Source organism: Adiantum capillus-veneris, chromosome 26 (genome assembly GCF_014529385.1).
Source record: "Adiantum capillus-veneris isolate H3 chromosome 26, ASM1452938v2, whole genome shotgun sequence".
In the NCBI taxonomy this organism is placed as follows: Eukaryota; Viridiplantae; Streptophyta; class Polypodiopsida; order Polypodiales; family Pteridaceae; genus Adiantum; species Adiantum capillus-veneris.
Genome location: NC_140956.1, coordinates 112099020 through 112171108, shown reverse-complemented (window position 1 = coordinate 112171108; position 72089 = coordinate 112099020).

Below are 72089 nucleotides of genomic sequence, written 5' to 3'. Positions count from 1 at the left end.
TTGTAGAAACAATTCAAGTACTTGGCAATTGCACTCATCTCACTTACGGCATATAAATTCTTTGCAATTTTTATGTAGATCATAATATACCACAAGGAATACTCCGATGACAATGCAAAGTTCCCACTGTTTGCAATGAAAGTTATTACAAGATTGTGTGGTGGGCACCCCCTCCCACTAAACGCAGAAAGACTAATTCTGATTGAGAAACAGTTTGCTCTATGCGTATTTGGCATTGGGTATGGGTGCCAAGCACTCAGAGCCTCCTATTTCATGTCCTACACAGCTCAGGCTCTGGCTGCAGGGGTTGAAGACCCGGAAATCTTAGATCCATACAACAAGCCGCTGTTTCTGAGGGAAAGAAGGCGCCTAATGACCGTGGGGATGCTGCCATCAACAGAGGAGCGAGCTCGTCTACAGAGCTTGCACATGGAAGAGGTACAAAGTCAGGAAGAAGGAGGTGCATCGAAGAGGATAAAAACGACGGGCTCAGGTCCATCTTCTCCCACTCTTGACTTGTGACCGGCGCCACCTCACATGGCGCTTCGCCGCATTTGAAGCTCCCCAAGCCATCTGTTTCTTCTCTTTGCGGATGTGTTGTAAAGACAGTGTAATTTCTGAACTCTTAAGAAGTTCCTTCTGCCTTGCTCTATGAATTAGTCGTCTATAAGTCCATTGTTGTAACTCTAATAGGCTATTGGCCTTTTCTTTTCCTCCCCCATGTCGAGTGTGCTTAAAATAACCTGTTCTTGCCATGTAGTGGGTTTTTTCCATGCCTTGTGTGGACCATATTGATAGTGAGCCGTATCTCTTGGAAAAATAGGGACCATGGTTGAACAGTACGTGTTGCATTGAAATAAAACAAAATGGTCAGTAGAGTACAATTTAAAATTTCGTTTTGTATACGTAGAATGCCAACCCACCATGTAATGTGTGATATTTTGCCCACCCCACCCTGTAGGGTAAGCCTTTTTCCAATCCAGCAAGGCTGCTGGAAATGATGTAAGCTTACTTTGGTCCCAAGAATGCTGCTCAACGTAATGGAAAATTTTGTCTAGTGATTTCCACACATTCGCCTTTTGATTCTGGATTGCCCCACCACCAGCTTTGTCTTTAACCACTTTATGTAACTGTTTCCATTTGTTGAACAGGTTTTTCCTTTCTTCTCTATCTGAATCTTTGAGGCTAAACCCAAGAAACCTTCTTGCCTTCACTCCGCCTATCGATGCTTTCCTCGGTACCTTGTATCAACTTTGAGACATCTTAGGGTCCTCTTCGATTTTGACATTGCCTCCATGCAAACCAATGTCTGAGAGAACACCCTCTAATGCTTTGATCACTCTTTTCGACTCACTCTCTGGCTTTAATGTCCATGCAAAACATATGTACAAATAAACCACCTTTTAAATTATTCGACAGAGTGCATGAAGTGTACAGACGTGAACTCTACTCAGAGGAATATCAAGCACTAGTTTAAAAGTTTTATCTTGAAGATGCATGTTGGGAGCTCTAATCCATTGCACACTCTCAAGTGATTGTGCATCAGCCATGCAATATAAGCATGGATTTGCCACAACTACTCCGTGTGTTATGTTGTACATACACTTAAGAGTCTTTAAGTCACCTGCCATGTGCCATTCCACTGTGTAGTCACCAAATCCTTCCACTGAAAGAATGGCTCCGTTTCTTTGTTCACTAATGATAGAAGGATTTTGTGTTTGACTAAAAACCCAATCGAGGATTTCAAAATTTTCCTTATCAACCTGCAATGAAAAATGAAAACACAAAGTCAACAACCAAATAATCAATATATTTGTTATCAAAGATTGAACGAAGCATACCTGAAATGATCCTAGAGTTAGAATGTTGTTTTCTGATTGCACGCTGAAGAATCGTGGATCCTCTTTTGTTATTGATGGATCCAGAGCTCTGTTCATGAGGGTAATGGTGACTCTCTCCAACTTCTTGTTCTTGAGGACCTCGCACTCGTCGAGCTTCAAAACAAACTTGAGAACCCCACCACATTCGTCTCGACTGATGTCAAAGAAGTGAACTGCATACCTTTGCAATGCTTCAAGATCAACGAAGAGGTTGTTGTGCTCATTAAACTGTACCTCTCTTCCACCCTTGCCTAAGAACGTTGCTTCAATATGGAATGGTGACCCAAGTTTCTCAAACACCTCATCGTTTACATGCCGGCGAGTAGCCTTTACATGTGATGGCTTTGGCAGAAATGATCCTCTCTGTAGTTTATTTTGAGACTTTTTAGCTAATGCTTTGAAGAGTGCCCTGTATCCCATCTGCGAGATGCCACTCTCATCAAGTATTGCTTGCTCTTCCATTGGTTCCAGCTGATTCTCGTTCATGAAGCAGGGAAGTAGCCTCCCTTTCAACTTACGAAGTAGCCTCCCTTTCAACTACTTCTTTTGGAACTAAACGGCTGTAATGCACTCCGGCATTGAAGCCTGCACCGTTCGAGTTTGGATGCAGTAAAGACCTGCCAAAAAAGCACAATGCGTTATGATCATGTATAGGAAATTTTTTCTGAGTTATCATCTCTTCAACTACTTCTTTTGGAACTAAACGGCTGTGATGCACTCCGGCATTGAAGCCTGCACCGTTCGAGTTTGGATGCAGTAAAGACCTGCCAAAAAAGCACAATGCGTTATGATCATGTATAGGAAAGTAAGTGTATCCATTTCTTAATGAAGCACATTGAAGAAACAAACTTCGGGTTACCTTAAAGCTCGTATTCGTTTTTTCAGGCCACCACTACCAACCTTCATGTTCTCAATGTTGCACAGATCTCGTTTTCTTTTCCGACTACCAAGCATGGTGTCTTTCTCTCGCAAACTTGTGATCTTCTTTTCAAGGCCTTGGATTGTCTCTTTGTTTGATGAAATCTTTCATGCTTCATTAAGTTTCTTCAGCTGCATGTTCTCCATTTCCAGGAAGTTTCTTTGCCTTTCCGCATTCAATCCTCTCATTTCCAAATGTTCGGTGTATCCCAATACCCCATCCTTGCCATCGCCTGTGAAATGTAAAAGGTTAGTGATATTAGTAAAGGGAGGTGGCGCATTTGTCCTAGGATCCTTTGGATAAATAGACCCATCGGTCCACAAATCCAAATGATGTTCCTTGTTTGTCCTTCTAAGTTCTTTCTTCCGTTGAGATAAGAAAGACTCCCTCCTACGTTTCTGCAACGGTGCGTACTCTTGCAATACATCAACATGAAGATGATGTGTGTTCTTTCTTTGGGTAAGTGTTAAAGATGAAGGGGCTGAGAATTGTAAGTTCAAATTAGTGTTTTCATCAGGAAAAGATGTGTTCTCCATTCCTAGAGTTGATAGATAAGAAGACGGAGAAATTGTTAGGAAATAAGACGTAGCTAAACTTGATTTTTGAGTAGATTACTTAATGGAGAGAGATAGATTTCACACACAAGAGATTATAGAGTAGAGAGAGAGAGAGTACACACGATATACGTGGTTCACCCAATGTGGGCTACGTCCACGGGAAAGCAGCCACTCAATGGCTTTAGTACTTCAAAACAAGAAGTAGTTTACAAAGGGATTATACCGTCCGGCCATAATATTCCGGCGAAAAGGAATATTCCGGCCAAAAAAAAAGTCTCGGGGACCTCCGTCCCCGAGGCCTTTAAAGTTGCCCCTGATTCTTGTCCGTGAAAATTTTTGGTTTCCGGTGAGTGATTTTCCTTCACGCACGATGGCTTCTCCTCATAATGGGGGCCTTACAAATGTGCGCTTTTACCACAGAAAATTACAAGGGTAAATCAGGCTCCATACTTAACAATCTCCCACTTGGAGACTGATCTCCAAACCAAACCTATGACTGCTTTCCATTCTGGCTTCTTATCCTTGAATGCCGATTGAAGATGAGCAAAAGCTCAACTTCTCCTTGTTGACCACCTTTGTAAACATGTCTGCAGGATTTTCACTTGTATGCACCTTTCCTAGCTTTAGCTGTCCCTCTTCCAAAAGAGTGCGTATGAAGTGATATCTCACCTCAATGTGCTTTGTCCTTGAATGAAAGGCTGAGTTCTTCGCAAGATGGATAGCGCTTTGGCTATCACTATACAAGACACAATTGTCTTGTTTGAATCCAAGCTCTTCTAAGAATCTGTGAAGCCACAGAATTTCTTTGCTTGCCTCCGTCATTGCTACATACCTAAGTATCCACTTCACAGCTTGCCAATGCTCTTTACCTGGGTTGTCCATGAACCTACTCACAACTCCCACTGCATGTGCAATGTCTGGCCTTGTCCAGACCATAGCATACATTAGAGAACCTACCGCTGCAGCATATGGAACTTTAGACATATATAGGCTATCTCCTCTTGTGTCTTTGGACACATATCCTTCGTTAGTTTAAAATGACCAGCCAAAGGTGTAGAAACTGGTTTTGCATTTTGCATTGCAAACCTTTCTAGTACCTTCTTGATGTAATCTTCTTGAGATAGCTTTATTGTCTTCTTCGTCCTGTCCCTTGATATTTTCATACCAAGTATCCTCTTTGCAGCACCTAAATCTTTCATTGAAAAAGATTTGGACAGCTCCTCTTTTAGGTCTTTGATGTCCTGCATGTTAGCACTTGCAATCAGCATGTCATCAACATACAACATTAGGATGATGAATTTCCCATCTCCCAAATTCTTCGTGTAGACGCAGTGATCCGAGTTGCATCTTGTGAATCCATGATCCAACATCCATCGATCAAACTTCAAGTACCATTGTCTTGATGCTTGCTTTAAACCATACAAGCTCTTATTTAATCTGCAAACCATTTCTCCTTACCTTTTACTTCATACCCCTTTGGTTGAAGCATGTAGATTTCCTCCTCTAAGTCACCGTGAGGGAATGCCGTATTTACATCCATTTGCTCGAGATTTAAATCATGAGCAGCCACAAGGCTTAAGACAAGCCTAATTGAGTTCATTTTTACAACAGGAGAAAATATTTCATTGAAGTCAATACCTTTCTTCTGAGAAAACCCTTTTACCACAAGCCTAGACTTGTACCTTTTCTTCCCACCTTCTTCTTCCTTCAGCTTGTACACCCATTTGTTTTGAAGTGCCCGCTTACCGTTAGGCAACTCAACCAACTCCCATGTTTGGTTGCGATGTAGTGAGTCCATCTCCACTTGCATGCTCTTCGTCCATTGTTCTTTGGATTCATGTTGCATAGCTTCTTCGTATGATTCCGGCTCTCCAGAATCTGAGATCAAGAGATGGTTGAAGGAAGGAACAAACCTTTCTGGAGGTCTACTTGCTCTTGTAGATCTTCGGGGAATAAGTTGAGGCTCCTCATTTGGTTGACGTTGTTGCACATTGTCACCGTTTGCAGTCCTTGAGTCTTCACCGTCCTCAAGCTCCATGTACTCATCACCTGTTTCTTTTGTTTTTTTTCTTTCCAAGTAATATTTGTACATATTTTGTTCATTAAAAATTACATCCCTACTCCTTAAGATTTTACCATCTTTAGGATTCCATAGGCGATACCCAAAGTCTCCTTCTCCATAGCCAATGAAGAAACACTTTTTGGACTTTGCATCTAGCTTTGATCTTAGGCTTCTATCTATGTGCATGAAAGCCTCACACCCAAACACTTTGAGAAATGCATAATTCACCGGTTTACCTGTCCATGCCTCTTCTTGAACTCCCCCATCCAATGCCGTTGAGGGTGATCGATTGATTAAGTACACAGACGTACTTACAGCTTCCGCCCAAAGCTCAAGCGGTAGGCCTGCATGTAGCCGCATGCTTCGTGCTCATTCCATGATTATCCTGTTCATCCTTTCTGAAATCCCATTTTGTTGAGGTGTCCTTGGGGGTGTCCTTTGCCTCCGAATGCCATTGCTAGCACAAAAACTTTCAAAAGCTTGGCTGCAATATTCGCCTCCATTGTCGGATCTGAGGCATTTAACCTTGGTACCTGTTTCATTTTCCACAAAGGCTTTCCACCTTTGAAATATGGAAAATACATCGGATTTATTCTTCATGACATAAACCCATGTTTTTCTACTCGCATCGTCTATGAATGTTACATAGTACAATGAGCCACCAAGTGATGGTGTACTTGCAGGACCCCAAACATCAGAATGAACCAACTCAAGTTTTTTATTTTTTCTTTCATTTCCTGATTTTTGAAATTTTACCCTCTTTTGTTTACCATAAACACAATCTTCACAGAACTCTAAGTCCACTTCTTTCAAACCTGGTAGAAGCTTCTTTGTTTGAAGGATTTGCATTCGTTTGGCACTCATATGCCCAAGTCGGTAGTGCCACACCGCACTGTCAACTTTTGTAGTTGCTGCACAAGCTGAAGGTTGCGTGCTAATGGTACACAAGTAAAATGTACCGACTTTTTCACCCTTGGCAACCACCAAAGATCCCTTTGAGATCTTCCACCGTTTGTTTGCGAATGCAATGTTATGACCTTCATCGTCCAATTGTTCTGTAGAGATCAAATTTTTGCGAAGAGAAGGAACATGCCTAACATCTTTAAGCTTCCATTCATTTCCGTTAGCAGTTTTGACAGAAACTGTACCTTTGCAAAAAATCTCACAAGATTCATCATCTCCCAAGTATACATACCCAAAATTACCTTTGGTGTAGTCTCGGAAATGTTGCTTGTGTGGTGTCGCATGGAATGAAGCCCCGGAATCTACTATCCAGGAATTAGACACATTGTCTAATGAGAGAATTAGAGCATCTTGCTCTACTTTACCTGCCACATTGGCCTCCGATGTTGGCTTGTTGTCTTGAGACTCTGTCTCCTTCTTCTTCTTGGACCAGCAATCCTTCTTGACGTGGCCCTTCTTGCCGCAGTTCCAACATTCAAGAACTGACTTTGTGTGTGACTTGCTCCGCCTTAAGCGATCGCGACCCTTTTGGTTTTTGAACCTCTCCTTAGGCCTTCCTCTTGTTTCCACTGATAGTGCAGCACTTGATGATTCTCCTGTGCTTCTCCTTCACATTTCCTCGCTTAGGAGAACACCCACAACATCATCAAACTTAAGAGTATTTGTGCCAGAGATAGAATTACTTACAGCCATCACAAGGCTGTCCCAACTATCCAGTAGAGATGATAGTATAAGGAGAGCTCGCACTTCGTCATCGAAATTGATTTTCACTGATCGAAGTTGACTTATGTTTGTGTTAAAGTCATTTAGGTGTTCTGCAACTGAACCATTCTTTGCCATCTTTAGATTGAACAAGCGCTTCATAAGAAATACCTTATTGGATGCCGATGGTTTCTCGTAGAAGTCGTCAAGTGACTTCATCAAGTCCTCCGTGGTCTTCATCTCCGAAACATTGAAGGCCACCGTTGACGCCAAGCTTAACCGGATTGTTCCCAGTTCCTTTCGATCAAGGACAATCCATGCTTCATCTGCCATCGTTGCGGGCTTCTTCGCAAGACCGCCTAGTGGCAAATAGAGGTCCTTCTGGTAGAGATAGTCTTCAATCTGCATCTTCCAATGTTGGTAGTTTTTGCCGTTGAACTTCTCAATCTTGAGCTTCTCTTCCTCAGCCATAACTCCCACTCAATTCAAGGAATCCTTTACTTGAGATAATTTAGCTACGAGCAAACCTTGCTCTGATACCAGTTGTTAGGAAATAAGACGTAGCTAAACTTGATTTTTGAGTAGATTACTTAATGGAGAGAGATAGATTTCACACACAAGAGATTATAGAGTAGAGAGAGAGAGAGAGAGTACACACGATATACGTGGTTCACCCAATGTGGGCTACGTCCACGGAAAAGCAGCCACTCAATGGCTTTAGTACTTCAAAACAAGAAGTAGTTTACAAAGGGATTATACCCTTAATGGAGCTCCCGCCTTGCTTCACTCTCACCACCTCACACTCACCTTGTTGCATCAACTTCACACTATGAAATGTGTGTAGAAATGGCCTCCTTTTATAGGCCAAAAGGGCTGCCCTCTCTTATGAGAGACAGCCATGTGTAGTCGCCCTTGTGCGAATAAGTCCAAATCGAACCCTCCAATCCGCCCATGTGTGGCCGCCCTTGAGAAGACAAGTCCGTTTTTGAATTCGGCCACTGGCCATTGAATTCGGCCACCGGCCATTGACTTTCGACCACCGACCACCGGCCATTGACTTCCGACCACCAGCCCCGACCACCGGCCAACCGACCGGTTGTTTTCCGGCCACTTTCCGGCCACCGTCCGGCCATAATATTCCGGCGAAAAGGAATATTCCGGCCAAAAAAAAAGTCTCGGGGGCGGAGGCTCCCGAGGCCTTTAAAGTTGCCCCTGATTCTTGTCCGTGAAAATTTTTGGTTTCCGGTGAGTGATTTTCCTTCACGCACGATGGCTTCTCCTCATAATGGGGGCCTTACAAATGTGCGCTTTTACCACAAAAAATTACAAGGGTAAATCAGGCTCCATACTTAACAGAAATGTCTCAGGTTTTGGGAGGGAAAGCCATATTCTAAAGTTTAGAGTTGATAGAGTTCGTGTGGCTTATGTTTCTGGAGGGAACGCTTGTAAGTTGGCATTTCAAATCATTAGTCATACGGTTAGTTGGATTCCTGACAAGAGAACGAAGGATAAGAATGATAAAGACGGCGGCTACCTACCAAAGAATGTCATTTTGGCCTTTTGTTGCGAAGAAAAGTATCACATAAAATGCACAATTGAACATTTTCATTTTCTCTCTCTAAGCCGACGTGGCACTTCTTACAGGGCCCAAAAGTGAGTCCAACTTTCTCCTAATGTTTTCTATAAGTGCATCATATTCTGATTGCATGGCAACCATCCAATTTTCTAAATTCTGTGCTTCATCAAAAGACATAGGCTCCTCAATATCATGTAAGCTAGACACATCCAAAGCATAACAATCTGATGTATAAGATGCATGGCGAGAGCCTAAACGAGTACGACTAGACAAAGGTGCATCCAATTTACTGTCACACAAAGTGTGCACCAGCCATTTGGCATACATCTAGCCTACTCATTTTTAGCCCTTTCCTCATCAAGTACATCATGTACATCTGCATCAGTAATAGGCTGATCTGTAACATTTTCAGATACCCCCAAAGACTGTACATTTTCCTCATTGGAACTTACATTCGTATTTCCACCACTGAAAAGAGGCAACAAAGTGTCATAAATGTCCTCTGAGCTTCCATTACTATCTCTAGTGCATGACAGCAAGGGATGAATGGAATCTTCCATCAACACTACATCCCGGGAAACTAGAATACGTTTTGTTTGCAGATGATACAACGTGTAACCTTTGCTTTCAGCACTATAACCAACAAATATACATTTGACAGTCATACCATCCAATTTTCTGCGTTGTGTTTGTGGCACCAAAGCATATGCCAAATAGCCAAAAACACGCATGTGCTCAATAGAAGGCTTTCTATCATGCCATGCTTCATATGGAGTAATAGACTGCAAGGCTTTCGTAGGACACCTGTTAAGTACATAAGTGGCACACATGATGGCCTCAAGCCAAAAAGAATGCGGCAAAGCTTGACTTTTGACCATACATCGTGCCATTTCCGTTAGTGACCTGTTTTTCCTCTCAGCAACACCATTTTGCTGAGGTGTATAAGGCACTGTACATTGGTGTTTTATCCCACAACTAGTCAGAAATGCATTAAATTCATGAGACATATACTCCCCCCCTCGATCGAAACGGAGGGTGCCCATAGTACATTTTGAGACATTTTCAACCATAGCCAGAAATTGTTTGAAGCACAGAAAAACTTCGGACTTCGCTTTAAGCGGAAATACCCATGCATGCTTGGAGTAATCATCAATGAAAGTCATGAAGTAAAGGTAATTGCCCAAGGACGAAGTTTGCATGGGCCCACAAACATAACTATGCACAAGCTGCAGCCTACATGTGGCCCAAAGTGAACCATCCTTTGGAAACTTAGAAAGTTGAATCTTACCCAAAATACAGCCTTGACAAACATGTTTGACAGGTGCTTCAAGAGGCGGCAAAGAAGCAACCATATCAGATTTCTGCAAACCCAGCAAACTGGCAAAATTAAGATGACCAAAACGTGCATGCCAAAGTTTTGCATCTGAAATAGCCCTTGAATCTGCAACAGCATTTGCAAAATTTTGTCCACACTTGTCATAAAAAGTGATCTTATACAACCCACGGCACAAAAGACTAGATGTAACAATTTCATCACCAAAACTGAGATCAAGAACTGTACATCTGTCATCCACAAATTTGACTACAAGTCCAAATCTAGAAAGTGCGGATACAGACAAGAGATTCTTCATAAAGTGCATCAACAAGTGTGAAGAAACTGCCATTTGCAGCACTAAGCACAATCTTTCCAACTCCCTGAACCGGATAAGAGGCATTGTTGGCACAAGTGACTAAATTCCCATGGGGGACAGACTCGAGAGAGGTAAACAATTCACGATGTGAGATAATGTGCTTTATAGCACCATTGTCAAAATACCACACATGTGAATCTGCAGCATCTGACAAGCATGCATCATGGACAGCAGGATTGTAAGTGCACTCTGTGCTAAAAGCCCATTCTGCATCAACATCAGTATCACAGTCTCCTTTTACAGAAGACTCAACAATGGCTGCATTTGTAGTGGAACCAACATTTGTAGTGGAGCCACCCTCTTTCTTCTTAGCCTCTTTGGCCTTCAACTTAGGACACGACTTGATTAAGTGATCGTTAGCTTTACAATAATGGCAACGCATTTTGTTTTTGCCCTTATCACCAAAATTTCCAAACGAAGTGTTGCCAGCAGAAGCATTGGGAACAGAAGTTTTGCCACTCGCAGCAGAACCATAAGAAGTGGCTGCATTGCTGTTGCCACCCTTTCTTTGAGAAGCAATAAAAGCCTGTTCAACTGCACGCTGTCTAGTCCTATTTTTTCAGGAAAGTGACTCTTGCAACAGCAATGTGCATAATGCATCAAACTTGACAACTTCTAGATTTCCTTGGGTCATAAGTCTCCAAGTACTAGCCAAAGTCTGGTAAGAATCTGGTAAGGCATCAAGAACAGTTTGCACAAGGGAACCGTCTGAAATGACTTCACCTGCAGAAATAAGTTGCTCATTGATATCCTTGACACTAGCAAGGAAAGTGTCCATATCATCTTCCTCTTGCATAATCTTCGACTCCAGCTCTTTACGCAGCAAAGCAATTTTAGCCTCATTGCGGCTTGCATAAAGACCAAACAAAATATCCCAAGCCTGTTTTGCAGATTTTGCTGAATGAATGTGAGGAACAATGGTGCGCTTCATAGACAATGCAATCAATGCATGAGCCTATGCATCCTTTACATCCCAACGAGATTGTTCTGCCGTAGGCAAAACAACTCTAATAGCAGCAATCCTTGCGGCAAGACCTGCAACATCCTCAACATCGCCTGCATCCTCAAAACCAGGATGTACACCAATGCCCTGCACAATATTACAGACGCCCTTTGACACAAAAACGTGTTGCATCATATAAGCCCACATAGGGTAATTGTCCCTATCCAACCTGTCCTCAACAACAAACATCTTGAAGACATCTGTGTTGTTGTTAGCCATGATAAATGTTACACCTGATGTGAAAACTACCCGAAAATAGGAGAAACGGAGTGAAAACAACACGTGCTATATAGCACAAACCATAGAAGATTAAAAGGCACCTGTTATGCAGAAAACGGCACTGACAAAAAAATTATGCACAAAATGACAAAATTGCCTGTGCAGACCTGCCTGTAGTGGAAACGGAGGCCGTAATGAGCTCGAATCAAAAATCTGAGCAGACTGAGCTCTACGAGCCCACCCAAAATATTTGTCGACCTGCGAACGCTTGCCAAACCTCACTGTAATCAGAGAAAGTGAGCAAGCGTGTGCTGAAGCAGCTGGCGACTAAGTCCGAGAGGACGTACCTTGCTATGATACCAATTGTTGGAATCAGGGTTGCAGAGAAACGCACACAGCTTGGAGAAGATGAAGGAAGATCAAGGCACACAATAGAGAGTGTGTTACTTAGTGTGTAATGGAAAGATAGATAGCCCTAGAGTGATGGGCGTATATACAATGCTCGGGGGGAAAAACCTCCTAAAGAGGGAAAAATGCCATGGCGGTCCTAGTGTGTTCACACACATCACTACCACATGTATATGGTAACAGTGGCTCCACCATGCTTCCAACAACATGCTCCATAGGAAATAAATTTCCACTCGATCTTTTGTCATATATATTTTGATCATGAGGATTGTATCTTGCAAAGTTTCCTCCATGTGCCATAACCTCGGCCTCTTCCACCACGATCACAATTTTGATTTAGCCTTGTGTAACATTCTCTTTCAAAGTGACCATAAATGCCACATCTATTACAGTATCCATCTCTTTGAGGATGTACAAATCGTCCACCTCCACGTCCACGAGGTTGTGGGCTCTCCCCTTGCCTCTATGGCTATAATCATTGTAACTTTGACTTTGTTGGTTTTGCCATTCACCTCTTCCAACATAGTTTCCACGACCATAGTTTTCTCTTCTACCTCTATTGTTTCCATGACCTCTAGAGTAAAAAACCTGATCTCTGGAATTGTTTTTTTATGTAGAAGGACCTGACTTGCCTAACTTCACCTCTTCTTGCAAACAAAGGTTTACTAACTCTTCAAAATCAGGCATGTGTCCTCGAACAGATATAGATGTATCCAATGACTTGTATTCCAGTCCCAAACCATTCAATGTCACTAAAACTAAGTCATCATCTGGAACTTCAACATTAATGCTCGCAAGATCTTCCTGTATTTGCTTTATCTCTTTCACATAATCTGATATGGATCTATTTCCTCGCCATACATAATGTAACTTTTGCTTCAAGTGAACTTTCCGTGGTTCTATATTGGAGTTGTTCATCCTTGCTAGTATCTCCCATGCTTCCTTTGGAGATTGAGCCTTCTTCACATGTGGTATAAAGAAGTCACTAATGCATAATGAAATCCAATGCATCAATTTCCTTGAATTCTCAATCCACTTCTTGTAAGCTTCTACTCTTGCTTGCCATGTTTTATGTGCTTCAATATTCTCCCTGTTTGGTTCCAAAACAACCTTGGGACACTCTTGTTCACCTGTAATGTAGTCCCATAAACCTTTGCCCATGATAAAGTTCTCCATCCTGTAAGACCATATGCTGTAATTTTCTCTGGTTAGCTTCTCTCCAACAATCTGCGTGACTTGAGTTGAACTTTCTGCCATCTTCACTATCTCAATTGCTTCCAGAGGTTTTTGACAAAATTTTGGTAGAGTTCCATTTGTATTTGGACACTATCTCAAGTGACAATCTCAACCAAAGTACTCATAAATAATGACAAAAAATCTCTCACTGCCAAGGGAAAATCCACTTACTCACTTTGCTAGAGACTGACTCAATATTATGCATAAATACTCTAAAACATGTTCACATGGACCTGTATGCAAATGCAATCTATACGCTGTCTTGTACCACATATCCATACATCCACCTTCATGCCATAGTCGTAAACGACATATGAGGTCTTTAGTGGGGCCAGTCGGGGGTTCGCTTCAGTACCTAATTCACCTTGCCAAGGTACCAAATCTCCCAAGGCAAGGCTTCAAAAAACCTCACTCGACCCTCACAAAGGCTACTGTAGTTTTTCAAAATACATTAAGCGCATATCCATACATAACCACAAAGTACTCAATCTGAAAATATAAGCGCCTCAACTTCTTCCCACAACCTTTCTTACATAGGCAGTTGTCCATAACGGACCCACAACAACCAAACATAATCTTTGATAACACAATATCTTGATGCAAAAACTCTATGTCGCTCTCCAAAACCTATGTAAATGCTGAATTGTTCACCTGTAACCTGTAAATCTACTGCCAAGTGCAAAACTGGAAACCTCCTATGCCTGTGTGAGTTAGATGTTTGCTACAGAAAATTTCTATTGTAGATTTTGGAAAATTTGAGTATGCCAATGCATCCGAAATGCCCAAAAACATAAAGATAGACTCCTGGATCACTGTATTCCGAGTTCGGGTGAGGGAGTTATGACCAAAAAACCTCTTTTCTTGGTTGTTTTTCAGAGCTGCGAAAATCTGTGTATTGACTGTATCTCCTTAAACTGAGCTCTGATACCGCTTTGTAGAGTGCGTAGGTGATGGAGAAGGTAGGAAAGAAGACTACGCACACACACAAACACACATCGAGACACACACACACACACACACAATCGTTACCCTGTAGCAACCATTCAACGTGCTGCTCTCACTCTTCTTCCTTTTTTTTGAACTATTATCCAAAGTATATTTACAACATAGTATAGTCAGTGTCCACCCGCCCATAGCACAACGGCCATATTCTTTAACATTGTCGTCCATGTTTGGGTCCTCATACCACAAGCAATTGTGGGCTCCTTGGCATCTTGAAATAGGCTTGCCTCCTCCTGTCTCACTACACAGCTCCCTTCAAATACTGCATCCCGAGTTGTTGCATGTTGCAGACTGGCTCCTCTATTGCATTGGTCGATGCCCTCCTCTTGCTAACCCTTCTGCCCTCTCTAATTGTACCAAGAGCATCCCTAATTTTCCTCTCAAAACTCCTTCACAGGTCCTTTGTGGGCAGCTTTCTTCTCTCCTTTAGTGTCTCTCATGCATCAATTGCCTGCCAGTCCCGTGCATTGGATGGCTTCTTCTCTTCCTCTCAAGTTGTTCATCCCTTTTGTGCGACCTTCAAGGAGTTGTACCTCCTATTTTCGCACTCTCTTGAGAGCTCCCCCTTCAAATTTTGATCATGACATTGTGTGCTCGCAGACTGCAAGCCTCCACACAACTGACCTCTCTTGCATCCCTTCGCTTCGCTAGGTGATGAGCTCCCTCTTCCTGCAGGTTTCCCTCAAGCTCCCAAACACAGGTCTCAGATCCCTCTCTTGCTCACTCTTGACGGTCTCCCTAAATAGGCAATGCTATCAAAAAATTTCCATTCCAGCGAGCTGTTGCCCCCTGATATGCCCCTTTTACCTGCAGGTCCCTTGCAAGATTGCTTCTGAGATTTTCTCTTTCGGATAGCATCTTTTCCTCAACTGTCTCTATCTTGTGATGGCATCTCTATTCAAACCCACCACCTACCCACACCTCTCACCAATTGATGGTGCTACTATGTACTCTCTAGTGAGAGTCTACCCCACTTTGCAGCGACCTCCCCTCCACCTGCTCGCCACCACTCCCTTTTCCAAAAACGACCTCCCCTTTAGACCAGCGACCCTTTTTTCTTTTCTACAGCTATTGTCTTCTTTTCATAGAAGATAAGGTTTTAAAAAAATTCCCCTTAGAGCATTAGTCGACCACTAATGTACCCAATTAGGTTTTAGAGTTAAAGATTATTGGGCTCATCAACTTATTCAACAAAAACCTAATATGGCATCCATTATCAATGAGAAACATGCAACTAAGCAAATACATAACCAATGGGTAGACTCTGTATGCACAATGGATGAAAGTTCTCGTAGCAAGTAGATCAAAGATCCGTAGGGGAGCAATTCATGGAATACCTTCCGAGGATTAACAGTATCCACACAAACGCATGCAAGTTGTCTAGCTAAAACAAGGAGCTATTTGATAGTTACGTATGATCTCCATTGTCTAGCCATGAAAGAAGATCAGAAAAAAACTTCCTAAAAAACTCTTGACAATGCATAGTCACAAACCACAACAAAACTTAAAATGCTTACACTAAAATGAAAGAGAAAGAGACAAGGAGAACAATGCATTTCTCAGAATCAAATTTGGATTACTCAATAATGAGAAAAGTGGATTACAAGTTTGAGCAGAGTAGCCGCTTGACAGTTGTACAATAGAAGCTCTCCTTTTCCAAAAGGTAATGTCAATGATAATAATGATGTGTTCAAACGAAGGCTTTTGACCCTTATACCAATTTGACAGCAAGGTTTGGTGGTTCAAAAAAAGGACAAATATTTTTTCCACCTTATTGGTACCGATGAAAAAGTGGTGATCTGTAAATCCTTTGCAGTTTGTGTCCAATGATACATAATATGGTAAGTGATTTTTTTGCTTTATTGATGGAGTTTAGGTTTAAAAAATACTAGACCTTGTGTCTTTCTTTACTTCAATAGAGCTTAGATTGAACAACTGGTGGACCTTTCATCATTTATTTATACCTGACTTAAACATTAGATTTTATGGATCTCTTTGCCTCAATGGATGTTATGTTGGTGTTTGGCTGATGCAACCCATGGGAACCCTCCTAGTGGGACACACTATCCATCAGAGCCACAAGGTCCATAGTCTAATGTATGCAGGTAGAATTCTTGCAAGGTCCACCATTTGTCCAAGATAAGATCCATTGAATCATAAGGACCATAAGGTCCACCAATCTATGCTCTATTGAAACATAGAGATACATAAGTTCCACCACTTATTTAAGCTATGCTCCATTGAAGCATAGAGAGTCACAAGGTCAACCACCTGTCCAAGCTAAGCTCCATTGAAGCATAGAGAACCAAAACATCCACATTCTAAGCTATGAATGGATAATTGATACAATGTCCACCACTTGCCCAAGCCTAAGCTTCATTCAAGCATAAAGAGCCACAAGGACACCACTTTTCTAAGCTAAGCTCCATTGAAGCATAGAGGACCATAAGGTGCACCACTTGTCCAAGCCATGCCCCAATGAATAATAGAGAGCCATATAATCAAGCTAAGTCCATTGAAGTATAGAGATTCAAACAGTCCAAAGTTTAAGTTAGGCATGGAGAATTAATCAAAGGTCCACCATTTGTTGAAGCTAAGCTCCCTTGAAGTATAGAAATCCACAAGGTCTAGCACTTGTTAAAGCTAAGATCCGTTGAAGCATAGAAAGACACAAATTCTAGCACTTGTTAAAGGTAGACTCCATTATTGAAGCATAGAGAGATAGAAGGTCCATAGTCTAAGCTATGCATGGAGAATTGATCCAAGGCCCACCACTTTTCCAAGCTAAGCTCCATCAATGCATCAATAGCCACATGGTCCACAATCTAAGCTAAGCATAGAGAATTGATACAAGGCTCATCACTTGTCCAAGGTACGATTCATCAAAGCACCTCAGTAGGCACAAGATCTACAATCAAAGCTAAGCATAGGGAATTAATGCAAGTTCAACCACTTGTCCAAGTCTAAGCTTCATTCAAGCATAGAGAGCCACAAGTTCCACCATTTGTCTAAGCTAAGCTCTAAGCTCCATTGAAGCATAGAGAGCCACAAGGTCCTAAGCTATGCATGGATAAGTGATGCAAGGTCCGCATAGAGAGCCACAAGGTCCTAAGCTATGCATGGATAAGTGATGCAAGGTCCACCACTTGTCCAAGGCTAAGCTTCATTCAAGCATAGAGATCCACAAGGTCCACTACTTATCCAAGCTAAGCTCCATGTGTTGCTTGGTCTGAAGATCCACCACTTGTCTAACTTAGATTAAAACTTCTACACATATTCAAAATATCCCATTTGAATTCAATTTTTTTTGCTTGGATTCAAAGTTTATAAATAGTCCTTGAACGCATTGATCCGAGCCTATCACAAATTTTTGTTTATCATATTTTGTTGGTTTTCCTTGCTTCTAGAGGTTTACAATAAAAGAAAGAGTGAGAACAACCTCTTGGGAAAATTTTAAAAAAATGATTTTTTCTTGACTAGTTCACCGGAGGTGAAAGGTAGAGGGAGAACCTAGTGGTAAAGGGAAGGGAAAATATGTAAATGTGAAAAGAAAAGATATGATGTGGTTGTGGAGCCATGCACCCATGATTCAAGGGTCATGAGTGGCTCATATCATCATGGCTTTGGAGCCATATGATGATTCAAACAAATGGGACCCAAGTGGAAGACTTGGTAAAGGAAGAAACCAGGCACATGATTTTGTTGAATTTTTAAAAAATAATTCCACTCCGATCCAAGAAAAGTTGTCTTCATCAAAGTTGTAACTGACAAGCTGAAGATTCTGGCCATATTTTTTTTATAATTTTTGCATCTACGGTCTAGGAGATATGGCCAAAATGGTGGACGGCAGTTTTTTCAACTGTGGTGGAGACCACCCCCCTACCTTTACACACACACACACACCCTTCCTTTTCCACATTGAGACCTTCTTTTAAATCAGCCATTAGTCTTCTCACCCTCCTCTCCTTCCTCCTCTCTCTCAAGCTCAAAAACCCATCAAAGTTCCTCTTCTAATCACCTCTCAAGTCATGCTTAATCTTGTTGTAATTCATAAGTTCTCACTCAACCCCTTTCTATTATTACTAGATATGTATTGATTTTATGTAGATTCTTTACATTTTAAAATAAGGAAGCTCTTGGACTCAAGCTATGGAGGAAGGAGTGAAGACAACACAAGTGATGATGGAGCTAATTGGTCAACAAATCACTTGGGAGGAGCTTCTTCATTGGTTGAATGTCCGTAATCAAGCTTCATTTGTACAAATTACACTTGTATCTTAACCTCACTCCTAATCACTCTCTTTCCTATATAAAGAGGCCTTCCCCTTTGTAATTTCAAGCCTCCCTCAGTCCATTGAGCCTTTGTATCACTCACCATGAGCCCATAAGCTCATTCATTCACTCTATTCTTGCACATTCTAGAGTGCAAATTGTTTCATGCTAGTAACCTCTCCTCCTCTTACTTATGTTAATTAAGAGAAATGTTTTATATGCGTGTGAGAGTGCTTGATGTGATCTTGGCTAATCCTTGAGTGATTGTTTGGTAATCTATATGCTATTTTTGTTGGGAGTGTTTGAAGTCATCCATTCCTTGTACACACACCACGGTTAATGCTTCATTCATAGTGATCTCTCTCTCTCTCTCTCTCTCTCTCTCTCTCTCTCTCTCTCTCTCTCTCTCTCTCTCTCTCTCTTCGTGTAGCGGTCCTAGTTCACGCTTCCAAGACTAGGTGGTGCCCTCATCTCATTTCCCTTGTGGCGCAATGGAGTTTGTTTTGGTGTAGAGGCCGCCATTCCAAATTTCCTTCGTCAGCATGTGATATATAGGTTCTACATATAATGACCCTCTTGAGTCAGCACATAAAATATTGGGGAACACATCATTAATTCCTTAAGCAATTCCTTCAGAGTTGTGTGAGGAGCCAAATGTTCAAAAGAATGTGTAATTTGGAAGTTTGTCAAGCTTGTAGCTTGAATATTTTACTTTAATCCTTTTTGTAAATGTGAGTTATTTGACATTGAAGGGGAAAAAGGAAGAAAAGCTTTTGGTGTTGAGGATACTTCATTTACATGAGACATTTCAATACCAAATAGTGAACTTGAAATAGAACTAGATAAGACATGACACAAAAGTAACAAAGAAAGATCTATTTTATTTATAAAATCAAGCTAGGAAATTTAAATGATACTTCATTTACATGAGACATTTCAATACCAAATAGTGAACTTGAAATAGAACAAGATAAGACATGACACAAAAAGTAACAAATAAAGATCTATTTTATTTACAAAATCAAGCTAGGAAATTTTAGATATATATTTTTAACTGATGAGACAGAGGGATGCATTTCTCTCCCAACACTAGCACGTGCAAACCATTTGCTTCAATTGATAGACTATTTTGCTCATAGCTACAATGCCCAACCCATGTAAGTACCCATGGTTGAGAGACACATCTGCCCTATCAATTTTCATAACTTGCAAATCCAAGCGCATTGAGAGAGAGAGAGAGAGAGAGAGAGAGAGAGAGAGAGAGAGAGAGAGAGAGAGAGAGAGAGAGAGAGAGAGAGAGAGAGAGAGAGAGAGATGACACAATATGAAACACAATTGTGGACCTGGAATTGCAATAATTGAACTTTGAAGCACAATGAGAATGTAGAAGAGGTGGATTTATAGCCAAGATGACACCATAGATCATGTCATAGGATGTTGATGAGAGGCCAGTGGAGGTGGAAATCATGTCCTCTACTTATAAGGCAGCCCCCACTCCGATTTCCCACTTAGCACGTGGCCTCGCATTACTCCCCCTTAGAAAAATGTTTTCATCCTTGAAAACAAATGTGGGGTATTTCTTCTTCATAGCACTAATGCTTTCCTAAGTGGCACCTTCTTCAGGTCGGTCTTTCCACTTAACTAATGCTTAGAATGCACATGATGACAAGTACATAAATAATGATAGTCTAGAATGTACTCGCATTCATATGGTATTGGAGGTTCAATGAAATTGACCCAAACCTAATGATCAATGACTTTGTTGTCCCTAGGCAAGTATTTGCATAAATGACTTACATGAAGAACAAGATGAATGCAAGAGTGCATAGGTAGATAAAGTTTATAGGCCATATCTCCAATTTTCTTGATTATTTTGAATGGGCCACAATATCTAAGAGATAAACTAGGCGTACGACCAATTTTAAGACCTTTTGAATGCTCTAGGACATGTAAGAATACCTCTTTATCTTCTATGAATAGACACATACACACATAAACATAAGCAAAACTCCCCTCCATCTCACTATTTACCTTCCTAACTCACATACACACCCACACACATACCAAAACACACATAATCACATAGAAACTCTATCTCTCTCACACATAGATACATACACACTCCAAATGTTTTTATTCTTGCTATGTCTATCCTTTTTTTAAAGGTACATGCATCGATTAGGAGTGTTTATAGGGTATATATTTGCATATGTGTGATAGTGTGTTTGTTTTCCCTGTGTAGAATTATATATATGTACATATCTTTGTGTATATATGTATATTATTGCATGGTATTATACATACTAAATGCACTTACACACGCGCACACACACACACACACACACACACACACATAACACAATATAGATGCATGATATACATACATATACATAAAAACAAGATTGTACATGAGCATGTAAATTTTAGTGGGTACTTACTTATGTGTTCCGATGAGGCCGATTCTTGCACTATGTTTTCCTTCGTATTTGGTTGCTTTCTGTACAATGCCTCTACAACTATGGTTAGTACTTGACTTTAAGTAGGATGGTTTGAATTCAAGCAGGAAAATTTGGATTTTAGCTAAACCCCTTACGTCTGAATTTATCACCAATAAAAGGAACCCTTTTTTTAGATTATTTACTATCTTAGTAGGGGGTTCTATGCAACCCAATTCTTCACCATGGATTTCTCCTATTTAATTGGAGAGTAAAAAAGATTATTGTAGGTTAAACTCAATTACTATTAAGAATAAGTATAGGTTACCAAAGGCGGATGAATTGTTTTCCTAAATACAAGGAGCATGCTATTCTATAGAAATAATCTCCATTTTGGGTATCATCAAATATGTATACAAATTATTGATATTTTGCATGGCCAATAGTGCTATTAAGAGTCTTGACCATGCATCAAGCCCACCGGTCAGAAAGTGGTGGAATGTATGCTCGAGGTTCAGGAGTGAGGACATTTGTGATGGAGTGTGTAGGTGGCTAGGCTAGTGTGGGAAGGTATGCCACTACAATGGCTTGATGATGAGAGATTTCTCATCACTCCCTCTATGGTTGTGTAAAGAGCTTGAGGCCCCTCCTGTCTTTTGGAGTGTCCATATTTGACATGTTTATTATCTATTGTGCTAACATAGATATCAGAGCATTGGCATAGGTTCACTCTTTTTTCATAGAGTACAACAAAACATAATTGACCTAATTTTGATTTAATTGTTATTATTATAGCGCTAAGTTTTCACAATTTAATCATTAGACATTACAATTCTTCACGATGCTTGATTTTCCCTTCACGTGATTCAATTCACTTTCAAAGCCAATTTGCATAAACAATTTTTGATGTTGTGCATGAATAGCTATGTATTTAACTATTAAATTAGAACAATATTGATCGAAGGATGGAATACATAGATAGAAGCCCTCAAATGGCACTCGCTGCACACAAAATTGTGGGTGGAAAGCAAAGGTTTGTATGTAGCATTATCATTGTTGCAGCACGATGAGGAGCAGTACCTCACTATACCCCACGAAGAAGGAGTGCTATGGTAATGTCGTCAAAATATCAAGAGCCGAAAATTGTTGATTCAAAACAAGAGTGATCAAAGGATGGAGACCACAGATAGAACTCCTCGAAGGGTGTTGGCTGCCCACAAAATTAAGGGTGGAACGCAAAGGGTCATGCAAAAGTACATGACCTTACCCCACAGAGAGAAACTTATATGGCAACACTGTAGAAGTTTTGATAGTCAGCATCATGTGGATGGGATAGAGCCAATAGTAGATTACAGCATTGGCAACCATGGCATCATAGTGCATGTGTGGGCAAGAGAGAGGAGGAGGAGGAAAATCTCTCGACCATAGTCCATGCAAGTAAAATCCAATGAGTCAAAGGAATCAAGCTCATCTCCAACAACCCCAGTGACTGCAATAGCCGCTCAGAGGACCCAACCACAAGAGGCATCAAAAGAGCACCAAGACCTTTTGAGCTGCATAACTACTTAGCTGGAGAATCTATCAGTGCATTTGGTGTAGCAAGGGTATGTACACAACCACAATCAAGAATAGGGAGAGGACAATAAAGACAAAATCAAGAATACCACTTTTGTAATTGTGAAGAGGATAGCCATGGTATGTATCATTGTCCATATCCTAGGAGGCAAAATTTAGTAGAGGAGCAAGACAAAACTAGCTCTCACCACCAAGAGCAAAACCACCATGACCTAGGCCACCACAATAAGCACCACCCGTGAAAATCCTACAACCATTGGTTCAACCATAGCCACCACCATCGTAGACCCTCATTCCATTCTTACCCCCACCACCAGCCGACAACCAGGCAGTAAGTGTCATCAGTCTTGAAGATAAGGGCAAGGTAACGTTGAGGAGCACATCAAGGGAGTAGCAAAAGGAAAGACCAAGATAGAACAAGTAGATGCCATAAGAGTAAAGGACACTAGGCATGGTGAAGCTTCCCAACAAAAATAAAAGATGAAGACCAAGGGAGAGTCTAACAAAAATCCATCCAAGTCACGATGTAAAATTGACATTTTATATTTTTCTCTAGGTGAATGTTCTAAACCATATAATTTGGTTCAAGATTTCTTTGTGCAAGGCCCAAAGATCACCTGGCCTCAATTGCTCCACCTTGCATCTAGAATGAGGAGGCAGTGGAAAAAGATGGTTAGCACAAGACAACCAAAGCCAAAGATAGATGGGGCTATCTTTGGGAGGAATCTAGATGATATACTACTTGTGATGGATGCCCACATCAAGCGACATCACATCTCCAATATCTACATCATGAGTGAGAGAATGATGCACCATTTGGGCTTAGAAGTGAGTAGATTGGCACCATGTTGAGTTAAGATGGCAAACAATGTCCAAGTTTGATGTGCTGGCATTGTAAATACAGTTAGGGTAAAAGAACTCAACACTAAACTGGATGTAGACATCTTTGACATGCCACACAAGGAGGAGGGCTACCCTATCATTCTCGGGAGGCCTGGGCTTATAGCTATGAAATCTAAGCAAGATTGGGGCACTGGCATAATCCAAATGAAGGATGCCAAAGGAAATCCAATAGTCTATGACATGAAGACAGGTCAACAACCCGACATGGATCTAGAAACCTCTAAAGATGAGTTTTCTAGTGACTCTTCAAACACTTCAAATGAGGAGTCTACATTGACAGAAGAAAGTGACACCAACATTGAAGTGATGGGAGTCATTCTCAAAGATCCAAAGAAGATGGAGCAACCTGATGCATCATCATCAAGCCAAGGGGAGCCACCAAATATACAATCTCTAGTAGAAGCAAGTTACATCGGATATTGTTTAGTGATTTGTGTGACAAAGAGTGTGAAAATTATATTCAAGTGCTAAGTAATTTTACCACATTGTTCATTGATGAATATGATAAAATCATTGGCATCACACTAGGTAGCTTAAAATCATATAAAGCTCAAGGACGGAAGTAAACTTGTAGTGAAAAAGCTCAGGAGGCTAGGAGTAATTCAACAAGAGGCCTTGCTCAAGGAGGTCAAGAAATTATTGAAAGCAGGTTTCATCTACCCGGTTGAAGACTCTGAGTGGGTTTCTCCATTGGTGATCATGAAAAATAAGAATGGTAAGTGGAGAATTTGTGTTGATTACAAGCCTCTTAATGCAGCCACAAAGAGGGACCATTTCCCTCTTCCCTTCAAGATTAAATTCTCAATGAGGTAGTAGGTCATGAGTGCTACACGATATACAATGTCTACTTAGGCTACTTCCCAATTAGCATCGTTGAAGAAGATGAAAAAAAGACAACTTTCATCAAACCATGGGGATGTTTTTCTTACAGAGTTATGCCTTTTGGTCTCACTAATGCCCCAACCACTTTTCAGCTCTAAGTGACATTTGTTGCTCACCCATTTTTTGGAAAATTAATTTGTGTTCTTTTGATGAATTTTGTATCTATAGGGTCTCACTCTCTTCATTTGGAGAAAGTCTATAAGGGTCTAGCTAGGCTGTAGGCTTTAGATGGCCAACTCAATGTGGAAAAGTACCACATTGGTGAAAGTAAGGTTACTCTTCTGTCCAAGCAAAGTTCAAGCTTTGGTGTCTTTGCCCTCTCCTACCACAACAAAGCAGTTGGCCTCTTTTATTCAAAAAGTAAGGTATTTGAGTAGGTTCATCCACTTGCTCTCTCAATTGGTTCTCCCTTTATAGCAAGTTACCCATCAAGAGATCTTCACTTGGAGCAAAGAAAATGAACATCATTTCAATGAGGTAAAACTTATTTTAGCCTCACTCCCCACCATTGCACCTCCAAAGTGGGACGAGCCATTTTATATTAAGCCTAGTGTGGGGAACGACACACTTGGGGCTGTATTAATGCAAAAGGATTCTCAAACTTATTTCATGCATCCTATCTACTTCTTTCGTTGCATGATGACTCCATCAGAGAAGGGATAAACAGCAGTGGCACACATGGTGCTTGCATTGATGTTTGCTACCACTAAGCTTTGCTCTTATTTACTGCCTAGACAATTCATAATCTTAACAATGAAGTGTTTCCTTATCTGATGTATCACATGGATGTTTCTTCTAAGATTTCCAAATGGCTCACTAGATTGCAAGATTTTGATTACACAATGCAAGTGAAGAGCCCCACAAGAGCTAGTCTAGGAGGCATTCTCACTCATTGCCACTATGAAAAGAAGTTGAGATCAAGTCAAATGATCAAGAGGTAACACCTGTTTTGGAAGTCCCTAAGATAGAGGGGGATCACTCTCTTTTCTTTGATGGAGCCTACAATAGGATAGTGGACAAAATTGTAGTTGGCATTGTCATCTTCAACGAGCAAGGGGAAAAGGTATTCTCCAATGGTCATCTCTTGGATGTCCACTCCAACAATGAGACAAAATATGTAGCCTTAACTCTTGGATTAGAATGGTGTGTGACAGAAGGTATTCAATGGTTAAATGTATTTAGTGATACCATGCTTTTAATAAAACAAGTACAAGGATCTTGGACTTGTAAAAATCATAGTTTGTTAGGCCATGTATGCCGAGTTAAGGCGCTTTTAGGAAAATTTGAAGTTGTACAATTACATTATGTGCCCAGAACAGAAAATCAAGAGGCGGATGCTTTAGCTAGAGAGAGGCTACAAGATTTTCAAGTGGTAACAATCAAATTAAAGCCACCTCTCTTTCAAGGTAGTGATGCTATGCCTAACATCATGAGTTTCCTAGACACAAGAGAGTGCCCTAAAGAACTTACCAAGGTCCAGAAGAAATGGCTTGTGTGCAAGGCAAAAAAATAATGCCTTACCAATAATGACCTCTACTGCAAGAGTAAGGATCAAATTCTTAGGTGAGTACCACTCTCTAAAGAGAATATAGTGAGTGGCATAAAATGGTAACCATCTTTTTGCAACATTTCTCAGCCTACTCAATGTCCTCTTCCTCATATGTGTATATATTTTTCTACGCTATTAAGTTATCTAGAGTAAATTTCCTCTCTTCGTGTAACCTTTGTGGCGACACATACATTGTACTCTTCCCAAGAATGTCACCTTAGTCATATATTTATATTACCACCCTTTTCTTTTTGCTTTGTAAATAAAAGTAAGCATACAATAACCAACTATATACCCCCAAACTTTCTTACCTCTTGTGAATTAGTAGTAGAAAAATAATATATCCATCTTCCACCCCTTATAGATAAATTCCCATGGAAATCAACTCTCCACTTGTCTTTACCAAAGATTATGGTCCCTCTCTACAAGTCTTCTATGCCCCCTACATAGGTGGCCCAATATCTCTTAAGAATATACATATAGTTTCTCTCCTTTCAAAAAGACTCCAATTGTATATTCTTTTCACAAGCAAATAATATTGGCCCCTCCTCTATTTGTTTAAGCATCATAGCCTTTTGAAAAAGCATGATTCCCCTTGGATGCATACAAGCAAAGGGCCCATACAAGAAGACTTTGAAGCAAAAGGTTCCCTAGCTTAGTGTGGACCTTCCAAACCGAATTCCTTGGTGCATGGGCGTGAAGAATAGTCCAAATTCATATCAAACATGTTGAGAAGGTCAATTTTGCCTTTTGAAGCATGTCATTCCGAGCTACAGGTAAAAAGTTATGGTCAAAATAGTGTAAATCTGTCAGATTCGCAGCAAAAGGGAACTGTAAATCAAGTAAATCAAGAGAGTGAGATCTTATTTTTCCCCTACTCATCTTCTAGAAGAGCAATGAGTGTTCAAGGTCACTTGCATGTGATGGGACCAACCTAAAGATGCTTTCTAAATGCCAAGACAGACAAGTTGAGATACCCCGCAGGAGCCACCCGTAGGGCCTCATGGTGGGGCCCACCTACATTATGCACCCCTATGGAGCCTTCACGGTCTAAAATGATATTTTTGGTGAATAAATAGTCCCTTTTATGTCCAATATTCAATGAGTGGTCAAAGGACACTTAATTAGGTCTAATCACTTACTCTAATTAAGTGTAGCATAATCCCACTCCTACACAACTATAAATAGCCCCCCTTGGAGAGACTCAAGGACACACACACACCTATATTTTCAACTTCATGTTGTTTCTTGATCAATAGTAGAGAAAACCCCAACTCTCCCTCTTTCACATCCTCCCTCCTAACCTTCCTCTTTGGAGGAAGTGCAACTCTATTCTCCACTCTTTCCATTCTACAATCTCTTACTCCATCAATCCAATAAATCATTTGTAGCACCTCAATAACTTGTAAATACATCATGATCTCTCTCATGGTTATGTTAATGATCATGAAATCATCTTCAAAACTTTCAAGTGTCTCAATTCGTGATGGTTAGCAAGCGTCGGTTCTCCCCTTAAAAGGTGTGCGAGAAATCAAGTAAGTGTTCTATTCTCAATTTACCATTGGTTTGTTTCTCCACACTTATTCAATTGGTCTAAAGAAATTTCTCACTCCAACTCTCTTTTGCTTCATTACATATGCATGTGGCTACCTCTCATGGTGATTTTATTTGTGTCACGGCATTGCATAGATGGAGATGAGCTCTCTATGCAAAGTGTGTTAGTTTGATGTAAGTGATTCTCATGTGTGTTTGAGAGGCAAGTCTTGTGAGCATGATTTTTTTGATGAGTGCTTGAGAGAGGAAGAGTTTGGATGTATTATGGGTATTCTTATGGGGAGAAGGTGAATGCTATTCCACAAATTGCATATTTCATTTTGATGCACGGCATTGGGTTGCATAATCGTTGATGGTGTTCAAGTGTCCAAAGTGTATATAGAGTAAGGGGGTTTTCAAAGTGTGTTGCTTGAGTGGGTGAGTGCAAGTGTCATTTTGATTGGTTTCCTTCTCCACTCCCAAAAGAAGGTGGTGCCCCAAGTAGTGTGCGTACCTCTTTACGAACATTTTGTGAGGGTAGGCCCATTGGTTTGGGTTTAGAGGCCCCATTTCCAAAAGCTCGCCCTCATAAAGTGGTGCCCCCACTGAGGATCATATTTCCAAGTTACCTTCAAATTCTTTAGTGATGAACAATGGAGTTCCCATCTATCCATTTCATTTTGCACAACACATTAGAGTAAATGTTCACATAGATAGAAAAGTCTTTTTCCAGCAACGCATTGTTTTTATGTTTGGTGCAGAAAGACTTAGAGAAATACTGGCATCACCCAATCCAATTATACTTCCAATCATCAATTATGAAACTTCTTTTGATGTTCATGTTTTCATTTTGTTTTAAAGGCAGGAACAAGGAGTGGTGAAGGGGTGCTCAAGGGCCATATGAAGGAACGAGGTCTTCAAACCAACAACGAGGAGTAGCACATGAATCACGATCAAAATAATGAACCTTTTAGGCCTATTGCTCGGCAATCCATTCATATAATCATTGCAACTAAGTTTAGGTTTCAGTCTATCATAAGGAGGATATTTGGATCCACTCGCCTCAATGAGATCAATGCTTCAATTAATCCATTTATTCTACCTATGATAAAGTACGAATTAACAATGGATGTGTACATCTTCATTTTAATGTAATCAGATTTATAGTGTCAATAATCTTGTGCGGCGTGTAAGAGAAAAGTTTCTTTAAAAAAAGAGATTTAAAAAAGTCTAAACAAAATGTCAAGTTCTTTTCCCACGTTCTATGCAAGAAGTGGGGAAGATGCGCAAGAGTTTCTTGACAACTTGGAGATGGCACATCTCATATCCGGGAGAGATGAAGAGGAAGTAAAGCTACGAGCCTTCCCGTTGGTTCTAAAAGCAGAAGCTAAAGCATGGTATGAGGCCTTGCAACCCCAAATCAAGTCCAATTGGGAGAGACTGCGAGCAAGCTTCCTCTCCAAGTTCGGGCAAGGTGATACTTCTGAAGGACTATGGAAATGTCTTATTGGGCATAAGCAGGTATCACTTGAAGACTATCCCTCTTATGAAGCAACCTTTGTCAATCTATGGGGTAGGTGGGAGGCTACATTAGAAAATCATGGTGGTGCACCTAACTTTCTAAAAAAAGAGAGATTCATGGTTGGCTTGTATCCACTTTTAAAGGCTAAAGTAGAGCTAAAATTCCCATCCACCTTCGAAGAAGCACGTGAGGTAGCCATCATCAAGTTTAGAAAACTACACTTCCAAGCACATAGAGCAAGGGGTTTGAATGAAGTGAGTGAGAGGGAGTCTTCACAAACCATGGAAGCACCAATTAGGGCCCCTCTTGCACAATCTTCACAAATAGGAGATAACTCTCAACAAGAGGTTTTACAAAGGCTAACTCAACAGCTTGAGAACCTCACTCTGAATCTAGTACAAGGCCTACCTCAACAACGACAACCAAGAGAAGGGAATCGCAATCAACGAAGACAAGCTCAAGAGTTGCGATGTTGGAATTGCAATGAAATGGGCCATGGCATGTACAATTGTCCACATCCAAGGCGACTTCCGGGAGACATATATCCTCCTAGACCGCCTCCTCTCACTGTGCAACAAGAACAAGCTCAAGGCCCACAAATCCTTCGACGACCACCACCACCAGCAAATATACCTCCCGTCCCACATGAGGAGGAAGAAAGAGGAGTCAACATCATCAAGCTAGAAGAGGTAATAGATGAGCATACTCTAAACTTTGATGTTATGCCGGCAGAAAAACGCACAAGAGCACATGATAAGGATGAAGACATGAGAAGTGAAGGAACAAATTCAGCCAGAAGGGACAAGAAGAAGAAGTCAAAGATGGAAGAAGCTGAAAGTAGCAGGAAGAAAAGATCAAGGCGAAGGGAAATTGGTATCAACGACTTCCCATTGGGAAAGGAGCTAGAGCCCTACAACATCTTGGAGGATTTACAAACCCAAAAGCCAAACATTTCATGGCCTCAACTTCTACACCTATCAGCCAAAGTAAGAAGGCAATGGCCAAAGTTGGTAAGTACAAGAATTCCAAAAAAGAAAGCAAATCTTTCCATTAAGGTTGTGGCCTCAAAGCTACAAAAAGATGTGGAACCCATTGTGGATGCTTACATAAGGGGTAAAAAGGTGTCTAATGTATATGTTGATGGTGGAGCTCAAATGTGTGTGATCACGGAAAAATCAATGAACAAGTTAGGGCTTGAAATTACAAAGTCCTCTAATTGTCAAGCTAGGCTAGCCAACAACTCAAGTGTGAAGTGTTTGGGGATCATTGAAAATGTAAAAGTCTCTGTATGTAACATAGATGCACGAGTGGATATGTATGTCATGCCAGCTAAGGGGGAGGGCTATCCCATCATCCTAGGGAGGCCTTGGCTCATTGCTGTGAATGCAGATCAAAAATGGGGAAGTGGTCGTTTGATTCTTAAGAAGGGTCAACCGGTGGTGTATGATTGGCGAGAAGGAAAGCAACTAGATATCAACTATGAAACCACGGCAGATGAAGAGAGCGAGGAGGAGAGTCCCTACTCAAGTGATGAGGAAGCATCAACCAGTGCATCAACCAGTGAAGAGGAGTCTTCTTTGGAGGTAATGGGAATTGTATTCAACGCCAGCACTCAAGATGTTCCAGTAGAAGAAAAGCCAACAGACAATCACACACGAGGGGATGAAAGATGCCACCACCTTGAAGAAGGATTTGAGAAGATGCTTGCAAAAGATCTTACTTGTGAGGAGAAGAGGTCCTACATCAATATGTTAAGGAGGTATCCCAATTTGTTTATCACTGACTACTCACAAATAAGAGGTGTAGATGTAATAGAGCATCGAATTGAATTGAAACCAGGGACCAAACCCGTGGCTCAAAAGTTAAGGCGACTAGGATCTGTGCAACAAAAGGCTCTCCTACAGGAAGTGAACCGACTCTTGAAGGCTGGCTTCATCTATCCAGTATCCAACTCCGAATGGGTATCACCTATTGTAGTCACTCCCAAGAAGAATGGTAAGTGGAGGGTCTGCGTGGATTACAAACCCCTCAACGCTGCGACAAAGAGGGACCACTTCCCTCTCCCTTTCCAAGATGAAATTTTGAATGAAGTAGCAGGTCACGAATGCTACACTGTGTGTGATGGGTATTCAGGATATTTTCAAATTAGAATAGCAGAAGAGGACCAACCAAAAACCACCTTCATCACACCTTGGGGATGTTTTGCATTCAGAGTAATGCCTTTTGGGCTCACCAATGCTCCTAGCACCTTCATGAGATTCACAATATTTGTATTTCAGCCATTCTTTGGAAAATCTATAAGAGTCTTTATGGATGATTTCTGTATTTATAGTTGTAGATCACTTCATTGCCAAAAGGTTGAAGAGGGGCTTAAGAGGCTCCATCAATTTGGGGGACAACTCAACCCAGAGAAGTGTCATATCGGTGAATCTCAGGTGGTTTTGCTAGGCCATGTGGTTTCTTCACAAGGAATTCAAGTGGATCCCTCTAAAGTAGAGGCCCTTTTGTCATTATCTCCACCAACAACAACAAAGGAGCTAATGACCTTCAACCACAAAGTGAGGTACATGTCTCGCTTCATCCATCTCCTAGCAGAAGCCATCGCCCCTTTGCATAGGTTGGCAAGCCAATCTACATTTGAATGGGGGAGGGAACATGCAAAATGTTTTGAGGAAGTGAAGGGCATTCTTAGCTCTCTCCCAATCCTAATGCCACCAGATCCAAAGGAGACTTACTATGTCACTCCAAGTGTAGGTTTCGAAGCAATTGGTGTTGTTTTGATGCAAAAAGATCCTAAAACATCATACATGAGGCCGATCTATTTTGCAAGCAAGGTGATGACTCCAGCCGAGAAGGGATACACTGAAATGGAGAAAGTGGTCTTTGCAATCTTGTTTGCGGTAAGGAAGTTTCGATCGTATCTTCTCCCTGTGCCATTTGTTTTTCTCACCTTAGAGCACAATCTACCATATGTAGTACAACACATGAGCCTCTCATCTAGAATAGCAAAGTGGGTGCTTGAACTCCAAGAATTTGAATACACTTTCCTTGTAGAAGATAGCACAAGAGCAGGACTTGCAGACATTCTCACCTACAAAGTGAGAGAAAGGGAAGGATCACGACCACAAAGAGTGGAAGGCTCAAAACAGTTCAAAGTGAAGGAGATTGATAATGCCCATACTTTATGCTTTGACGGAGCTTATCAACGCCAACAAGACAAAGCAGCAGGGGGGATCATCATTTTAAACCCACAAAAGGAGGTAATGGTTAGAAAAGGTATCACTCTACCCAATGTTCACTCTAACAATGAGGCTGAGTATGCTGCTCTAACCCTTGGGTTAGAAGAATGCAAAGAATTAGGCATACAAAGACTTATTATAAAAGGTGATTCTTTGCTAGTGGTCAAGCAAATCCAAGGGACTTGGAGGTGCAAGAATCGTACATTGTTTGAGTGGCTTAGTAGTGTAAGAGCTTTGATGAAGGGTTTTAAAGCAACACAGGTACAACACATTGTGAGAACTCATAACAAGGAAGCAGACTTACTCGCAAATGAAAAGCTTCAAATGGCGGTAGGAGGTGTGAAACTATATGAACCCAAATATCAAGGTCAAGAGGAGCTAAAAGACATTATCTTCTTTCTACAAGCAGGTGAGTGTCCCAAACACTTAGACAAGGTGCAAAGACATAGACTAGTTAAGAAGGCCACACCTTACCAGTTGATCGGGGATGATTTATATCACAAAGGGAAAGATTTGGTCTTGAGGAGAGTACCAGGTGTGCAAGAGATAGAGAAAATTCTTCTTTCATGTCATGATGATGTCTGTGGTGGTCACTTTTCTCAAGATATTACAAGTAGGAAGATTTTACAAGCAGGGTTTATTTGGCCGAGCTTACATCGTGATGTCCAATATTGGTGTAAAGCATGTAAGCCATGCCAAATTGCTGGGGATAGACGACTAACATATGAGCCTCGAGTCCCAATAATATCTTATGGCCCTTTTGAAAAGTGGGGTGTGGATGCAATAGGTCCCCTACCTCGTACTTCTACAGGGAAGGTTTTCATCATCATGGGTGTTGACTACATGACACGATGGGCAGAAGCAACAAGCACAACCCGAATCACAGCTGAAGAGGTATCAAAGTTTATTTTTGATCATATTTGTAGTAGGTTTGGAACACCCCTAGAAATCTTATCAGATCGAGGCCCGGGTTTTAGGGCTGACCTTCTGAATGATCTCTTGAGGAGGTTAAAAGTGAAACACCTACATTCCACACCCTACTATCCTCAATGCAATGGATTGGTGGAAAAAGTGAATGGAATGATATGTAAGATCATTTCTAAACAGGTTGTGGACCGGCCTAATGATTGGGATCGCCATTTGACGGCTGCTCTTTGGGCGTATAGGACATCTTTCAAGGTATCTACCCAATTCACCCCTTTTCATCTAGTTTATGGACAGGAAGCACTTTTACCCATTGAGGTAGAGCTCTCAAGCTTGCGCGTTCTTGCAAGAGTGGCAAAAAAACCAAAGGAGGTTTTACATGAAAGGATCTTAGATCTCCAACGACTTGAGCTAGATAGAGAAGAGTCCATTGATCACTACATCACCAAAGCGACAAGCCAAAGGGATAAAATCAACAAGAAGCTCAAGGGGAAAGGATTGAAGGAAGGTATGTTGGTTCTTCGCTACGATAACCGACTTGATACTCGACTTGACAAAAAGTTTTTGCAAAGATGGGAGGGACCTTTCATGATAAAAACAAAGTTTGGGAATGGTAGTTACAGATTAGCAGATTTATCAGGAAAACTCCACAAGACCAGAGTCAACGGATGGAGATTAAAGCCCTACTTTCAACGTATCAATCCGTTGATAGGCAGTCATCTGCCTACATCATCTAAACTCCAAATTGGCATGGCTCCCTTCGGCTTGGCAAATGCTCCACCTATTTTTAAAGCTTTGATGTGCAAAGAAGAACCAGTCTTGGAATCTGAACATACCCAAGGCAACCCTCCCATCTCCGATTTATGGGATTGAGGTAATGAAAAGCAGGTCTACTGGAGTAAAAGAGTGCATGACACTCCTCCTATTGAAAAAAAAAAAAATGACAAAAAAAGAGAAAAAAAGAAAGAAAAAAAAAAAGCAACACCGTCCTCCTAAAGATATGAATATCTTTAGCGCTTGGGGGAGGGCTAATATGAGTGGCATAAAATGGTAACCATCTTTTTGCAACATTTCTCAGCCTACTCAATGTCCTCTTCCTCATATGTGTATATATTTTTCTACGCTATTAAGTTATCTAGAGTAAATTTCCTCTCTTCGTGTAACCTTTGTGGCGACACATACATTGTACTCTTCCCAAGAATGTCACCTTAGTCATATATTTATATTACCACCCTTTTCTTTTTGCTTTGTAAATAAAAGTAAGCATACAATAACCAACTATATACCCCCAAACTTTCTTACCTCTTGTGAATTAGTAGTAGAAAAATAATATATCCATCTTCCACCCCTTATAGATAAATTCCCATGGAAATCAACTCTCCACTTGTCTTTACCAAAGATTATGGTCCCTCTCTACAAGTCTTCTATGCCCCCTACATAGGTGGCCCAATATCTCTTAAGAATATACATATAGTTTCTCTCCTTTCAAAAAGACTCCAATTGTATATTCTTTTCACAAGCAAATAATATTGGCCCCTCCTCTATTTGTTTAAGCATCATAGCCTTTTGAAAAAGCATGATTCCCCTTGGATGCATACAAGCAAAGGGCCCATACAAGAAGACTTTGAAGCAAAAGGTTCCCTAGCTTAGTGTGGACCTTCCAAACCGAATTCCTTGGTGCATGGGCGTGAAGAATAGTCCAAATTCATATCAAACATGTTGAGAAGGTCAATTTTGCCTTTTGAAGCATGTCATTCCGAGCTACAGGTAAAAAGTTATGGTCAAAATAGTGTAAATCTGTCAGATTCGCAGCAAAAGGGAACTGTAAATCAAGTAAATCAAGAGAGTGAGATCTTATTTTTCCCCTACTCATCTTCTAGAAGAGCAATGAGTGTTCAAGGTCACTTGCATGTGATGGGACCAACCTAAAGATGCTTTCTAAATGCCAAGACAGACAAGTTGAGATACCCCGCAGGAGCCACCCGTAGGGCCTCATGGTGGGGCCCACCTACATTATGCACCCCTATGGAGCCTTCACGGTCTAAAATGATATTTTTGGTGAATAAATAGTCCCTTTTATGTCCAATATTCAATGAGTGGTCAAAGGACACTTAATTAGGTCTAATCACTTACTCTAATTAAGTGTAGCATAATCCCACTCCTACACAACTATAAATAGCCCCCCTTGGAGAGACTCAAGGACACACACACACCTATATTTTCAACTTCATGTTGTTTCTTGATCAATAGTAGAGAAAACCCCAACTCTCCCTCTTTCACATCCTCCCTCCTAACCTTCCTCTTTGGAGGAAGTGCAACTCTATTCTCCACTCTTTCCATTCTACAATCTCTTACTCCATCAATCCAATAAATCATTTGTAGCACCTCAATAACTTGTAAATACATCATGATCTCTCTCATGGTTATGTTAATGATCATGAAATCATCTTCAAAACTTTCAAGTGTCTCAATTCGTGATGGTTAGCAAGCGTCGGTTCTCCCCTTAAAAGGTGTGCGAGAAATCAAGTAAGTGTTCTATTCTCAATTTACCATTGGTTTGTTTCTCCACACTTATTCAATTGGTCTAAAGAAATTTCTCACTCCAACTCTCTTTTGCTTCATTACATATGCATGTGGCTACCTCTCATGGTGATTTTATTTGTGTCACGGCATTGCATAGATGGAGATGAGCTCTCTATGCAAAGTGTGTTAGTTTGATGTAAGTGATTCTCATGTGTGTTTGAGAGGCAAGTCTTGTGAGCATGATTTTTTTGATGAGTGCTTGAGAGAGGAAGAGTTTGGATGTATTATGGGTATTCTTATGGGGAGAAGGTGAATGCTATTCCACAAATTGCATATTTCATTTTGATGCACGGCATTGGGTTGCATAATCGTTGATGGTGTTCAAGTGTCCAAAGTGTATATAGAGTAAGGGGGTTTTCAAAGTGTGTTGCTTGAGTGGGTGAGTGCAAGTGTCATTTTGATTGGTTTCCTTCTCCACTCCCAAAAGAAGGTGGTGCCCCAAGTAGTGTGCGTACCTCTTTACGAACATTTTGTGAGGGTAGGCCCATTGGTTTGGGTTTAGAGGCCCCATTTCCAAAAGCTCGCCCTCAATAGAAATATTTTCAAGTTGCCATGATGGTGTTTGTGGAGGACACTTTGACATCACGAGTAGAAATATTCTACAAGATGGGTTTGTGTGGCCTAGTTTGCAAAGAGATGTCCACCACTGGTGCAAAACATGCAAGGAGTTTCAGAAGGGAGGGATAAGAGCCCGATAAGAGGCTCACCCATGAGCCACAAACTCCTATTATCTCTTATGGACCATTTGAGAAATTGGAAATTGATGCTATTGGGCCTTTTCCAAGTACCCAATCAAGTAAATTGTACATCATAATGGGTGTGGACTACATGATTGGGTGGGTCAAGGTGACTACCACTTAGATTACAGCTAATAAAGTGGCAAAATTTGTATTTGAGAATATTTATTGCCATTTTGGCAGTCCTCTTAAGATAATTTCTGATAGGGGACCGGGTTTTAGAGGAGACCTTGTAGGAGAACTAATGGAGAAGCTAGACATCTCACCTCGACACTCAACTCCCTACTATCCTCAATGCAACAGGTTAGTGGAAAAGGTAAATGGTATGATCTACAAAATCATCACTAAGAAGGTAAAGAATCACACAAGCGATTGGGAAAAGCACCTTATGGCTACTTTTTGGGCCTATTGCACATCATTCAAGACATCATTAAGATTCACACCATATCACTTGGTGTATGGTAATGAGGTCATTTTACCCATCAAAGTACAATCGGCTAGTCAAATGGAACACTCTAATGCTCATCTTTTCAACCACATTGTTGATTTGGAGAGGGTTCAGCTAGACAAAGAGGATGCAAAAGTAGAGCAATGTCAACTTGCCTTCAACAATGGTCTCAAGGAAAAAGGCCTTAGGAAAGGTATATTGGTTCTAAGATAGGACAACATGTTTGACACTAGGAGGGAAAAAAAACTTTCACCCAGATTGGGGGGGCCTTTATACAAATTGTGCAACATACATTATGGTGGGCAAAACTAACAGATGGGCATTGCTGGTATACTAACACCCATTCTTATTTGGCATAACCACTATAAAAAACAACCAGATATTGCTCACTACTTTAGTGATGAATCATGCCTTCAATAATTTATAGATTTCTTCCTTCACCTTCTTGGCGCAATTTGGATTCATTTTGTACATGTGGAGACTCACTAGTTGTGCGTTTGGTTTTGAAGGTATCCAATGTTTTCATACCTTTGGAATCATGCCTTTCAGGTCCATATAATCCCAGGTAAATACATCATTATACTTTTAGAATAATTGCGTGGCTTTCTCCTTTATCTTTAGTTTTAGATGTTTGTTGATTTTGACCATTTTTGAATTTGCCTCTGAACCGAGATTCCACTCTTTGGTTTCTTGATCTCCCCTGCTATCTCTCAGTATATTGTTTTGACCAAGTGTCTACACTGGTTTGCATGTTATTCTCATATGGTTTGAAATCTTTCGTTGCCTGACCTGGTGTCGAGATACTCTACATTCACAAGGAGAAAAGCAAAAAAAATAATAGGGTTTTTTTTTAATTTGGTAAAAGAATGTCATTTCTTAAGATGCAGTGAGTGAAAGTGATGCCAATGTGGCAGTGGTAAGGGATTTTTGGGTTGTTTTTGCACCAAAAATGACTAGAGGTTGTGCATGGCAATAGTTTGGTCAATATCAAAGCCAAAAAGGGTACTCAGTGATCTTTTGATCAAGTGTGTCTGCACTGGCTTGCTTGTTATTCTCATATGGTTTGAAATCTTTTGTTGTCTGACATGGTGTCAGGGTACTCTACATCCACAAGGAGAAAAGAAAAAAAAATAGTAGATTTTTCATTTGGTAAAAGACTATCATTTCTTAAAATGCAGTGCGTGAAAGTGATGCCAATATGGCAGTGGTAAAGGATTTTTGGGTTGTTTTTGTTTTTGCACCAAAAATGACTAGAGGATGTGCATGGCAGTAGTTTGGTCAATATCAAAGGCAAAAAGGGTACTCAGTGATGTTTTGATCAATATGTATGCTAAATGTCGGCTAGCCTTATGGCCATTCAAGAAACATGTTGTGTTTTCCGATGCTTGGGTTGATATCCATGCCAAATATGGTGAAATTAAGACTTGACCACCATAAGTGCTTGAGGAGCTTCTTATTCGAAATGTAATTTTTTGGAGTACATTGCTTGTGGGGATATGCATAGCATGGCAGGAGCGAGGAAGCTTTGAGTTGATTTTAAAAAAAAATCAAGGCCGTTATAGGAAGATGTTGTGCTCAGCAAAGCCATGATTGATATATATGAAAAATGTGGTGTACTTTAGAGAGAATAAAGGTGATTGAGGGGCTTCTTATTGTCTGGATTGGTGTCTCTTGGAGTACATTTATTATGGGCGTATGCTCAACATGGCAGTGGCAAGGATACTTAGCAAGGGTTTGAGAAACATGTTCTACTTATCAATGCTTTGATCAATATGTAAGCCAAATGTGGTATACTTGAAAAAGGTCTGTCCATAATGATAGAAGGGCCACCCAAGGTTAAATAAAGAGAGAGAAGCTATATTTAAAGAAGGCATCGTGATGAGTAGCAAGTATAGAAAGGAGTGCGATGATGTTTGGCTCAAAGCGGCATCTACAATGAAGAAAGTGGTGGAATAGAAGTGAGAAAGGTAAAATGGACGAGAGAAACCTGCTTTGGTACAAATGTTGATGAATTTTCTCTACTCACAATTGGTTTTCCATGTCATCAGAGGAGAATTCCCATGTTGTACATCGGCTTCGCAAGAAAATTTCAAAAAAGCTTTTGAAGGAGGAAGAGTTTTTTTGGTAGGGGGTAGGAATAAATAGTGGATTTTGAGAGGATTTTTTTTTTACCAAGAGGGAAATACGATGGATTTTTAGGAGAAGGTGCATTGGAGAATTTGTTTTTTTGGTGTGGAAGTGGTGAATTGATCAAGTTTGTCTAGCTATGTATTTGTAACTTGAATCCACCAAGCATGATCCACATCAATAGGCCCCACATTCCCCTTTGGTAGAAGATTTTTCCATTATGTTAATCTCAAAAGCATGATCCACAAGTGCTAGAATAGGCTCAACAATGTCACCAAGCTTAACAATAGTCTCCATCGTAGCTCTCACCCAATGAGTTATGGAAAAATGACTCCTAGGCATAGTTTTCTCACATCCATAATCATTAAAGTAAACATGTCTTACCTGGGGTGTAGTAACTTGATTTGAGATCAACACAGTTTGTGGGATTTCATCTTCAATCTCTGCTTCATAAGCATCCAAAATTGATTCAATATGTTGAATCGTTTGACTCTTGACCAAATCAATTTCCTGCTCAATTGTTATTTAGTAATTTTTATTTATGATGTCGATGGTTTCTTCATCATGAAACTCACGTTTTGCAATTCCCAAGATATCACCCAACCTTTGAGCTCCACCTTGCTATTGAGGATGCGTTCCTCAAAAACCTTCTTCAAGTTTATAGCTAATCCAATGTCGACGGATTTTAATTTATAGGAAGGTACTCTAGGCTTACCTTGTTTCTTATCCTTGGATGCCTCCTCCATAACCACTTCAGGTCTTTTGGAAGTCGGCCTGGTAGCTTGTGGGACGCGTGTCTAACCTCACTATCCTATCTTATTGCAATTTTAGCGAGAACCACAATTAAATTGTCAATCCATGGGACGAATCTGACTCGATTAGTGCATAGAGGCTACAAGAGGTTGTCAATCTCTCAAAAAACAACTAACAACTCGCATCTAACTGAAGCTACACTCAAGTGACTGAAATCACCAAAAGCCAATCGCTCATCGGCAAACAAATCACATCCGTTACAGCTTCAAATGACATCCAAACGTAACGAAACTTCTAGGACAAGTTTATAAGACCTATGCACACATGCTTATGGTCTCAAACCCCACTTTAGGTCAAGTGCCAAAATTGCGATTATACAGCAGTGGATTTTTGACCTAGTCGTTTTCGACCCCGAATGCACCTAAATGCTTAGCAATGATGCCCCAGTACCCCGCCTATGCTTAGTTTTTGATTTTGAAGTGTAAATTTCTACTTATGATGAAATTAAGTTGCAGGTCCAGCGACGCCAAAAGCTACAAAATACTGTGATGTGCTTACGTCAATGCATAGAGCTCTTACCTGCGGTTGCAATGCAACAAACATGACTGCAATATGACAACTGGAGATGGAGTAGGAAGTGCAAGAAGGAGATAAGTGAGCGTCGTTAGCTCACGCGGTGTATTTCATTATCCAAAACTTACAAATAACTTACAAAAATTGGCTTTTATACCTTAGCCAAGGTTTTTTTGGTGGTCAAAACTAATAATCTGGGAGCTCTTACTAAAGATAGGTAATGACAGGTTGATACAATCTGGAAGCTTGTACCCCGGCTGTACCCCGGCTCATCAATTACAAGGTTTATCCAAAAAATAGGAGTTACAATATTCCTGATTTATAAAAAATAATAAGTATTTTTACATGGGAGCTCTGAAAAATGGTATTCGTAGTATCCATGTTAGCTTATTGCTAACATCCCCCCCTCCTCACATGTGTCGTCCCTTGACACAACTTAATGGACTGAAGTAGTCTTCGGGTTGATGGTTGGCGAGGCGGTCTCTAAGCACATTTAGTGCCTTTTGGTATCTGATCTTCCTCTCTTTATCTGGCACTTGCAAGAACTGCATGGTGACTTTGTTTTTCAGCTCCACTACTGAGTAGTCTACAAAGCATGATGTCAGGTTGCTAATCACTGGCCCAAATATTTTCGTTCGCCAAGTGAAGAACCCTGTGAACGCAAGCATATTGTGAGAAGGTAAAAACATACATCTGGCGTAGAAGCCATGGAGGAATTCTTGGAATGTTGCCCACTAAGATCATAGCACAACCTTTTGTTACCCTCAAGGAATGACATCCATGGGGTGCCTACTTGCTCTGGCTCATGGAATACTTTGATGCAAGTGACCAGCATTTGGTAGATTTTGTATAACATTGCACATGATAACTCTGGTAGACTTCTGAAGAAGGACATGGTGCCTATTAGGGTTTTCACCATGTACTCTTCCATCGGCGGTCCATTTGTTGGAGCACGCAATCTGGGGTAATTCAGCCAAGTTGGTCGCTTCTTTACTAGTGCCTCGTGTGCTTGCCAAGTCTTTACTCTTGGTATAGGACAAAAAGTAGGATCCTTCTGCAGGGCCACAGATGCTCTTGTAAACAAAACCAAGTACCTTGGATTCTTGTTCAACCAGCTCAATCTCCACTTCGGGTGGTCTTGATTTGTGCACTCGACTTGCATGTCATTGTAAAGACTTTCTTTAACTTGTAGCAGCGCCACTTTAATCAGAGGATAGGGCAGGGATTGTTGGTGCCATTGTGCATTGATTTGATTGGGAGTGGTTGTGTAACGTTGACAGAGTGAAGAAATCTCGGCTCCCAATCCATTGCTGCCTTCCACTGCTCATCTACCTCTTGTGTAATTTTTTCCTTCAGTGCATCTTCCTCAGCCTTTGAGAGTTGGACCATTGGCACTGTGTCTATTTTGGTAATGTGTACTTGAAACTCTTGCTTGCCACTTGGCTCTTCAGCTGGCTCTGTCTCCATCTCAGCGAAAGTAACTAAGAGGATCTCTACTTGTGGTTGCTCGGAATTGCCTGCCTCCTCTTGGGTTTCTGGCCATCCCTCTCTCAATAGCTAGTTGACTCTTTTAAGTTCTGCTATTTCTTTTAGCAGCTCTTCTTCTCTTTGGACCCGCATCAAAGCCAGGTCTCTGCGCTGAGACTGCTCCAATTTAAGCTCCAGCTCGAGGTCTTTATTCTTCTTCTCTAATCCCTTGTAGACCTTGTCTATGCCTTTGATTGAGGCCACTGTGGGATTTTCTCTAATTTATTGCAGGATAATTGCCTGATCATTTATTCTTTGCTTTGAGGACTATAGGGAGGCATTTGCTACATCTAATTGAACCTGAATCTTTTGAACTGGCAAGGTTGTAGTTAGAAGTTTGTTTGTGACTTCTATCAGTTGTTCATCTTTTGCTTTGCATGCATCTGAAAATTTTGTAAGCAAATCACCAAGCTCCTCCATTTCTTTCTGTTGTTTATCTCTTGTGAGCTGATGTTGTTCAGCTTCCGCTTTCAACTCCTACACTTGCATTCGTAGATCAGTGATGACGTTTAGTCGGTCGTCTAACTCCCCTTGGAGTGCGTCAATCACCATTTCTAATTCTTTGGCCCTTATGCTACGGCTAAGTGCTGCTAAGCGAAGTCGTTCAGTCATGTCCTGCATTTGCTTAGCATACTCATTAACTTGTAGGATCACTTCGTCGTTTGATTGCCAATCCTCGTTTTGTGCCACCTGACTTGATGTTTTTGCAGATTCTTGTGTGTCCTTTGGTGGCGTCATGGCTACTGGTTGTTGTTGCCCTTGTGGCTGTGGCTGATGTTCTGTCATTTTGTCATCCTAAGGCTTCGTGGATGCCTCATCCTTCTCTTGCTGTGTTGACGTAGAGGGTGTTTCTTCAATCTTCTGCTCTCTTGGTTTCTCAAACTTTGTGTTGTCCTCTGGTTCAAGAATTGTTGTCCTTTTGGGCTCTGTCTCTTGCTCTTTGTGTTGCTCTTGTGTAGATTCAACTGCCTGTTGTGCCGGTTCAGCTGCTTCTCTTTGTTCAGGCCCTGCCTCTTTTGTATGTTCAGCTTCTGTGGCTTTGCTTGTTGGTGAACGTGGTGGACTTGGCATGGGGTGATCATGCTGTTTAGAAACGGGTGAAGAAGGGTGGGGAGACACCTCACCCTGATCATGTTGTGCTGCTCCTTATTCAGTTGTCTCCTCTGCTTGCTTTTGTTGTTTTGCCGCCTCTATTGCTTTTCCCGCCACTTCTTGGACTTCCTTCAGCTTCAAGGCTTGTGCTTCTTGATACATCTTTTCCAGGGATTCCGTGGGATCTTCAGCATGCTTCCTGGTATGATTCTTGGTTCTTGGTCCTTTCAGCTCAATGGTGCCCACTTTGATGGGTCCTTGCCTTGTGCTTGGTGGTTGTGTTCGTAAGATTGCTTCTCTCTTTCAAATTTGGTTTGCTTTTGTATAGGTTCCTCCTGGTGTTCTACCACGGCTTTTCTCTTCATTTCTTCCAATCATGCTCTTTTTTCCTCGTTATTTGAGCTTTCACTGTTGTGTCGTTCTGGCAAGCTCTCAGCCGAAGACTCTTCATCAAACTTGTAAGATCTCTTGGCAGATCTTGTAGCTCAAGGGGAAGGGTGTGTTGACACTATCCAAGTGTTCCGGGCGGCAAGTTATCCATGTTATAGCATGGTAAGCAATCCTAGTCAAAACCTCTGGTGCACCCAGATAAGTGATTTTTTCTTCTTTCTTTGTCCCTTTCAATGTGGACAAAACATATTGTGCATGGTCAATTGGTTACCTGGTTGTTGATTTGAGAACTTGTGTAAAGGTCATGGCAACCGCATGATTTGGTGTTGTATACATGGGTGGTCTTTTGGCAAGGAAGTGGAAATGTTGATGGTACAGCCTTCCGGGCTCTTCCACTTGTTTGTGAATGAGGTTGGTAAATGTGGCTGTGATGGTTTCCTTGATGAAAGTTCCGGCCGTCTTTCTATCTCTTGCCCTCATTGTCATTCCTTCTGTTGACAGTTTGAGCTGACCGGCCGTACAAAATGGATCATTGATGAGTAAAGAACTTACCCTCATGTCTCGTGTGAGACGGCTCTGAAAACGGACAACAGCTGTAGACTCCGAAAAGTACGCGCGAAGAAGTCGAAATGCTCTCTCTCCAAAGGCAACAAGTGGAAATGAGGTGATTTTAGCCTACCTTGGCTATCTATACTCGGACTTCCAGAACCAATTTCTCCTAGATTCCCCTGTTAGTCCTACTAGGCCGTGAAATCTATGTTAGACTCAAAAATTTCCCCAATCGGACTCCTGTAGCTCATTCTGAAGAATTCTGCAAAAGTAGGTTTGGCCGCCTAATTTAGGCTTCCCCCTTCCATTTGCCGATTTGATTGAAATTTTTTGTGCTTGTCCGCCTTGTCTTTTTTATCACCAACGTGTCTTCAGTTTTTCCATTTGATCTCCGTTGCTATTTATTATTAATTTTGACCTGTTTATTGAAAAAAATCAAAGAAAATAACAAAATGCGCTAAAAAAACAAAGTAAAAATCCAATAATTAAGAAAATCCATTGAAAAACACAGCTTTATTATTTTTTGTTGGATTTCTCCATTTTAAAGTCTCAATATTAAAAAATGATGAATTTTTTTAAAAAAATGACTTTTTTTAATCGTTTTTTGATAGTATACACACTTTTTACATTCATCAGGGAGATATTATCTGTTAGATTTCCTTTATTGATGAATTATAAGGGCATTATTAGGTAATTTTGTATAAAAAATCACACGTTAACATCAAACTTTTTCCTCCCTCTTCAAACATTGCCCTTATTCACTTAGTACACTTCCACCCCTCCTAGATGGCGTACTCCGGGACAACTGTGTGCATGGGTTGAACAATCGTGTCTATACATAGCCGTGGTTGGCTCTACCATGCTTTGCAGATCAATGCAGCTCAAACCATTATGCTTTGCAAAAGTTGGGTCTTGAGTAATTAACTCAAGGGTTTCTGATATCGAGGATTTCTGATTCTGTCTTCCAAAGAGCAAATCTTGTAGCTTGTGTGCTCTTTGCTTGATTGTGCCATGAGGATGCTTTATCACGTTGATTTTCTGAGCTGTTGGTAGCACTTTTGACTGTTGTTGAGCTTTAACTCGCAATTGATACCTTGGTTTGCTTGGTGTAGAACGGTGTGGTTGAGGATTCTGAGGCTTAACTCTCCATTGCTTGATTATTTTTCCCGTTTGTGGAGAAGATAAATCCTCGTTTTTCTTCCAAATCCATTTTGTGTTAGGTTCCCTTCTCGAAGAATTGCGTCTCTGTGTTTTGACTCTCGGAACCATCTTTGGTTTTGTCGATGATGTTTTGGGCACCCATATTTGAATCGGCTTGTCCTTAAGCTATGCTTTCGATACCCAAATTTTCCTGACTCCTTGCATGCTACCTGTAGAATTTTCTTGTCGATAGGATGGAGAAGATTGATTACTTTGTGGTTTGATCAGTTGATTGCTTCCTTTCCATTCCTCCTTGCTTGGTGCAATTGGAACAATGAGTTGCCCGCCTTTAGGTGATAGCTTGAGCTGATTTGTATCCCAATCTGGTACTACTTTGTATGTCCGCATCCATGAGATTCCTAGAATCATTGTCTCATTCATGTGTTCATTTGGTAAGCATACAAACTGATGAGGACATGAACATCCATGTACTATCACGTTCAAGTTGACTACTCCCAATGTTGGTGTGGGGTTCTTGTTGCATCCTTTGATAGTCGCTAATCCTGTTGTCAATGACTGAGTTGTTGCTTTCTTGTACGTGGAATAACTGACTGTATTGACAATATGGCATCAAGGCCATAAACAAGGTTAAAGGGTGTAGCATTTAAAGCTATTTTGAATGAAACTCAATAAGCCCATAGAGCTGCATGGAGATTCATTTCCCAGTCTGTCCTTGCTGAACTAATCACTTTAGTCAATACCGAGCTAAGAATCTTATTTGTATGCTCAGCTTGTCTGTTTGCTTGTGGGTGATAGGGAGCTGATTCGTTATGGATGACCATAAATTCATTAAGCAGATACTCGATTACTGAAGGAGTACGAGCGGAAGTGCGACGCAAGAGAGAGTGCGAGAAGAAGAGCACGACGATATGGTGAACTCGCTCTACTGTAATGTGTAGAGGATAGTGAGTTCTTATTAGGTTTTAACAAACGAATATGTGTACATACCTGGCGGCCCGCCCACTTACCTGGGTGACCACATTGGGCTTTATACCCCAACAACCTCCCACTTAAAGTCCAATGTGGTACTTTAAGTGTGAGAGAAGCTACTATACAAGCTAATATACAAGAGATGTAGAGAAGTGATGTACTACCCTACACCTAACTGCTTGCGAAAATGCTCAAAGCTCTATGAGGGAAGTCCTTTTGTAAGTAGTTAATTCGTACTTTATCATAGGTAGAATAAATGGATTAATTGAAGCATTGATTTCATTGAGGCGAGTGGATCCAAATATCCTCCTTATGATAGACTGAAACCTAAACTTAGTTGCAATGATTATATGAATGGATTGCCGAGCAATAGGCCTAAAAGGTTCATTATTTTGATCGTGATTCATGTGCTACTCCTCGTTGTTGGTTTGAAGACCTCGTTCCTTCATATGGCCCTTGAGCACCCCTTCACCACTCCTTGTTCCTGCCTTTAAAACAAAATGAAAACATGAACATCAAAAGAAGTTTCATAATTGATGATTGGAAGTATAATTGGATTGGGTGATGCCAGTATTTCTCTAAGTCTTTCTGCACCAAACATAAAAACAATGCGTTGCTGGAAAAAGACTTTTCTATCTATGTGAACATTTACTCTAATGTGTTGTGCAAAATGAAATGGATAGATGGGAACTCCATTGTTCATCACTAAAGAATTTGAAGGTAACTTGGAAATATGATCCTCAGTGGGGGCACCACTTTATGAGGGCGAGCTTTTGGAAATGGGGCCTCTAAACCCAAACCAATGGGCCTACCCTCACAAAATGTTCGTAAAGAGGTACGCACACTACTTGGGGCACCACCTTCTTTTGGGAGTGGAGAAGGAAACCAATCAAAATGACACTTGCACTCACCCACTCAAGCAACACACTTTGAAAACCCCCTTACTCTATATACACTTTGGACACTTGAACACCATCAACGATTATGCAACCCAATGCCGTGCATCAAAATGAAATATGCAATTTGTGGAATAGCATTCACCTTCTCCCCATAAGAATACCCATAATACATCCAAACTCTTCCTCTCTCAAGCACTCATCAAAAAAATCATGCTCACAAGACTTGCCTCTCAAACACACATGAGAATCACTTACATCAAACTAACACACTTTGCATAGAGAGCTCATCTCCATCTATGCAATGCCGTGACACAAATAAAATCACCATGAGAGGTAGCCACATGCATATGTAATGAAGCAAAAGAGAGTTGGAGTGAGAAATTTCTTTAGACCAATTGAATAAGTGTGGAGAAACAAACCAATGGTAAATTGAGAATAGAACACTTACTTGATTTCTCGCACACCTTTTAAGGGGAGAACCGACGCTTGCTAACCATCACGAATTGAGACACTTGAAAGTTTTGAAGATGATTTCATGATCATTAACATAACCATGAGAGAGATCATGATGTATTTACAAGTTATTGAGGTGCTACAAATGATTTATTGGATTGATGGAGTAAGAGATTGTAGAATGGAAAGAGTGGAGAATAGAGTTGCACTTCCTCCAAAGAGGAAGGTTAGGAGGGAGGATGTGAAAGAGGGAGAGTTGGGGTTTTCTCTACTATTGATCAAGAAACAACATGAAGTTGAAAATATAGGTGTGTGTGTGTCCTTGAGTCTCTCCAAGGGGGGCTATTTATAGTTGTGTAGGAGTGGGATTATGCTACACTTAATTAGAGTAAGTGATTAGACCTAATTAAGTGTCCTTTGACCACTCATTGAATATTGGACATAAAAGGGACTATTTATTCACCAAAAATATCATTTTAGACCGTGAAGGCTCCATAGGGGTGCATAATGTAGGTGGGCCCCACCATGAGGCCCTACGGGTGGCTCCTGCGGGGTATCTCAACTTGTCTGTCTTGGCATTTAGAAAGCATCTTTAGGTTGGTCCCATCACATGCAAGTGACCTTGAACACTCATTGCTCTTCTAGAAGATGAGTAGGGGAAAAATAAGATCTCACTCTCTTGATTTACTTGATTTACAGTTCCCTTTTGCTGCGAATCTGACAGATTTACACTATTTTGACCATAACTTTTTACCTGTAGCTCGGAATGACATGCTTCAAAAGGCAAAATTGACCTTCTCAACATGTTTGATATGAATTTGGACTATTCTTCACGCCCATGCACCAAGGAATTCGGTTTGGAAGGTCCACACTAAGCTAGGGAACCTTTTGCTTCAAAGTCTTCTTGTATGGGCCCTTTGCTTGTATGCATCCAAGGGGAATCATGCTTTTTCAAAAGGCTATGATGCTTAAACAAATAGAGGAGGGGCCAATATTATTTGCTTGTGAAAAGAATATACAATTGGAGTCTTTTTGAAAGGAGAGAAACTATATGTATATTCTTAAGAGATATTGGGCCACCTATGTAGGGGGCATAGAAGACTTGTAGAGAGGGACCATAATCTTTGGTAAAGACAAGTGGAGAGTTGATTTCCATGGGAATTTATCTATAAGGGGTGGAAGATGGATATATTATTTTTCTACTACTAATTCACAAGAGGTAAGAAAGTTTGGGGGTATATAGTTGGTTATTGTATGCTTACTTTTATTTACAAAGCAAAAAGAAAAGGGTGGTAATATAAATATATGACTAAGGTGACATTCTTGGGAAGAGTACAATGTATGTGTCGCCACAAAGGTTACATGAAGAGAGGAAATTTACTCTAGATAACTTAATAGCGTAGAAAAATATATACACATATGAGGAAGAGGACATTGAGTAGGCTGAGAAATGTTGCAAAAAGATGGTTACCATTTTATGCCACTCATATTAGCCCTCCCCCAAGCGCTAAAGATATTCATATCTTTAGGAGGACGGTGTTGCTTTTTTTTTTTCTTTCTTTTTTTCTCTTTTTTTGTCATTTTTTTTTTTTCAATAGGAGGAGTGTCATGCACTCTTTTACTCCAGTAGACCTGCTTTTCATTACCTCAATCCCATAAATCGGAGATGGGAGGGTTGCCTTGGGTATGTTCAGATTCCAAGACTGGTTCTTCTTTGCACATCAAAGCTTTAAAAATAGGTGGAGCATTTGCCAAGCCGAAGGGAGCCATGCCAATTTGGAGTTTAGATGATGTAGGCAGATGACTGCTTATCAACGGATTGATACGTTGAAAGTAGGGCTTTAATCTCCATCCGTTGACTCTGGTCTTGTGGAGTTTTCCTGATAAATCTGCTAATCTGTAACTACCATTCCCAAACTTTGTTTTTATCATGAAAGGTCCCTCCCATCTTTGCAAAAACTTTTTGTCAAGTCGAGTATCAAGTCGGTTATCGTAGCGAAGAACCAACATACCTTCCTTCAATCCTTTCCCCTTGAGCTTCTTGTTGATTTTATCCCTTTGGCTTGTCGCTTTGGTGATGTAGTGATCAATGGACTCTTCTCTATCTAGCTCAAGTCGTTGGAGATCTAAGATCCTTTCATGTAAAACCTCCTTTGGTTTTTTTGCCACTCTTGCAAGAACGCGCAAGCTTGAGAGCTCTACCTCAATGGGTAAAAGTGCTTCCTGTCCATAAACTAGATGAAAAGGGGTGAATTGGGTAGATACCTTGAAAGATGTCCTATACGCCCAAAGAGCAGCCGTCAAATGGCGATCCCAATCATTAGGCCGGTCCACAACCTGTTTAGAAATGATCTTACATATCATTCCATTCACTTTTTCCACCAATCCATTGCATTGAGGATAGTAGGGTGTGGAATGCAGGTGTTTCACTTTTAACCTCCTCAAGAGATCATTCAGAAGGTCAGCCCTAAAACCCGGGCCTCGATCTGATAAGATTTCTAGGGGTGTTCCAAACCTACTACAAATATGATCAAAAATAAACTTTGATACCTCTTCAGCTGTGATTCGGGTTGTGCTTGTTGCTTCTGCCCATCGTGTCATGTAGTCAACACCCATGATGATGAAAACCTTCCCTGTAGAAGTACGAGGTAGGGGACCTATTGCATCCACACCCCACTTTTCAAAAGGGCCATAAGATATTATTGGGACTCGAGGCTCATATGTTAGTCGTCTATCCCCAGCAATTTGGCATGGCTTACATGCTTTACACCAATATTGGACATCACGATGTAAGCTCGGCCAAATAAACCCTGCTTGTAAAATCTTCCTACTTGTAATATCTTGAGAAAAGTGACCACCACAGACATCATCATGACATGAAAGAAGAATTTTCTCTATCTCTTGCACACCTGGTACTCTCCTCAAGACCAAATCTTTCCCTTTGTGATATAAATCATCCCCGATCAACTGGTAAGGTGTGGCCTTCTTAACTAGTCTATGTCTTTGCACCTTGTCTAAGTGTTTGGGACACTCACCTGCTTGTAGAAAGAAGATAATGTCTTTTAGCTCCTCTTGACCTTGATATTTGGGTTCATATAGTTTCACACCTCCTACCGCCATTTGAAGCTTTTCATTTGCGAGTAAGTCTGCTTCCTTGTTATGAGTTCTCACAATGTGTTGTACCTGTGTTGCTTTAAAACCCTTCATCAAAGCTCTTACACTACTAAGCCACTCAAACAATGTACGATTCTTGCACCTCCAAGTCCCTTGGATTTGCTTGACCACTAGCAAAGAATCACCTTTTATAATAAGTCTTTGTATGCCTAATTCTTTGCATTCTTCTAACCCAAGGGTTAGAGCAGCATACTCAGCCTCATTGTTAGAGTGAACATTGGGTAGAGTGATACCTTTTCTAACCATTACCTCCTTTTGTGGGTTTAAAATGATGATCCCCCTGCTGCTTTGTCTTGTTGGCGTTGATAAGCTCCGTCAAAGCATAAAGTATGGGCATTATCAATCTCCTTCACTTTGAACTGTTTTGAGCCTTCCACTCTTTGTGGTCGTGATCCTTCCCTTTCTCTCACTTTGTAGGTGAGAATGTCTGCAAGTCCTGCTCTTGTGCTATCTTCTACAAGGAAAGTGTATTCAAATTCTTGGAGTTCAAGCACCCACTTTGCTATTCTAGATGAGAGGCTCATGTGTTGTACTACATATGGTAGATTGTGCTCTAAGGTGAGAAAAACAAATGGCACAGGGAGAAGATACGATCGAAACTTCCTTACCGCAAACAAGATTGCAAAGACCACTTTCTCCATTTCAGTGTATCCCTTCTCGGCTGGAGTCATCACCTTGCTTGCAAAATAGATCGGCCTCATGTATGATGTTTTAGGATCTTTTTGCATCAAAACAACACCAATTGCTTCGAAACCTACACTTGGAGTGACATAGTAAGTCTCCTTTGGATCTGGTGGCATTAGGATTGGGAGAGAGCTAAGAATGCCCTTCACTTCCTCAAAACATTTTGCATGTTCCCTCCCCCATTCAAATGTAGATTGGCTTGCCAACCTATGCAAAGGGGCGATGGCTTCTGCTAGGAGATGGATGAAGCGAGACATGTACCTCACTTTGTGGTTGAAGGTCATTAGCTCCTTTGTTGTTGTTGGTGGAGATAATGACAAAAGGGCCTCTACTTTAGAGGGATCCACTTGAATTCCTTGTGAAGAAACCACATGGCCTAGCAAAACCACCTGAGATTCACCGATATGACACTTCTCTGGGTTGAGTTGTCCCCCAAATTGATGGAGCCTCTTAAGCCCCTCTTCAACCTTTTGGCAATGAAGTGATCTACAACTATAAATACAGAAATCATCCATAAAGACTCTTATAGATTTTCCAAAGAATGGCTGAAATACAAATATTGTGAATCTCATGAAGGTGCTAGGAGCATTGGTGAGCCCAAAAGGCATTACTCTGAATGCAAAACATCCCCAAGGTGTGATGAAGGTGGTTTTTGGTTGGTCCTCTTCTGCTATTCTAATTTGAAAATATCCTGAATACCCATCACACACAGTGTAGCATTCGTGACCTGCTACTTCATTCAAAATTTCATCTTGGAAAGGGAGAGGGAAGTGGTCCCTCTTTGTCGCAGCGTTGAGGAGTTTGTAATCCACGCAGACCCTCCACTTACCATTCTTCTTGGGAGTGACTACAATAGGTGATACCCATTCGGAGTTGGATACTGGATAGATGAAGCCAGCCTTCAAGAGTCGGTTCACTTCCTGTAGGAGAGCCTTTTGTTGCACAGATCCTAGTCGCCTTAACTTTTGAGCCACGGGTTTGGTCCCTGGTTTCAATTCAATTCGATGCTCTATTACATCTACACCTCTTATTTGTGAGTAGTCAGTGATAAACAAATTGGGATACCTCCTTAACATATTGATGTAGGACCTCTTCTCCTCACAAGTAAGATCTTTTGCAAGCATCTTCTCAAATCCTTCTTCAAGGTGGTGGCATCTTTCATCCCCTCGTGTGTGATTGTCTGTTGGCTTTTCTTCTACTGGAACATCTTGAGTGCTGGCGTTGAATACAATTCCCATTACCTCCAAAGAAGACTCCTCTTCACTGGTTGATGCACTGGTTGATGCTTCCTCATCACTTGAGTAGGGACTCTCCTCCTCGCTCTCTTCATCTGCCGTGGTTTCATAGTTGATATCTAGTTGCTTTCCTTCTCGCCAATCATACACCACCGGTTGACCCTTCTTAAGAATCAAACGACCACTTCCCCATTTTTGATCTGCATTCACAGCAATGAGCCAAGGCCTCCCTAGGATGATGGGATAGCCCTCCCCCTTAGCTGGCATGACATACATATCCACTCGTGCATCTATGTTACATACAGAGACTTTTACATTTTCAATGATCCCCAAACACTTCACACTTGAGTTGTTGGCTAGCCTAGCTTGACAATTAGAGGACTTTGTAATTTCAAGCCCTAACTTGTTCATTGATTTTTCCGTGATCACACACATTTGAGCTCCACCATCAACATATACATTAGACACCTTTTTACCCCTTATGTAAGCATCCACAATGGGTTCCACATCTTTTTGTAGCTTTGAGGCCACAACCTTAATGGAAAGATTTGCTTTCTTTTTTGGAATTCTTGTACTTACCAACTTTGGCCATTGCCTTCTTACTTTGGCTGATAGGTATAGAAGTTGAGGCCATGAAATGTTTGGCTTTTGGGTTTGTAAATCCTCCAAGATGTTGTAGGGCTCTAGCTCCTTTCCCAATGGGAAGTCGTTGATACCAATTTCCCTTCGCCTTGATCTTTTCTTCCTGCTACTTTCAGCTTCTTCCATCTTTGACTTCTTCTTCTTGTCCCTTCTGGCTGAATTTGTTCCTTCACTTCTCATGTCTTCATCCTTATCATGTGCTCTTGTGCGTTTTTCTGCCGGCATAACATCAAAGTTTAGAGTATGCTCATCTATTACCTCTTCTAGCTTGATGATGTTGACTCCTCTTTCTTCCTCCTCATGTGGGACGGGAGGTATATTTGCTGGTGGTGGTGGTCGTCGAAGGATTTGTGGGCCTTGAGCTTGTTCTTGTTGCACAGTGAGAGGAGGCGGTCTAGGAGGATATATGTCTCCCGGAAGTCGCCTTGGATGTGGACAATTGTACATGCCATGGCCCATTTCATTGCAATTCCAACATCGCAACTCTTGAGCTTGTCTTCGTTGATTGCGATTCCCTTCTCTTGGTTGTCGTTGTTGAGGTAGGCCTTGTACTAGATTCAGAGTGAGGTTCTCAAGCTGTTGAGTTAGCCTTTGTAAAACCTCTTGTTGAGAGTTATCTCCTATTTGTGAAGATTGTGCAAGAGGGGCCCTAATTGGTGCTTCCATGGTTTGTGAAGACTCCCTCTCACTCACTTCATTCAAACCCCTTGCTCTATGTGCTTGGAAGTGTAGTTTTCTAAACTTGATGATGGCTACCTCACGTGCTTCTTCGAAGGTGGATGGGAATTTTAGCTCTACTTTAGCCTTTAAAAGTGGATACAAGCCAACCATGAATCTCTCTTTTTTTAAAAAGTTAGGTGCACCACCATGATTTTCTAATGTAGCCTCCCACCTACCCCATAGATTGACAAAGGTTGCTTCATAAGAGGGATAGTCTTCAAGTGATACCTGCTTATGCCCAATAAGACATTTCCATAGTCCTTCAGAAGTATCACCTTGCCCGAACTTGGAGAGGAAGCTTGCTCGCAGTCTCTCCCAATTGGACTTGATTTGGGGTTGCAAGGCCTCATACCATGCTTTAGCTTCTGCTTTTAGAACCAACGGGAAGGCTCGTAGCTTTACTTCCTCTTCATCTCTCCCGGATATGAGATGTGCCATCTCCAAGTTGTCAAGAAACTCTTGCGCATCTTCCCCACTTCTTGCATAGAACGTGGGAAAAGAACTTGACATTTTGTTTAGACTTTTTTAAATCTCTTTTTTTAAAGAAACTTTTCTCTTACACGCCGCACAAGATTATTGACACTATAAATCTGATTACATTAAAATGAAGATGTACACATCCATTGTTAATTCGTACTTTATCATAGGTAGAATAAATGGATTAATTGAAGCATTGATTTCATTGAGGCGAGTGGATCCAAATATCCTCCTTATGATAGACTGAAACCTAAACTTAGTTGCAATGATTATATGAATGGATTGCCGAGCAATAGGCCTAAAAGGTTCATTATTTTGATCGTGATTCATGTGCTACTCCTCGTTGTTGGTTTGAAGACCTCGTTCCTTCATATGGCCCTTGAGCACCCCTTCACCACTCCTTGTTCCTGCCTTTAAAACAAAATGAAAACATGAACATCAAAAGAAGTTTCATAATTGATGATTGGAAGTATAATTGGATTGGGTGATGCCAGTATTTCTCTAAGTCTTTCTGCACCAAACATAAAAACAATGCGTTGCTGGAAAAAGACTTTTCTATCTATGTGAACATTTACTCTAATGTGTTGTGCAAAATGAAATGGATAGATGGGAACTCCATTGTTCATCACTAAAGAATTTGAAGGTAACTTGGAAATATGATCCTCAGTGGGGGCACCACTTTATGAGGGCGAGCTTTTGGAAATGGGGCCTCTAAACCCAAACCAATGGGCCTACCCTCACAAAATGTTCGTAAAGAGGTACGCACACTACTTGGGGCACCACCTTCTTTTGGGAGTGGAGAAGGAAACCAATCAAAATGACACTTGCACTCACCCACTCAAGCAACACACTTTGAAAACCCCCTTACTCTATATACACTTTGGACACTTGAACACCATCAACGATTATGCAACCCAATGCCGTGCATCAAAATGAAATATGCAATTTGTGGAATAGCATTCACCTTCTCCCCATAAGAATACCCATAATACATCCAAACTCTTCCTCTCTCAAGCACTCATCAAAAAAATCATGCTCACAAGACTTGCCTCTCAAACACACATGAGAATCACTTACATCAAACTAACACACTTTGCATAGAGAGCTCATCTCCATCTATGCAATGCCGTGACACAAATAAAATCACCATGAGAGGTAGCCACATGCATATGTAATGAAGCAAAAGAGAGTTGGAGTGAGAAATTTCTTTAGACCAATTGAATAAGTGTGGAGAAACAAACCAATGGTAAATTGAGAATAGAACACTTACTTGATTTCTCGCACACCTTTTAAGGGGAGAACCGACGCTTGCTAACCATCACGAATTGAGACACTTGAAAGTTTTGAAGATGATTTCATGATCATTAACATAACCATGAGAGAGATCATGATGTATTTACAAGTTATTGAGGTGCTACAAATGATTTATTGGATTGATGGAGTAAGAGATTGTAGAATGGAAAGAGTGGAGAATAGAGTTGCACTTCCTCCAAAGAGGAAGGTTAGGAGGGAGGATGTGAAAGAGGGAGAGTTGGGGTTTTCTCTACTATTGATCAAGAAACAACATGAAGTTGAAAATATAGGTGTGTGTGTGTCCTTGAGTCTCTCCAAGGGGGGCTATTTATAGTTGTGTAGGAGTGGGATTATGCTACACTTAATTAGAGTAAGTGATTAGACCTAATTAAGTGTCCTTTGACCACTCATTGAATATTGGACATAAAAGGGACTATTTATTCACCAAAAATATCATTTTAGACCGTGAAGGCTCCATAGGGGTGCATAATGTAGGTGGGCCCCACCATGAGGCCCTACGGGTGGCTCCTGCGGGGTATCTCAACTTGTCTGTCTTGGCATTTAGAAAGCATCTTTAGGTTGGTCCCATCACATGCAAGTGACCTTGAACACTCATTGCTCTTCTAGAAGATGAGTAGGGGAAAAATAAGATCTCACTCTCTTGATTTACTTGATTTACAGTTCCCTTTTGCTGCGAATCTGACAGATTTACACTATTTTGACCATAACTTTTTACCTGTAGCTCGGAATGACATGCTTCAAAAGGCAAAATTGACCTTCTCAACATGTTTGATATGAATTTGGACTATTCTTCACGCCCATGCACCAAGGAATTCGGTTTGGAAGGTCCACACTAAGCTAGGGAACCTTTTGCTTCAAAGTCTTCTTGTATGGGCCCTTTGCTTGTATGCATCCAAGGGGAATCATGCTTTTTCAAAAGGCTATGATGCTTAAACAAATAGAGGAGGGGCCAATATTATTTGCTTGTGAAAAGAATATACAATTGGAGTCTTTTTGAAAGGAGAGAAACTATATGTATATTCTTAAGAGATATTGGGCCACCTATGTAGGGGGCATAGAAGACTTGTAGAGAGGGACCATAATCTTTGGTAAAGACAAGTGGAGAGTTGATTTCCATGGGAATTTATCTATAAGGGGTGGAAGATGGATATATTATTTTTCTACTACTAATTCACAAGAGGTAAGAAAGTTTGGGGGTATATAGTTGGTTATTGTATGCTTACTTTTATTTACAAAGCAAAAAGAAAAGGGTGGTAATATAAATATATGACTAAGGTGACATTCTTGGGAAGAGTACAATGTATGTGTCGCCACAAAGGTTACACGAAGAGAGGAAATTTACTCTAGATAACTTAATAGCGTAGAAAAATATATACACATATGAGGAAGAGGACATTGAGTAGGCTGAGAAATGTTGCAAAAAGATGGTTACCATTTTATGCCACTCACTATATTCTCTTTAGAGAGTGGTACTCACCTAAGAATTTGATCCTTACTCTTGCAGTAGAGGTCATTATTGGTAAGGCATTATTTTTTTGCCTTGCACACAAGCCATTTCTTCTGGACCTTGGTAAGTTCTTTAGGGCACTCTCTTGTGTCTAGGAAACTCATGATGTTAGGCATAGCATCACTACCTTGAAAGAGAGGTGGCTTTAATTTGATTGTTACCACTTGAAAATCTTGTAGCCTCTCTCTAGCTAAAGCATCCGCCTCTTGATTTTCTGTTCTGGGCACATAATGTAATTGTACAACTTCAAATTTTCCTAAAAGCGCCTTAACTCGGCATACATGGCCTAACAAACTATGATTTTTACAAGTCCAAGATCCTTGTACTTGTTTTATTAAAAGCATGGTATCACTAAATACATTTAACCATTGAATACCTTCTGTCACACACCATTCTAATCCAAGAGTTAAGGCTACATATTTTGTCTCATTGTTGGAGTGGACATCCAAGAGATGACCATTGGAGAATACCTTTTCCCCTTGCTCGTTGAAGATGACAATGCCAACTACAATTTTGTCCACTATCCTATTGTAGGCTCCATCAAAGAAAAGAGAGTGATCCCCCTCTATCTTAGGGACTTCCAAAACAGGTGTTACCTCTTGATCATTTGACTTGATCTCAACTTCTTTTCATAGTGGCAATGAGTGAGAATGCCTCCTAGACTAGCTCTTGTGGAGCTCTTCACTTGCATTGTGTAATCAAAATCTTGCAATCTAGTGAGCCATTTGGAAATCTTAGAAGAAACATCCATGTGATACATCAGATAAGGAAACACTTCATTGTTAAGATTATGAATTGTCTAGGCAGTAAATAAGAGCAAAGCTTAGTGGTAGCAAACATCAATGCAAGCACCATGTGTGCCACTGCTGTTTATCCCTTCTCTGATGGAGTCATCATGCAACGAAAGAAGTAGATAGGATGCATGAAATAAGTTTGAGAATCCTTTTGCATTAATACAGCCCCAAGTGTGTCGTTCCCCACACTAGGCTTAATATAAAATGGCTCGTCCCACTTTGGAGGTGCAATGGTGGGGAGTGAAGCTAAAATAAGTTTTACCTCATTAAAATGATGTTCATTTTCTTTGCTCCAAGTGAAGATCTCTTGATGGGTAACTTGCTATAAAGGGAGAACCAGTTGAGAGAGCAAGTGGATGAACCTACTCAAATACCTTACTTTTTGAATAAAAGAGGCCAACTGCTTTGTTGTGGTAGGAGAGGGCAAAGACACCAAAGCTTGAACTTTGCTTGGACAGAAGAGTAACCTTACTTTCACCAATGTGGTACTTTTCCACATTGAGTTGGCCATCTAAAGCCTACAGCCTAGCTAGACCCTTATAGACTTTCTCCAAATGAAGAGAGTGAGACCCTATAGATACAAAATTCATCAAAAGAACACAAATTAATTTTCCAAAAAATGGGTGAGCAACAAATGTCACTTAGAGCTGAAAAGTGGTTGGGGCATTAGTGAGACCAAAAGGCATAACTCTGTAAGAAAAACATCCCCATGGTTTGATGAAAGTTGTCTTTTTTTCATCTTCTTCAACGATGCTAATTGGGAAGTAGCCTAAGTAGACATTGTATATCGTGTAGCACTCATGACCTACTACCTCATTGAGAATTTAATCTTGAAGGGAAGAGGGAAATGGTCCCTCTTTGTGGCTGCATTAAGAGGCTTGTAATCAACACAAATTCTCCACTTACCATTCTTATTTTTCATGATCACCAATGGAGAAACCCACTCAGAGTCTTCAACCGGGTAGATGAAACCTGCTTTCAATAATTTCTTGACCTCCTTGAGCAAGGCCTCTTGTTGAATTACTCCTAGCCTCCTGAGCTTTTTCACTACAAATTTACTTCCGTCCTTGAGCTTTATATGATTTTAAGCTACGCACAATAGGTGGCTCAGGCTCAGACATTTTGTCTTGCACGTGCAGGTCCATCTTCTTGGAAGACAACTTGTAATGGAATTTGCCTATTCAATTTGAGAGTAGCGGAATTTAATAAGAGTACTTTCAAGAAATGATTTTGTGAGCATAGCGGGTTGACATAATTGAAGATAGCAACATAATCATAGCAATTAGTTAACTTGGCATAGACAATACTTTTGCAAGAGAGAGAATTTAGAGAACATGACAACAGTTGAGGACCGGATTTATGTGGAGCCCGTCCCCCCTCCAATAGGCATTTGTATTATGATTTCTCCCATAAAGAGAGACTTGTTACAATACATTCTTTGTGTTCCTTGTGACCTAGGTGAAGCAATGAAGATGGAAAGCTTCATGCATCACCATCATAGCATAACCTAAACTTGAAGAAAGCTTTAACTATACCAAGCCTCAGTCCCAAGACCTCAAACACCTTCGAAAGTGGAGAGAGCTAGCAGGGAATGAGGGTAGGGAAGAGGAAGAAGAAACATTTCATACGAGAAAGAGCTAGTTCCTCACTTATCATAACTCTTGTGCTAGCATACATAATAGCATAGTAATGAAGAAGAAATAGATGGCAAGCTCAAGCATTGAAGCATGGCTCTTGGATGGATTTGCACTCCATAGCCAAGAGTGTTGGTGTAGGCTCTCAACCTCTACTTGCTTGGAGAAAGAGAGGGAGCTCTTGCACTTTGCATAGTACACAATGAGAGTGTTTGTGAGTGTGTGTGGGTGATTATACCCCCTAAGCATCCCCCTAGCTTGCTTGGGTCGACCCCCCCTTGTAGCTCATGCTTGAAGCTCATTGGACCCCTCCAGGCCTAGCCAATCACAAGCAGAAGCCATTACAAGCAACAAGGATAGCCTTGGGACTAGCCTTGGGACAAGTGTCCCCTTTTCCCCTTTGAGAGAGAGGACTTGATAAATGCAAAATCAATTAATTAAATATCCTTTATTATCATTGGACCCCTTGGGTGGCCAACCAATAGGTTTCAGGCACACCATGAGGGCAACATGAGGAGGAACTTGACAAGTGTCCTTGCTGCCTCTTCAAGTTGGGGCTTCCCTTGTGTGTGTGTGTGTGTGTGTGTGTGTGTGTGTGTGTGTGTGTGTGTGTGTGTGTGTTCTCTCTCATCCCCCCCCCTTGCAGGCTTGCCCCCCTCCTTGTAGGGATCTTTTTGACTTTGGATGAGCAAGCCCCTTAGTCATCAAGCATGACTAAGCACTTGAAGTAGGGGGTGTTCCCACAAGCATCTCAGGCAAGCTTCTCAAGGCACCTCAAGCACCTTAATCATGCACCAAGTCAAGCACCCCAAGCATGGAGCCAGTCAAGCACCTCAAGCACCTTAATCATGCACCAAGTCAAGCACCTCAAGCATGGAGCCAGTCAAGCACCTTAATCATGCACCAAGTCAAGCACCCCAAGCATGGAGCCAGTCAAGCACCTCAAGCATCTTAATCAAGCACCTCAAGCACGACAAGCACCTCAAGCACGACAAGCACCTCGAGTTTGGGCCGGGTTCCCACCTCAAGCTCAGCCCTAGCTTACCTAAGGTCAAAGGACTTTTACACACATTATTGGAGGTCTTCAATGAAGCTAACCCTGAGGTCTTATGCTCCATTGGTTAGCCTTGCTCTTGATAGACCATCTCCCATTTGGGCCCCTTTAGTATTGGCCCCGTGTTGAGATAGATCTATAAGGACATATCTATATCTTAACACTTGTTCCCGTTTATTCTCCCACATTAAGTGATCCATTTAATATGAGAAAATCATTTGGGTTGGTTAGATATTAGATTTTATGACATTACCTCTCTCTTGAAATCATAGTCGTCCTCGACTATGAGGTAGAAGAGATAAAGCCTTAGTCATTAGTCAATCGTACTTAGCGGGTAGAGGATCCCTTTTTTACCCTACAACATCTTTCCAAGATGGATGACTAATCCATTTGGTGCTTGGAAGACATAGCTGCCGCAAGCATGTCTGCTCTTTAGTCCATTTCATTCTCCCAAAGTAGAGTGACAAATTCTAGGTGTTTGAGAGACGTCGTCATCACAAACATGATTCTAAGCATGCATACTAGTTAAATTTGTGCACAATTAAAAAGAGGACTAGTCTTATAAGACAAAAACATGAGTCATTTAAAAGAAATTTGTACATTTGCTTACTCTAATGTAGCATTGTAAGCATTGACAAGGTTCATACTATCCTTAAGTTGTACTCCTTGCATCCATCTAGCATCTTCAAAAGGATAATTTTTGAACTTAATAAGATACCGTCGGATTATCTTACCATGTCGTAGTACCTTGTCTTCATGCCGAAGGACAGCTTCGGGTTGTAGCACCTCTTCTTGGTCTTCAACTTCGGGAGGGTCTTCAATAATTGGTTCAGTTGGTGGCTCTCCTTTGTAGGGCTTAAGTAGGCTTACATGAAAGGCATTGTGTATAAGCCAATGGTTGGGAAACTTGAGTTGATAAGCCGTCTCATTGATGGGCTTCAAGATTTGGAAAGGACCATAGTATCTTTTTGCTAGTTTAGCATAATACTTTTGATGGCCCGTAGGATTTTTGCCCGTCGTTTGCCTTAATCGAGCCTTAGGAAACTTGAGTAAGACCCAATCATTTTCTTTGAACATTAGGTAGAGCCTTTTTGCCCCGTGGTAATTTAACTAGCTTCCATGTCTGGTTTTTATGCAGAGCTGTCATCTGTGACTGCATGGCCAATTGCCAATTCCCGGAGTCCTTCATTTGCACTGCTTCCTTGTAACATGAAGGCTCATTGCAATCAGTCAACATGACATAGTTCATAGATGGAACAAACCTATCAGGAGGTCGTGTGACACGTCCAGATCTACGCACAATAGGTGGCTCAGGCTCAGCCACAACCTGTGGTTCCAATCTATCCTGTCCTTGCTCCTCTTGAGCCCTGACATTTTGTCTTGCACGTGCAGGTCCATCTTCTTGGAAGACAACTCTTCTAATCTCCTCAACCCTCTCTGGTTTAGAATGATATTTGGATTCATTAAAGTGAACATCATTGCTGCGGACAACCTTTCTGGATTCGGGATCCCAAAGTCTGTACCCCATCTCACCAGAATTACCATAGCCTAGAAAGATGCACTTTCTACTCTTTGTCTCAAGTTTGTTCCTAAATTCCTTTGGAACATGAGTATATGCCTCACAGCCAAAGACTCTGAGATGCTTGTATGGGGGCATTTTGCCTGACCATACCATCTCTGGCACTGAATCCTTCTGCAAAACCTTGCTAGGAGATCTATTTACAAGATGAATAGCTGTTGATACAGCTTCAGTCCAAAACCCATTTGGCAGCTGTGCATTAGACAACATACTTCTGACCTTCTCTTGTATGGTCCTATTCATCCTCTCAGCAACACCATTTTGAGGAGGATTGTAAGGAGCAGTAAGTTCACGTTTTATACCTTTTGACTCACAAAAGTCCTGAAAGGCCTTTGAAATATACTCTCCACCATTGTCAGTGCGTAAGCATTTAAGCTTCTTGCCACTCTGATTCTCCACAAGTGTCACAAACGTTTTGAAAACACTAAACACTTCATCCTTGTGCTTGAGAAAGTAAACCCATACTTTCCTCGAGTAATCATCTATAAATGTCATAAAGTAAGAAGCTCCCCCTAGAGATAGGTTAGGCATAGGTCCACACAAATCACTATGAACAAGTGCCAACTGTGTATCTCTTCTACTGCTTCTATGCTTATGTGGCTACTGTGTTTGCTTACCATACAGACAATGTTCACAGAATTCAAAATCATTAAATGAAAATCCAGGCAAATAACCAGAACGAGACAAGATTTCCATTCCCTTCTTGGACATATGCCCTAACCGGCTATGCCACAAAGAAACGTTCGGCTTCTCGGTTACATTGATTACATTTTTAGAGACATTTGATACATAAATCATGTAAAGTCCTCCAGACTTTACTCCATGTGCTACTGTCATAGAACCCTTGGATATCTTCCACATGTTCTGTCCAAAAGTGGTGACGTAGCCAGCATCATCAAGTAAACCTGTGCTGATCAAGCTCTTGGTAATTGCGGGAACATGTCTCACATTCTTCAGCGTGAAAGAAGAGCCATTATGAAACTTCAATTGAACATCTCCAACACCTAAGATCTCACATGTCTGCCCATTGCCTAGCCGAACATGATCTTTAGTGGTCACATAAGAAGTAATCCACTCCTTGTTTGGAGACACATGAAGTGATGCCCCTGAGTCTATAATCCAGTCACTCAGTGCATTTCCATCAAATGCTGTAAGCAGAGCTGAGTCCATTGTATTCTTCAAGAAGTAGATGTCTCCTGACACTAGACTGTCATCCTCTACAACAGTGTTTGTCACATTTATTTCTTGAATCTTCACTCAGGACTTGTTCTTCTCACCATGGTCTTCAGCTTTCTCTTTGCCTTTTTCTGCTTTCAATTCTCTGCAGTCTCTTTTCATGTGACCCTTCTTGCCACAATGGTAGCATTCTACGTCTGCTACATTGAAGTAAACGCTTTCTGTCAAAGTCAGCATAATGGTAGAAAGTGCCAATTCATCCATTTCGCTCCATTCATCTTCGTCCATATCTTCTGGTTTTATCCCCTTGAGCTTTATAGGTTTTATCTGCTTCTTTTGTACCAACACGTGCCAAATCTGCTTCTTCCACAATGGGAAATTGGTTCCATCCAGCTTCTTGATATTGTAAAGAGCAGTGTCCTGTGATCCAGCCATAGCTACGCTTCACAGTAGTTTACTTTTCTGGGAAAAATTCGGCAGAGTTTCCCCTGTAAACTGACCTCTGAACCAATATCAACCTGTCAAATGAACCAAGAAAGCTTCAGATTCTGCAGAAATTTTGGCAGAGTCTCCTTTGTAAAATGGCTCTGGTGTACTAAAAACAGACCAAAAAACAGCTCAAAAAACATTGTCTCTCTAACACTGTAAGCTGTGGGTAAACCTGTCCTGCACCTGTACTGTCTCTGATTGTCCTGTCACTGTCCTATAAGCATAGACTGCGACAATGCCTCAACGGCAGTAAAGCAAAGATGCAATCCCAAATGTCTAACTCACAGTCAATACATCCTAGCTGCCTATCTAAGGGTGCTCGACCTGTATCACCGAAAGGATCTCAACATTCGAGAATCCCCCAGCTCAATAAAACCTCACTCGACCCTCAACAAAGGCTGCAGTAAATCTGACAATACATAGACTTCCCACAAAGTCATACATCCACAAATTTCCCACTGTATGTTGTAACCGCTGCAGCGGTTGTTTGCTGCGTGACTCACAGCCAGCAAACCCTCAACAGACATACATCATCTTTGACAATACATCCCATGTGGAAGTACCTGCAATGTCAGGTTGAAATCTGGAATATCAAGCAGCAAACACAAGCTACCTGATGAACTAGTGGATGTCGCCTACAGTCTGTGTGTAGATGCGCCCGTGTCGTATGTGACACGCCTCCAAGAACTGTGGACCGTCCTTCGATGTGTAGACAACCACCAATCAGCACTCTGGGAGTGTCGATATCCTCAACACTTGCAGTCGTAGGCCGAAAACCCCAAATTTGCAGAGTCGGATCTGCACCTGCCGAGACCACGTAGTCGAAAATGGCCTGCGCAGACCTTTGTCGAAGCCGAACGGTGGCCGAGATGACCTCAGAATGAAATTCTGACAACAGCTAGCCCTTCGGGCTATCCCACGAGATTTGGGGCCGTGTCTTCGCCTGTCGAATCTCACTCCAATCTGAGTTGGTGACTCTAGCCTCCTGCAGTGCTGCCCCGAGCCTCGATCTGAGCTCTGATACCAGTTGAAGGAGTACGAGCGAAAGTGCGACGCGAGAGAGAGTGCGAGAACAAGAGCACGACGATATGGTGAACTCGCTCTACTGTAATGTGTAGAGGATAGTGAGTTCTTATTAGGTTTTAACAAACGAATATGTGTACATACCTGGCGGCCCGCCCACTTACCTGGGCGACCACATTGGGCTTTATACCCCAACAATTACCTCATTGAGGAAATGAGATTCCCTATCATTCACAATTTCTATTGGTACTCCATATCTTGTGAACACATACTCATATAAGAATGCGGCATTGGTTCTGGCATCATTCTTTTGAGTTGCTTTAACCTCGGCCCATAACCTCGGCCCACTTGGTCAAATAGTCCGTGGCTACAATGATATATTGAGCTTGGGTTCTATAAGCAGGTGGTTGTATTGGCCCAACAAAATCTATACCCCATTTTGAGAAAGCTCTAGCTCCCATCAATTGTCTTAAGGGCATGCTATCTACACGTATTGGCATTTTTGCTCGTTGACAAGCATCACATCTTTGAACATATTCTTTGGCGTCTGTAAAAAGTGTTGGCCACCATATACCTGCCATCAAGATTTCTCTTGCGGTGGTCTCACTAGAAAAGTGACCTCCAACTAATCCGGCATGTGCTTGTTCTATAATTGGAATATTTTCGTCTTCATTTGTACAAAGACGTAGACGTTGATCCTTACCTCTCCCATACAATTGATTTCCGATAAGAGCATAGTCTCTTGCTTCAGTTTCAATTGCTCTTTGACAGCATTTACTCATATCCTCAGGAAATGTTCGGCTCGATAAGTAAGTAACTAGATAGTTACTCCACTTAGGAACAGGTGACATTTGAAACAATGTTACGTGAGGTATGGGTGCTTGTTTTTGACATTGAGGACAGTCCCTTACATAAGAGCGAACATCACTCCTCATAGTTGGCCAAAATACTCCAAGTCTCAAGATCCTTTGCATAGTTTGGTCTTTCGCAAAGTGAAGTCCCACTATGGTAAAATGTGCTTGACTTAGGTATTGGTTTTTCTCTTCAGTATTAATTCATAAGAGCAATATTCCATCTCGATTTCTTTTGTATAGCCTACCAACTAGTAATTGATACATAGCCGATTGCTCTATTAATCCGACTATAACAGGAATCAGTATTTGTGAATCCACTTGAGCTATGGTCATCAATGACACCATATTTTTCGACCATCGAGGTACCATTTCCACGAAGAAAATATATGCATCTGGTAGATCATCATCTACTTCTTTAGGTGATTCCCCTGAAACAATCCTTGATAAATGATCTGCTCTTTGATGAGTGGTGCCCTTTTTTACAACCACAATGAAATCAAATTCCAGAAGAATGATGAACCATCTCATGATTCTTCCTATGATGCATGGCTTGTTAACCAGGTACAATAAAGCTTGGTGGTCCATGAAGAACACAAATTTGTTTGCTAATAGGTAATATCTATACCTTTTTACCGCATAGATCATTCCTAATTCTTTCCTTTCAGTGGTGGTATAATTCTTTTATGCCATGTTCAACTGTCAGCTAGCATAAGAAATAGGAAAATCAATTTTTCCGTCTCCTGGTTGGGCTAGTATACACCCTATGGCAAAATTGGAAGCATCTACATGTATGTGAAATATCTTATTCCAATTTGGCGCTTTCAATATTGGAGCTGAAGTGAGAGTCTGCTTAAGCTTCATGGAGGATTCTTCACATGCTTCAGTCCACTCAAAGTCTGAAATCAAGCTATACATGGGTTTTGCAATTATAGCGTACATGTAAATGAAACGTCTGTAATATCCACAATGCCCTATGAAGGGTTGAATCCCCTTGATTGTTGTTGGTCTACGAAAATTAGCAATGATATGAATTTTATCCATATCAGTAGCTATGCCATTTTTTGACACTTTATGTCCAAGAATTTTTCCTTGCCTTCCCATGAATGTGCACTTTTTAGGATTTAGGAAAATCCTATAAAGTCTACATTTTTCGAATACTTTTTTAAGATGTTCAAAATTATCAGCTCGGATTGATGAATGGCATAGATCATCCATGTATACTTCCAATAATTTCCTTAGATATTCTTTAAAAGCATGACTCATCAATCTTTGAAATGTGGAAGGAGCATTAGTTAACCCAAAAGGCATAACCCGATAGGCAAAAATACCCCATTCCGTTAATCTCGAAAAGCCATCTAAGAAGCTGTAAGCTTCTTTACCTGCAACTTGTTCCAACACGTGCTCAGTGATTGGAAGAAGAAAATTGTCTCTAATGGTAGCTGCATTCACTTTCTTGAGGTTGACGCACACTCGTAATTTTCCATTCTTCTTGGGTACGACCACAATTGGAGGCACCCAATCTGTGTGTTCAATTTCATAAATGAATTTGACTTCCTTTAGTTTCTCAATCTCTTCTTTGCTCTTCCTGGCAACTGTTTCATTGTATGTGTATTGCCTTTGTCTACTTGGTTTTGCATCATCTCTCATGGGTATGGTATGTTGACAGATTTCTGGATCAACACCCTTGAGATCCTTGTAAGACCAAGCGAAGATATCTCGGTATTCTTTTAGCAAGATTAACAAAAGCTCTTATTCTTCTTCTGTTAGGTCATTTTCAATGTAGGTAGGCCTAGGGTCTTCTCCTGGCTCTCAGCCAAATCTATCTTTTTTGCGTTTTCAAGCCCTTTGTAGGACTCGCCCTGTTTTCGTAGTTCTTTAACAGGTTGTTCGACAATGATTTTTCGATCTTAGAGAGTATACTTTTTGTAATGGGATGGAACACTCATTACATCTCTACCATGCTCTTCTGTGATTTCCATTTTGGTTGTATATATCTCCTTTAGAGCTTTTTTCAACTCTTGATACTTTTTTTTCTGCTCAATTCGTGTCATGGTTGACTCCTTTTCCTGTTTGTTTGGCTTTGCTTGAGTATCCTTCCTTGTTTTTCTTAATGTTTTCGACATTTTTTGATTTTCGTTTGAAGGATATCACCAGTGATTTTGTCCTTGACACAATCATGTGCATCTATCTCAATCAAGAACTGTGTTCTACTGGAGACCGATGGCATAGGTATTGCTTTCATGTTTTTGGTGTCTCTTTTTCGTCTATACCATTTTTGTCCTCTTGGTTTTTGGTTAGTAAAGTCAAAAAAACTTTTCCTCCCCTCCTTTCAAGAGTAGCTTAGCTCTCACATGTTCTTTTCCTAACCCCGAACCCTCTGAGGTAGCTGAGTGTTCTTCTAACTCATCTGTTGCATCGTAGTAGAGGTCTGAAAAGACTTGTTGAGCTTCCATAAGTCCTTGGATTCTTCAATTTCATCTTCAATGTGGAGGGTTGAAATCACTTGGATGGGAATTATGTCATAGCCATCCTCATTGCAAAATTGAGTAAGCATAGACGTATTCACACATACATCCATTGTCACTAAAATTTGAGTCCACTCAAAGGGCTCAAACAAATGCTCTGGAAAGGGTTCAGGAACATAGGCTTCGTTTGTGCAATCCCTTTCTAAAATACATTCTTCTCTTTTTAAACTTCCATTTTCTGAAGCTCCACTCATCCAAATAGGAGTGTCTTTGTTTAACCAAGATGGAAGTTTAGTTTCAGCCTAGTTTCAGCCAAAGAGACTGAATCAAACTCTTGTATGGGCGTTTTCATGACATCTCTATAAGTGTGACCTTTTAAATTAACCTTTGTTATAGATCCCACTTGCTTCAAGTACAGATAATTGTTTTCCCAATCTTGGATAAGCTGTACCTGCCGCATGAAAGGTCTTCCCAATATGATTTCGTAATTGAGTTTTTTTCCCAAAGTCTACTATGGCAAAAGTGTGTTGATATTCAATGTCATAGGAATCAACTATCACTTTTTCAAGCAGTCCTAAGGGTCTTTCAATATGTATGTCAGTCAATTGCAAATTCATTCAAGTTTGCCTAATGGCTGGCTGTGCCCAGGATTCCCATACTGTTTTTGTGGCTATGGCTATGCTTGCCCCACTATCCACTATTGCCATAGTTTCAATGTCATTATATTTCACTGGAAGGGTGGTGTTTCCTTATTCCCCTTCGTAATATTCTCCAACTTTGTTCATTGGATCAGATTGAATCTCTTTGTTATCCATTTCGTGTTTCAATCTTTTCAATTTTTTTACGATGAGCCCCATTATTTCCACCTTCTCTAGGGTTTTTTGTAGATCATTCCATAAATATGGTCTGATTTTTAAAAATTCTCCCAAAGTAAGAGTGCATTCGATGGGTGTAGACATGATTGAATGAATATTGTCTACTTCCAGGGTCTATTTTGCTCTTTTTACTTGAGTGGTCTTACACACTATGGATTCATCTTCGTTATCTCCCAAGTAAGAGGGTAATGTTTTTAAGGTCAATGGTTTAGACATTCATGAAGCTTTAGCTGCAATCCCCATACAGAGATTGTAAGTCCATGTCCATATCAGGAGGTAGGTTGTCTAACAAACTTCCTCTATAGGAGCTGATTTTAGAGTTAGGCTCCCATAATTGATCTCTCGAACTTTTTCCCATAAGTGTCCTGGCCAGCCTTCCTCTACGAATGGAATTTCGTCTAAGGCATCTTCGTTGTCCGGTACTATAAGTTCTGGTTCTTTTTGTTTCAAGGGGGGGTTCTACCACCACTTTGGATTTTTCTTGATTGTCTCTTACCACAAGCTCCTTAGGTTTTGCCATACTTTCAAGCTTGGGTTTTTGTTTTTCCAGCATTTCTTGTGTGATTCTTACCAAATTTTGATAAGCTTCAAGCTTAGCTGCTTCCATGTCTAGAGAAGGATAGTTTTTCCATTTGTTTTCCATGTTTTGGCCTCCTTTAAGTCCCGCTTGGTAGGCTTCCAAGGCTGCATTAATAGGCTCAAAAAATTTATCAACCAAAATTGATCCTCCAAATTTTACGGTTGTTTCTTTGAGTTCACTTCCAGGTTCTTTCACCTTTTCCTGGAATAGTTGTTTTGCTTTCTCCTTGATTTCAGATCGTTGTTCCTGTTTTCTCAACTCATACCTTTTGCTTGTACTTATTTTGGTCTTTTGAGAGGCAATTTTTGTATTCTCTGAATCATCAAAGGAGTTATGTTTCTTTTTCTTAGCTTGGGCTCTAGTGATTACCTTGATTGGACCAATATGTTCACTCTCAGATGCAAGGTATCACTTGGACCACGTTTACTACTATTTTACCCTTGTTTAATGGATTTTAAGGACAATCTTATGGGAAGTGTCCTCCCTTTTTGCAGCATTGTATGCAATAACCTTCAATCGGCCTGAGGTTTTTGTCAGGCTCTGGGCATTCATTTTTCCAATGATCATCTGCACCACAGTTATGACAGTTTCCCTTTCTTGGCTTAATCATGGGTCTTACCATAGGAGGTCTAACACCTTGATTAGCCACATAATACATTGGTGCAAGCTCTAGTGGAGCATAAGTCACAGGTTCTTCCATTGGTGGTGGATGTAAATTATACCAATTTCCTTCTACCATTACTGTACATGGAATAGGATCAGCATAGGGTGTCACAGGCGCTCGTGCTTGTTCATCTATGACTCCTTCTGGGTGCATGTACTTTACAAGCACTGCATTATGTCCTGGATATGGAGGTTGTTGACCCAACACGGATTGAGGTCTTTCCATACCCATCCGTGGTCTTTGAGCTGGTGCCATGTTAGGCTGGTATCTGTACAGGGTTTGTCCTTGGGGCCTCATCGGCGCATACTGAAAATTCTTATCATACTTTGGTCAGAAATAGCACTCATTGGTCTCATGGTTGGTCCATTTACCCTTGATTGCACACCATTGCTGCGGTCTAATTGGTTGTCCCCGTTGAGGTATCCCTTGTCTTGGTCCCCTCATAGGTGCTTTTTGCATGTTATTCATCATGTCATTCATCCTTTTGAGCATGTCTTCTATGGCTATAAGTGGTGTTGCAGCAGCCGTTTTCACTTGTGTTGGTTTAGTGGATGTTGTTTTCTCACTTTGGTTATCCTTAGGGATCTCTTCTTCATTGAAAATATGACAATTGTCTCCTAAGTCAATAGCATCTGACACACACTCTTCTAGGGTTGTATGCTTCTTGCTATAGAGTATAGCATGAAGTTCTTTGTTTAGCATCAGCATAGCACACCCTACTATCCTCATTCAAATGGTTTGGTAGAGAAGGCTAATGGCATCATTGCAGGAATCATCCAAAAGATGGTAAAGAACAAGACAAAGCTATGGGATGACTTCTTGGATGGAGCGTTGTGGGCCTATCGGACTACCTACAAGGAAGCGACAGAGTTCACACCCTTCCACCTAGTCTATGGTCAAGAAGCTTTGCAACCCATCGAGCTCAACATTCCAGCAATGCGACTTCATGGAAAGGTGGCACAAGGAGAAGAAGCAACATAAGAAGATCGCCTTCTCACCCTAGCAGAACTAGAATGGAAATGGGAGGCGGCTTATGAGTGCTATAAAAGAAAGTCTACGCAAATAAAGGACAAGCTCGACAAAAAGGTCAAAGACAAAGGTATCAAAGAGGGAGAACTTGTACTAAGGTATGACAATCGACTTGATAATCGGTTTGATGCCAAATTTGAGACCAGATGGCAAGGACCATACAAGGAGAAGTCTAGGGAGGTATGTTGCTACTATTGCTCTCTCTCCCATCAAGCAAAATCATGCTCTTCATATGTGAAACATCAGGATGAAAAAGTAACAAGGGACAAAGGAATGATGGACGAAGCACTACATAACCACCCGTAATTAGCATTCCAATGTGCGCCGAATGATGGTACATGAATATATCATCATCTAGGGGGGGGCTGAATAATAGCCGTTTTTTGGCTCTCAAAATTTTTGTTTAATGAGCCACTTCACACAATAAAAACGCCTTAGCATGATGCCTAAGCTTGCTCTTGGATTGTACATAGGCGTGTCTGTGTTAGGATTCTTTTCCATATTTTCTAAAAAATCTTCATGGAGCTAGTCATCAGGTTAGGTTAAAAATATATATATAAATATATATAAATATATATATATATATATTTATATATATTTATATATTTATATATATTTATATATTTATATATTATGGTCCTCTATATATTACCTATTTCTTATAAAGGACCTAAGCACTTGTTCGGTAATTGTGTAAATATGTAGACCTAAGTGTGCATTTTTCTAAATCTCTTTGCATCCTTTCATGGCATGAAATATTTCTATGTTAGTGTGTACATACCTCATAATATTTATTTTTACAAAATA